The sequence below is a fragment of the Miscanthus floridulus genome, chromosome 6 (assembly GCF_019320115.1).
Source record: "Miscanthus floridulus cultivar M001 chromosome 6, ASM1932011v1, whole genome shotgun sequence".
Taxonomy (NCBI): Eukaryota; Viridiplantae; Streptophyta; class Magnoliopsida; order Poales; family Poaceae; genus Miscanthus; species Miscanthus floridulus.
In genome coordinates, this window is record NC_089585.1 from 24,883,674 (window position 1) to 24,955,762 (window position 72,089).

Consider the following 72,089-nt stretch of genomic DNA (forward strand, 5'->3'; position numbering starts at 1 on the left):
AGTACCGGTACCCCTAACTATCAAAACCGTTCACTTTTAGCACCTGGACGAGGGCAAGGCTATTTTGACTGACGTTGAGCGATTTTGACATGCAACCTCCATCTCAATGTGGGGCACACGCGTCATCGACTCAATCCCTCCCTCTCCATCCTCACGGCCATGGCCTCACCGGCAACCGGCCATGCCTATGCGAAGCCGAAGACGCCGTTTGTACCATGACCGACACGTTCGACTGACAAGGCCGCGCACCCGGAGCTAAAGTTAGGGTGTCAGTTGACTGGATGGGCTCTGCATCAAGCCGGCAGCAGTGTGCCTGGCTGCTCGCCGCCGATGCCACCGCCTTAGCGCCACTTTGCGTACGCCCGGCACGCAGCTGCTTCGTGATGGAAAAGCTAAGCAGGCGATGGCGCATCTAGATGCTTCACAAGCATCGCCTTAAGCCCCCGTTGGTCGCCAGCGTCTTTTCCCTTCCTCTGCTTCACCACCGGTGAGAATGACGTGCCGGAGCAATTCATCACCATCGCTGCACCACCGCCAAATTGCTCGCGCCAGTAGCTCCGCCCCATCCTCGCACTTCTCCTCAACCTATTCGCATCACCTCTAGCCGCCGAAGTACGCCTAACGCGCCGATGCCACTGCGGCTGCGCCGTCATTGCCGCCGCGAGCCCCTCACCGTGGCCAGCTCTCTACGGAGCACCTCTCTCTCTACCGTCTTGTGCTTTAGCTTTGCCTTGAGGCCGTGATGCTCATCGGCTCGTCCATTTCCTTGTTCCATCACAGGACGCGTCGGAACACGAGATCACCGTCGGTTCACGCCACCACGCTCGTCATCACCGTCGGCCTGCGCATCTGCGCCACCTCTGCTTCAACCGTGTAGCCGAGCAAGCCCGTGGTGAGCGCACAGACGGATGCCGTGGAGGTGCGCAAGCGCCGGGTGGCAGCGGCTCGCTCGCGGACCTCGCGTGTGCTGCCGCGGTCGACGCCGCGGCCGCCTTCCTCGTCGGCATCCAGGAGCGTGAGGCCGTGGCCGTGAGGATGGAGAGGGAAGGATCGAGTCGATGACGCGTGGGCCCCACATGTCACTGAGATGGAGGTTGCGTGTCAAAACCGCTCAACGTCGGTCAAAACAGCCTTGCCCCCACCCAGGTGCTAAAAGTGAACGGTTTTGACAGTTGGGGTACCGGTACTAGACGATTTTATAGTTGAGGCTGAAAATTAGACCGACACAATAGTTGAGGGGTCAAAAGTGGACTTAATTCTATTTTTTTCCTGTTGCAACGCACAAGTACATCCGCTTCTTATACGAATCGTACTACACTCGGAGCTCACATATTCGCTTGAACTTATCAGCTCGGCTTATTAGTCATGGTATAGTATTTTTTTCTCACACGTAGTACAGTGTTTTTCTCTCACAAGAAAACAACATCAGCCGGTTTATCAGCCGCAAAAACCATTAGCGGAACAGCTTAGACCGGATCCACGTGTGTGCATCCAATACAAAGTCTTTGGAGCTCATGTGTCCGTGTCCGATTAGTGATGTTCAATTTAAAAAATTGTGATCCCGGTGTAACGCACTGGCATATATATAGTAAAAAAAATACATTAGTATTTATAATACTACAGGTATACTATGGAAATATTTATTCCACCATAATGGTCCGTTCGCTTCGCTAAAAAAACTAGCCGAAGAACTGTTCAGGCTGATTTGTCGTGAGAGAAAAACATTGTTCCAGCTGAAAAAACAAGCTAAAAAGTACGGATTATAAGACAAACGAACATGGTCAATATTTATAAGTATTTAGAGTTTAGTATTATAATATCAATTGAGATACTCTTTTATATAAAGTATGACATTAAAATTATATTCTTTTTAGGACAGCAGGAGTATATACCAACTGTCAGACATGCCGATCACTTCCTCTCCTGCATTGGCCAAGTGCTCATCGCAATGGACGAGCTCGCCCTCAAGGGGAGCAATCTGGAGCCCAGTTCACTCCACGGTCCACGCACGAACTTCTCCGGAACGGTGATTTCTGGTGATCCATCAGTGGAGTGACTCGGCGTCACTGCAGGAGTGCGGTGGATCGAGCAGCTTCTATTCGCAATCTTGAGTGGTGGGTTGGATGTATAGACGGTGCGATGATAGAGCTGTAGTAAACGCAAACGGGAAGAAGGCGTCGTAATTACTGACGATCCATCTGAGGCGTCGTGGGCACGCGAGACTGAGCCCATCTCGTTTAGGCTGTAGCTTGTCTAAACGATCGTAAATTTCCAGCCGAAATAATATTTTTCTCTCATACAAATCAAGTCAACAGTACTTTTTTCACGAACTAGCAACAAAACGAAAGCAGCCAACCGAACAAACTGCATATAGGAAGGAACCACCCCAAGCGACGAAGACTATTAAAAAAATAACAAACGATGGAGACTCTCGATCCATGGACTAAAGTTTAGTCTACATCATATCAAATGTTTGGATGTCAATTAAGATGACTAAATATAAGATAATTATAAAACTAATTGCATAAACTGTGACTAAATCACGAGATGAATTTATTAAACCTAATTAATCCATAACTAGCATATGCTTACCGTAGCATCACATCCACTAATCATGGACTAATTATGTTTAATGTATCCGTCTCGTGATTTAGTCTTCATTTATGTAATTAGCTTTGTAACTAATTTATATTTAATACTCCTAATTAATATTAAACATTCGATGTGGTGGAACTAAACTTTAGTCACGTGGAACCAAACTGTGGTCAGGTGCAGCATTAGTGGCCTAGTGTGGGACTCGGATCTCTAGATCAGTCAACAGGTTTTTTTTTTTGACAGTGTAGATCAGTCAACAGTTGCTTGTGAAGCATTTAATTCACTCGATATATATCCGATTAAATAAAGAAACCAATCGAAAGACATTGTTAAGTCAATGGTACGCCACCGAACAACGCAGAGTTGGGCAAAAAAAAACCACTGGCTTCGTTTTTCGGGAAAAAAAAACAAATATCCCACCAATAGCACTGTTCCTGTTAGGATACACAACCCAATCCGATCCCTCACTGTCACTGCGCGTTTTTGCTCACCGCCACACTTCGACTACGACGACGACGACGACTGGCAGCTTTGCAGGTAGCAGCGCTGAGCTGCTTCGATCGAGGAGACGCGCCTGGGATGAGCATGAAGAGCTGGGCGCCGATCAACCTCAACGTCGGCCTCGTCGTCGGCGTCCTCTTCGTGCTGCTTACCTATCTTGTCCTCTCGCAGCAAGCTGCGAGCAGTGGCCTCAACGGTACTGAATCCTTTCACACTGCACATTGGCCATCTCAAAGGGCAGATCATGAGATGAGGACAACCGTTAAGTTCTTGCTTGTTGCTTGTTGATATGCAGTTGCCGCTACGGTAGCGCAATGGATCATGGACAAACATCTGACGACTAACGGTCCTGGTGAAACATGTAAGCACTTCCACCACAAAGTGTCCAGTGTGGCCATTCTCCTATCTGTACTTCATAAACTGACGAACAGTTCTTGTTTGTTGCTTAATTTACAGTCGTCGCTTCAGACATGCAGCAGACCGCGGAAAAACAGGCGGCTCAAGATTCAGGTGGATCAGGTGAGCATCCGTATTGTTTCCATCAAATTTGCATCCTTTGTTCAGACACTCTATTCAGGGGAAACGTTGGGGTTTTACGCGTAGCAGAGATGGAAATGGATACTAGCCTACTACTTTCTTCATTCCAAATTATAACATATTTTCAATTTCTCTAACTATGCACATAATTTGATATGCACTATATCCAAATACATAATAAAAATAATATATATAGAAAAGTCAAATCTTCTTATAATTTTAAATGGACGAAGTAGGTAATACCCACCGGATTCGACCTTATTACGTACATATTTAATTTAACAGATCTAAATGACAAATCATGGTTGGAAAATGAATTAGAAACTGGATGTCAGAATAGCTAGATCTAGGTTCGAATCGTGATTTTGAGTAATGGATTAGCATCTACTTAGATCTAAGTTACCAAATAGTAGTGATTCTGGTCAAATATTACAAGATGCTCAGGGAAAACAAAAATGGGATGTTCGGCACAGCTGTTTCAGCTGTTGCATGCTGCAGCTGTGCCCTGTTATTCTCTCAGCCAAACACTGTACTAGCAGCGTCAGATACTAACGAGGCCTATCTTAAGAAATGAGCATGATACCATGATGGGATCAAAGTCAACATGCGGCAAATACTTGAACCATGGCACCAACGTCTCGGATATTAAATTTAGCTTTTTTTTTTCTTGATCATGGCAAAATAACATGCATTTGGGGGGTGTTTGGATGAGAGCCTGGATATTTGTTGCCTGGCCTGGAGGGAGCCTGGAAGTTGCCTGTGCAGCGTTTGCTTGGAGCCCTGGTCTTCAGGCTGGACCAGGCAGCCAGCGCGCTAGCCCAGGCGACCGAAAATGGCTGCCTGGCTGCGGAGAGAAGTTGCCTGGTATCACGTTCACTTTAATCATCATGATATTTATATATAGTAATATATTTATACAATTAAACATAATACTAACTAAAACAAAATAGTACTTTTTTGCTTTAACGAATCAAGTGGACACCTTCTTCCGCGTGAAATTTATTACATGAACAAAATGGAACTATAGAAGTATACTTGTCTTTTTGTCCTCTCTAATAAAACAATACAGACATCTGCCATCGGAAATAATAATTTTGAATTAATTTTTTAATAAATAAAAAATAATCAAAGTCAATTATTCTGGTAAAACACAATATAACAGTGTTCATTATTCATGTACATACAATCAAAAAAAATTCTCTCACATAACATTCTCAGGCATAGGCTTCCAACCAAACAGACTTTCTATGATCTTGCCTCGTCAGGCAAAACTCATCAATTTTCCAGGCAATTTTCAGGCAACACTTTTTACCAGGCAAGTCATCCAGGCCTCTAACCAAAAAGGCCCCTTGGTGCCTCTTAAATTAACATTTGAGATTAATTTGTTTACAATTCACAATAACTAACATTAAAGTAATTGAAAGTCGGCCCACATATGTTAGCTAATAAGCTTTATCTTAGCTTACCATCTTATTATTACTGATTCAAGACTCCTTTATAAAAGGATCCATGTTAATCTTTACCAAGTTATTTTTGTCAAGGGAAAAATAAATTCTAGAAGCTTTCATAAAATCTAGACTCAATTGTTGGCAACAATATAGTGTGCTTTCTATACCCATCTTTGTCATTATGAAAAATAACTTAAAATAACTTCTAAATATGATGTGAGTACTGAGTTAGTCACATGGGTTGCTTTTTGTTTGGTCTACTTTAGTCATCCCCCTTGAATATCTGAGCTTATGTCCCATTACCATAATGTTTGCTTTTAATTGAGCGGACACTTGTTTTTTTTCTATAATATGAATAGATTGATCTTGATCCTATATACATCATGTTCTATGACTTTTGTAGATACTTTTATTTTTCACACACATCTTGTATTAAAGCAATGTTTCTATATTTTCTCTCTCTTTTTCCTATTGTAATTTGTATCAAAATATTATTTGAATTGCAACTTTAAACATTTACATGCATGTAATGTGCAATACATTTAGTTGCATTTATCCTTAACAATGGCACTGGGCGACCAAGACTTGAGTATAAAGCTATTTTGTGTAGTAGTAGCGGTGGATAATTCATCAACATGTATATATTGAGCCATATTGTTTTATTGTTATTAATTTTGTATTTTCTGCTGAGAGCAAATGGGGAAAGTTTCTTTGTAATTCAAGTACTAATGTAACAGCTAGATCTTTTCCGACATGCATATCACATATACATGCATGTGGGAGCAATGTGCATATCATTTTTCATATATGTCTATCTACCATGGAGATATTTTCTTAATTGGTGAGACATGACATAACACAATAACAATACATGTTAAATTATAATCTCTTTGTTTCAAATTGTAAGTCATTTTAGCGTTGCCCTAGTCAAGTTTCTCCAGCTTTGGCCAATTTATAGAAAAATATATTAACATTTACAACATTTACGATATCAAATAAGTGTTCTATCAAAATATATTTTATCATGTATTAGTTAAATGAACCTTGTTTGATGTTGTATGTGTTTACGTATTTTTCTATAAACTTAGTCAAACTTGTAGATGTTTGACTTAGTATAAAGTTACAATGACTTAAGATTTGGAATGGATGGGTACAAGATTACAAACAAATAATGAATATTATGCCAAAACTACTAGAAAAATAATTTTACGCCAATACTTTTATTTTCTAGTGAAGTGTAGTAGGAAAAGTTACTTAATATGAACATTACTCATCTCTAAATACCGCTTCCCTTCATTCCAAATTGTAAAGTTGTTCTGGCTTTTCTAGATACACAGTAAAACCTATGTATTTAGAAAAGCTAGAATGACTTGCAATTTGGAACAAAAGGAGTATTTTTGGTGGAACAAAGCATAAATGTAGATTGTCACACATGCACACATGCTTACACATCCTTTGAATGTATGCACGTATATCATATCTCTATAAGCACCTACATGAGATTAAAATTTCACTATAAAGAGGCAAATAAGTTGCTTAGTTTCAACCTCTAAATCATAAATTAGTGGGATTTAAGAAACAAAATATTTCTAAAAACATTAATTGGTGACAGGTCCAGCGTCCACAGGTTAAAATATTTTTTAGACATATCTTTGTATTTTCGTGATCAACACATGCACATTTCTATGGTATGGTAGTACTTAAGCTCAAGTTCAAAATAACAATGTCAACACTTATGCTAATTATTAAGCCAGCAGGTGAATGTTTCCGCCTTCTTGTCGTGTGCAGCTGCAGCAGAGAAGGGCAAGGTGGTGTACAACACCAAGGGATCCTACTCCGAAACCTGCGAAGTCGATGGCGACGTCCGCATCAACAGCACCGCCCTGTCGGTGACCCTCGTGCCGGCGAGCTGGTCGGAGCGCCGCGAGTGGAGGATCTGGCCATACTCTCGCAAGAACTTGCCCGACATCAAGATGGTCACCGTGACGCAGCTGGAGGACAAGGCTGCCGCCCCGCCGTGCACGGAGACCTACAACATACCGGCAGTCCTGTTCGCGCTCGGCGGTCTGACGGGCAACTTCTGGCACGACTTCGGCGACGTGCTGGTGCCGCTGTTCATCGCTTCGCGGCACTACGACGGCGAGGTCCAGTTCCTGATCAGCAACATGAAGCCGTGGTGGACGGCAGCGTACAGGACCATCCTGCAGCGGCTGTCCAAGTACGACGCCGTGAACCTCGACGTCGACGACGACGCGCAACACGTGCGGTGCTTCCCGCACGTCACCGTGGGGATCCACATGCACTACGGCGGCCTGAGCATCGTCCCCAGAATGGGCGCCGGGCGGCGGCCGCCTGTCCATGGCCGACTTCACCAGGTTCATGCGCGAGGTCTACGCGCTCCCGCGCGACGCGCCGGCCAGCCTGGTCCGGGAGCCGGGCAAGAGGCCGCGGCTGCTGCTGGTCCACCGAGGGCACAGCCGCCGGTTCATGAACGAGCAGGAGATACTGCGGGCCGGGGAGGCGGCGGGGTTCGAGGCGGTGGCGGTGGACCTGCGGCGCGACGTGACCGTGGACGCGCAGGCGCGGGTGGTGAACTCGTTCGACGTGCTGCTGGGCGTGCACGGGGCCGGGCTGACGAACGCGGTGTTCCTGCCGCCGGGCGCGGTGCTCGTCCAGGTGGTGCCGTACGGGAAGATGGATACGATCGCGACGCTGGAGTTCGGCCTGCCGGCAAAAGAGATGGGGCTCAAGTACCTCGACTACGTCGTGAGCGCGGAGGAGAGCACGCTGCTGGAGATGCTGGGGCCGGAGCACCCGGCGATCAAGGACCCGGACTCCATCCACCGCAGCGGATGGGACAAGATGACCGAGTTCTACCTCAATAAGCAGGACGTGCGCATCGACGTCGCCCGCTTCGCGCCCGTCCTCGCCCAAGCGTTCGACCACCTACGCCAGCAGTAGCGGGGCAGGGAAAGCATCCATCTGAGGACTAACAACCATATATTGGTATGTACAAGTACCACCAACGCCCAAGCGTTCGACCACTTACTTGGACACGTAGGCCCATGCTTGAATCTCGAGTGATCCGTCCTTTTTATGTTCTGTTTTGTAAAAAGTTGCAAGACAACCACAGGCCGTATGCATTGCATCGGGATAGCTTTCCGCGTTTTACAATTCATTGGAAAAGGTACATTACATACATTTTGGAAAGAAAGGAGTATCATCTACTAAAAAAAACAGGGGTGCACAAGTACTAAAACAAGCTTTGGTTTGTTTCACATGTACACATTTTAGCTACTGACTTATAAGTTATAAGGTAACCTCCAACAGTAAGCTAAGAGTCGAGTGCTGACACTTAGATATCATCTCATATTATATGTCATATCTTCTATTTTTTTTCCGTTTAGTCCATGAGCCTTCTAAGCTAGAGACTTAGAGAGAGAGAGAGAGAGAGAGGGAGGAGGCCCCCTGCTGACTTCCGTCAACACAAAAAGAGTGACGATGGTTCTTTGGTACCATCTCTGATTCACTACCACATATCCCTGGGCATCGACAGTGTTGTGGGCGCCGGAATTACCATACCGAGTAAACATGGTGAAAACCCATCACATGCTTCTGGACATCAACAGTATAGCAGATACCGATATCTGCCATATCCGAACAAGACGACGTAACCTCCCACATGCATCTGACATTATACAGTGACATCAACAGTGTTGTGGGCGCCTACCATTATCCTGCACCCGTCGACGTGGGCAACAAGGCTTAGAAGCATTTGTACTCTCTCCCTCTCACTTGTAAGGCCATCCCCTTCATCTATAAAAGGGGATGCGCTCTCTCCCCGTAGACGAAGTTAACCCAAGTTGATTCAAGCTTAGTCCCTTCAGATTCATTAGATCAATCAAGTTCACTAGCTCACAACCACAGAACCGCCAGGTTCGGATCCTCAAGCACACGCTTGAACACTTAGCTCATAGCGAAACTCCTGTCGCATCTTGGCCCTTCCGACCGGAGCCGACCGGACCTCTCGTACACCCCATCTTTCTCCTTCTCGTTTATAACCCCACTGTCAGACTTCGAGCACCTGGGCTCAGGAAATAAAGTCACCAACCAACTCAAACTGGATGTAGGGCATGTTGCCTGAACCAGTATAAACCATGTGTCATTGAGTGCTAGGCCACCTCCGATCACAACGTACGGACAAAACTATAAATATTCACTAGTTGGTCACTTTCTGTACCGACAGTTGGCGCCGTCCGTGGGGAAGACGTTGTACAGTTCAACACTTTTTGGTCATCGAATGACCCACTTTTCTGCCATCCTCGCCGTGGTGGGCTCAGGCGATACAATTCGCTTCGGCTCGCTGGAGTTTCCCGCACTCTCACCTGTTGGGACGTGGGTTCCACCCGTCTTTGAGCCATCTCAGGCCTTCCTCTTCGGAAGCCTAGACTTCGTCGTCGACCAGCTCGGCGTACTACACCTCCGCGAGGAGGCTCACATCCTGGCATCCATCGGGGGGCGCCCTCCATCGACTCCGAGACGCACAACTTCGACGACGCGGCATCTGCGCTTCATTCCGAGCAAACTCTCTACTCAAACCCCACTGTAAGTAATATGTATACTGTTATTTACTCTTTATTTACTATCTTCCACCAATCATCTGGAGGGACCATATCACCCATGCCACAAACACCGTACGATCGGTTCCCCTATGGCCTCGCGTCCTCCGCGGATGCGTATGCTCGGAGGCTCCGAAGGATGCTGGCGTCATCCCCCCCGCATCCGAATTCGTGGGAATGGTAGGCTACGCTCCTGCCGCTTTCCATGAACTCCCAGATGACGAGGGCGAGAGCGATGGTTCTAGCATCGGCGATGTGGCACCTTTTCGCCATCCGTCCCGAGAGTGCGCTATGGCAGACATTCCGGGACAGCCGTCGGTGGTTGTGGAGTCTGCGTAGACTCACACCCCTCTGGACCCATGTGTGGGGGCCCTCGTGTCTGCGCAAGTGCACACCGAGGAATTACGACAATGGCAGTTGAACCAGCCGCCGCCTGCGCCGGCGCATTCGGTACAGCCCATTGCGCCCCATGCGCATGGCCCTGTGGGTGGCGCCCGGGGTCGCGCCCCTCAAGTCCAACATGACATCATGAATGAGGGGAGCGCTCTCCCACAGTTCACTCGGGCTGGCTAGAACATTGCTGCTGCGGCAATGCTTCTACGCGGCGTTCCTGAGCCCGTCGACCCCTAGGAGCGGGCAGTCTACCGGAACCTCCAGGTTCTAGTAGAAGCCGCCGTAGTTCAACGGGCAGAAAGCTCCACATCGTGACTCTGACTCGCGTTCTCTCTCCCCACCGGGGGAACAAGGACGCGCTAGATGGATCGCTCCATTCGCTCACCGCTATAGCCGTTAGGCGTGGCTCGGGGGGCGACAGCCACACCACGGTCCGACCTGGCACTCGCTCCACACCGACCGCCAGTACACGAGCGGCCCGATCCGCACTAGGACACTCGTAGCATCGTCAACAACCGGCATCAAGCTCGACACGATGATAATGTCCACCGTGCGTTGGCAGGAGTAGGCGACACAAATCCCGGCCAAACCATTGAGGGGAGCGGTGAAATGTGCCCTAGGCGCGGTCGTCGGCCAGACGACCGGAGTCCCAGCCTTGAGGGACCGGGACCACGGGCCTTCAGCCAACGTATCCGGAGAGCACCGTCCCCGCAGCATTTCTGACCACCCACCAACATCACCAAATACACCGGGGAGATAAACTCAGGCATTTGGCTCGAAGACTTCTGGCTCACTTGCCGGGCCAGAGGAGTGGATGATGACTTTTTCATCATTCAGTATCTTCCCATTTGCGTGGGGGAACATGTTCGGGCATGGCTTGAATTCCTCCCGCACGACAACATCCGCAACTGGGCGGACCTCAAGAGGGTCTTCGTCGGAAATTTCCAGGGGACGTATGTCCGCCCTGGAAACTCTTAGGGAACTCAAGAGCTACCAACAGGAGCCCAGTGAGTCCCTATGGGATTACATCCATAGGTTCTCCCAATGATGCAACTCCCTCCCTTGATATCGTCGATGTAGACGTCATCAGCGCATTCCTCTCTGAGACGAACTGCGAGTCCCTAATCCACAAGCTTGGCTGCCTGAAACCCCGTACCACCCGCGATCTGCTCGACATCGCCACTAACCATGCCTCTAGCGAGCAGGCGGTTGGAGCAGTCTTTAGCAGAGGCCGGGACAAAGGCAGGGCCAAGTGCGCGAACCAAGATGAGGGCCCCTCCACATAGAGGGACAAGAAGAACAAAAATGATCGGCGCCGATCAGACAACACCACGATGGTCGCCGCGGCTGATCGCATGGGCAAGTAGCCCCAATAGGGGTTCCCTGACCACTTCAACAAACTCATGGACAATCCATGCACCAAGCACGCCTACCCCGTCAAACACCTCTACAAGGACTGCAAGCTCCTCAAATGTTTCCTCCAATAGGCTAGCGGGCCAAAGGAGGGAGACGACAAAGAAGCGGTAGCCAAGAAAGGAGGCGCGACAGGCAAGGACAGAGATGGCTTCCCCGAACCTAAGGAGTGCATCATGATCTTCGACGGGTTCGACACCATCTGGACGAAATGCCAGCACAAGGTGCGCTATAGGGAGGCATGCACCACCGAGATGGCTGTCCTCTCCTTCCTTAGCTGGTCAGAATCTCCAATCACCTTCGATCAGAGGGACCATCCCTCCCACTGTCGCAAGACCGGGACGCTACCCGCTCATCGTCGACCCTATCGTCCGCAAGAAGCGCCTCACCAAGGTGCTGATGGATGGAGGCAGTGGCCTCAACATCCTCTACGTCGACACCCTCGATGTCATGCGCATTCCCTGGTCGGAACTCCGCCTAGCGGGTTCTCCCTTCCACGGGGTGATCTCGGGGGCGCAGGCATACTCACTCGGGCAGATCGATCTACCCATCACGTTCGGCAAATGAGCCAACTTCCGCTTGGAGGTCCTCACCTTTCGAAGTGGTGGACTTTCTAGGGTCCTACCACGCTATCTTGGAGTGTCCATGCTACGCCAAATTCATGGTGATCCCCAACTACACCTACCTCAAGCTAAAGATGATGGGATCAAATGGCGTCATCACTATGAGTAGTGCCTTCTCGCATGCCTTGACAGTGTGACCACGAGCATTTCGAGCTCGCCATCATGGTTGTCAACTCGTCTGAGCTCCATGGCTTGGGGAGTCATCAACCCCAGTAGTCTGGATTGTAACAAACCGACCTCCTCGACGGCCTTCTGCCTGCTCAAGGAAACCAAGGCAGTGGGTATCGACCCCACCAACCCAACTAAGATGGTGCGGATCAGGACCCTAGCTCCTAGCCAAATAGGAACGCAAGCTCGTCGACTTCCTGCGCGCCAATCGTGATGTCTTCACATGGCAGCCTTCTGACACGCTAGGCATACCACGGGAGGTCATCGAGCATGCACTGCGCCTCATCCTAGGCTCGAAGCCCGCCAAGCAGCGCCTACGTCGCTTTGATGATGAGAGACACTAGGGCAATAGGCGAAGAGATTGCCAAACTCCTGGTAGCCGAATTCGTCAGAGAGGTATTCCACTCTGACTGGCTTACCAATCCTGTTCTTGTTAAAAAGAAGATCAGGAAGTGGAGAATGTGCATTGATTACACTGGCCTCAACAAAGTGTGTCCAAAGGATCACTTTCCTTTGCCTCGCATAGACCAGATAGTCGACTCCACCTCGGGTTGCGAGATCCTCTCCTTTCTAGGATGCCTACTCAGGCTATCACTAGATCATGATGAAAGAATACGATCAGCTTGCAACCTTGTTCATCACCCTATATGGTTCATACTGCTATGTAACCATGCCTTTCAGCCTGAAGAACGCTGACGCCACCTACCAAAGGTGCATGCAGCAATGCTTCACTGACCAAATCGACCCGCTCGATCAGCCTAATCAAGCCGAACGGCCAAAACCAATAATTGTCAGTCTATGTTGATGACATAGTGGTCAAAATAGCTCAAGCTTGAGACCTGATCACAAACTTGGCCGCAACATTCGTGAACCTCCAAAGGTTCAACATCAAACTGAATCCTAAAAAATGTGTTTTTGGGGTTCCAAAGGGAAAGCTGCTTAGATACATCGTGTCCGAGCACGGCATCGAGGTCAACCCCAAAAAGATCACGGCCATCTCCAACATGGGCCACGTATGCAACGTCAAGGGCATACAAAGGCTCACCGGCTGTCTGGCTGCCCTGAGCCGCTTCATCTCCCGTCTCGGCATAGGGGATGCCACTCTACAAGCTCCTCAAAAAGACGGACACCTTCGTTTGGACTAAGGAAGCCTAGCAGGCTCTAGAAAGCCTCAAAGTGTCCCTCACATCGGCCCTGATTCTCATCGCTCCCAAACGGGGAGAACCCCTCCTCCTTTACATCGCGGCAAGCAACCATGTGGTTACTACCGCCCTGGTCGTCGAAAGGGAGGAGCTGGGACACCAGCTCAAGGTACAGTGACCCGTATACTTCATCGGGGAGGTACTTAGCGACTCCAAGGTCTGATACCCCTAGGTGCAAAAAATCCTATACGCCGTGCTAATGGTGACTAGGAAGCTCCTGCACTACTTCACCGACCACGAAGTTGCGGTCGTCACTTCATAGCCGCTAGGAGACATCATTTGCAACCGCGACGCCGTAGGGCGGATCTCCAAGTGGGCACTCAAACACATGGGCCATGACATCAGGTATACCCCTCGTACCGCTATTAAGTCTCAGGCTCTCGCAGATTTTGTCGCCGAATGGACGGAGGTCTAGCTACCGACCTCGGACGTCACCCATGAGTATTGGACAATGTACTTCGATGGGTTCGTAATGATGCCTGGCTCGGGGGCTGGAGTGGTTCTAATCTCCCCAGATAGGAGTAGACTCCGCTATGCCATCCGCCTCTATTTTTGGCCTCAAACAACACCACGGAATACAAGGCCCTCATCAACAGATTGCGCATCGCCATCGAGCTCGACGCTACGCAACTCTATGTTCGCCGTGACTCGGAGTTGGTCGTTGATCAAGTCATGAAGGAATCCTCCTGCAAAAGCCCTCTCATGGTAGCGTACTGCCAGGAGGTGCACAAGCTCGAGGACAAATTCCAAGGGATCGAGCTACACCATGTCCCCTGAAAGGACAACGATGCCGCTGATTTTCTCACAAAATTGGCCGCCAGGAGAGACCTGTCCCTAAGCGGGATCTTCATCAACGACCTCCATGAGCCATTCGCCCGCATCCTGGAAGGTCCGACCTAGACTCACCCCAACGCTAGGCCAGCACCTAGGGGCTCCGGCCCCGATGCCAAGCCAGTGCTCGGGGGCTCCGATCCCAGTACCTCCATGACGGCATCACCCGCCGATGTCGCTGTATTGGCACTCGATCAAACCGACTGGTGAGCACCGCTACTCGCCTACCTCCTCTAGGACATTCTCTCACCCAAAAGGACCAAAGCTCGATGAATCGCTCGATGCGCCAAGACCTTCATCGTGCTCGGTGACAAGCTCTACAAACAAAGTCCGTCAGGAGTGCTCATGAAGTGCGTCCCCACCGACCAGGGGAAGCAGCTCCTCCTCGAGGTCCATGCCGGGATTTGCGGACATCATATGGCCCCAAGGTCACTGGTCAGAAAAGCCTTTCATCAAGGTTTTTACTGGCCCACCGTGCTACGAGATGCAGAGGAGGTCGTCCACAGATGTGAAGGATACCAGTTCTACGCTCAGCAAACACATTTGCCGGCACAGGAGCTCCAAACCATCCCCATCACCTAGCCATTCATGGTCTAGGGGCCTCGACATGGTGGGACCCCTCAAAAGGGCCTAGGCGGTTTCACTCACCTACTCATAGCAGTCGACAAGTTCACCAAGTGGATAGAGGCCAAGCCCATCACCAACACCACTCGGAAGAGGCGGTCAAATTCTTCCTCGACATTATCTACCAGTTCGGTGTTCCTAACTGTATCATTACTGACCACTGAAACCAACTTCACCAGAAAGAAGTTCCTAGACTTCAGTGATGGATACGGCATCAGGATCGACTGGGCCTCGGTCGGACATCCATAAACCAACGGTCAGGTCGAGCGTGCTAATGGCATGGTCCTCCAAGGACTCAAGTCACGCATCTTCGATAGGGTCAACAAATATGCCGGACGATGGGTGGTAGAGGTCCTAGCAATCCTCTAGAGCCTGAGAACGACCCCGAACCAATCCATAGGGTTCACACCTTTCTTCCGAGCTTACGAAGCTGAGGCAGTGCTGCCCTCCGACCTCAACCACGGTGCCCCAAGAGTGAAGGCTTTTGACCATGACCGAGCCACGGAGGCTCAGCAAGACGCAGTCGACCTGCTCAAGGAAGCCCGTGAGACAACCATCATCTGCTCCGCTCATTATTAGCAAACTCTCCGTAGGTACCACGAAAGAAAGATCAGGGCGAGAATCCTCGAAGTCGACGACCTCGTACTCTGGAGGACCCAATCAACAAAGGAAAAATACAAACTCTCTCCACCATGGGAAGGACCCTATACGGTGACCGAAGTAATTCGACCAGGCACCTACCGAATGGAGGACGACAACAGCAATGCTCTCACCAACGCTTGGAACATTGAACAGCTACGTCGTTTTTTCACCTAAAATTTGGTCTTACCGCTTTTTTAGTCAACACTTGCTCCTGTAAAGCACCCCGGCCCAAACAGTTTCAGCCCAGGTCGCTCGGGGGCTACATAAGGGTATCATACCAAATATTACCTCTCTTTTTATTGTCACGTGGTAAACAAATTTGTCCCCAAATGGAAGCACATTCCTTTTCCTTTGGCTGTCCTACATAACTTTGTTCTCACTCCTAACCGAACGCACCCTACCACGACCTACGGTTATGAGCAGCCGAGCCCCACGGGCCATGCCTAGGTTCTTAAAAAAGTTACAACCTATGGAACTAACAGGCAGGTGCAAAAAAGAAAGGACAAAAACAATAGCTACACCAGAATAAAAAAGGAACGGATAGTGATTCTATCACAAAGAACAGGACTAATGTATTCATTGATACAAAAATTGTTCACACAGAGGCTCACCCACGAACTCAACTATTATATTTTTTGCTAAAAACTACTTTCATTCCAACTACTACTACGGCCACTGCCCTGTTCTGCTCTCGACTTCGGTGAGCGCAACGGGTACCTCAAAGGCGCCGCACCCATAGATGCTCAGCAGAAGAGCATGGGGCTCCAGACCTTCTCATATAGTCAAGGCAGCTCCTAGGTAGGGACACCGCCACCGAAGTATGGCCACCATGGCTGGAAGAGATCTCATCAAAACTTTATGAACTGGCCAACCTGAGCAGCTGTAGGCGCAGAACCCTCCACCTAGCATGACCCTAGGCAACTTCCCCTCCGCATACGGCTCCATCCCAAAGAAGGCCTCAGTAGATGAATCCAGCACACCACCCCCTTCGGTGAAAGCCGCCCCTTCTCAAGCAATGATGGCCAGCACCACCCCTGGGCAACCTCTAGCTCTACATCGCTGCTCCGGATTCACAAAAAGATATGTAAGTCCTCTCCCTCGCCTACCATCTCTCTCACTAAGGAACCATCGCGGCACACAGGCACTCTTGGTGAGGAGGAAGAAGGAGGAGAGACAATAGTTGGTGAACAGGCAAAGGACTACTGATGGGGAGCCCTCTCCCTCCCCCTATTTAAGGAAGAAACATGGCAGCAGAAGAGGGCAAAAAGATTAGAGCAAAAAACTCTCTCCCTTCTCCCATTCAATGCGGATGGGAAACAATGGGACACACCCTGACCGATGGGACGCACGCTGGCCGACGGAACTGACACCGGGTCAGACAGAACACCAGCCTGGTGAGATGAAACATGGCCTAGGTACGGCCCACCACTATCACATGACTAGGTGCGAAAACCGAAATGTCACCACATGCAGGCAGCTCTCCACACCCCCAGGCGAGGACTTAGAAAAAACCAAAATAGGATCTCCGCCGGGATAAACCATCGGGCTTCCTAAGTCGATCGAACGGCTTAGAAAGACACACCGAGACACATGTAGGAAGAGAAGGGACGCCCCATGTCGGCCATGCCGACTCCGTCACGAACGACGAGCACGGGTCTCGGTCGGACGTTTCCGACTGAAGCTCTCCAGACCCCGTCACTCAAGTCATCAAGGTAAAAACTACCAACCCCCTCTATTTCTTTATAAATCATTTCATACATCCATACGCGCATTCATTCCATACGACCGTGCCTCCTGGACGATTTAGGCCCTGAACCGCCCGGGGGCTCGGAACTAAGCATCGCACGTGCAGCGAAATGCATCACAACGCTCCGTGTTGCGTCACGAAGCGGCGGTTGCCTCATTCGACATGAGCAACCAATAGAGCCAGGGGAGAAAAACGCAGATGAGCCTCGTGCGGCCCTCGCCCAGTCTGGCAGACTAGGTCATCTCAACCTTCTTGTTCGATCATGAACCTCTTGTCAAGCTCACAGAATCTCCATCGAGGGGAGGCCGTTAGGCCACCCGGGTCAGTCTCCAGGAATGACTCAGGCATCTAGTCGGGTTGCAGATAAAGGAGCAGTGGAATGTCACAAGAGGGCTATGCCAACCCCGTCACGAACAACGGACTCGGATTCTGCTCGATCATACCCGTTAGCGAACTCACCGAGCGCGTCACTCGAGCCCAGGGGATCAGGACAAGCGATAAAACTTAGCCCCTCGGTTGTGAGGAACCGAGGATGGGGTAACGCACACAACTCACACCGACCCCTACTAAGGCCCAACAAGGCTTGGGGGCTCAAGACACAAAAAGCCTAGGTCTGCGACCCCGAACTCGCCACTTCTGACTGCGCTCCAAACAACCCGGGTCTGCGACCCTGATCTTGCCCCATCTGGCTACACTTCCGACTACGCTCCAAACACCTGGGTCTACGACCCCGATCTTGCCCCATCCGGCTACACTTCCGGCTGTGCTCCGAAAACAAACCTGGGTCTGCGACCCCGATCTCGCCCTATCTGGCTACACTTCCGACTGCGCTCCAAACACCTGGGTCTGCGACCCCGATCTCACCCCATTAGGATATACGAGCTCCAGCTTGCCCGATCCCAAACTAACTAAACTAACTGCCTCACCTGATCTCGCGGCACGCATCAACGCCAGGATCCGCAAACTCCATCTCACCCAAATCTCTAAAACAACTAAACACCACGACTGCGCAACGACGCCCTGGTTGATAACTCCGTCTCAACTAAAAACACGCACACACGCCCGCTAACAAATGCCCCCAGACGGTTCCGCCCAAACCGCCCGAGGGCTCAGGGGCTACACCTACGGGTGCGCTCGCGCGCACCCGCCAACAAAATAGAAACCTCTCCCACTGACAACACAGAGAACCCCCCAGACAGTTCTGCTTGAACCGCCCGGGGGCTCAGGGGCTACACCCGCGGGTGCACTCGTGCGCACCCGCCGCCAAGATAAAATCCCTCTAACGATTCTGCCCGAATCGCCCGAGGGCTCAGGGGCTCTTGTTAGGTTCATAAACCCAGGGACCTTCGGGGACCTGGCTTCCACGCCAAGGCTCAGCCCAAGCAGACAGCACGCAACTCATGGGCCGGCCCAAGGGTCTAAAACAATAGGCCAAAAATGCAGTCCAATCACCGACCAAAAGGTCTGGCCAAAGAGGAACAGCACCCGCTCGTTGACTACTTCGGCCCACCTCTCCGACCGGAGCGCTCACTTCGGACTCTAGCCACCTCCTGGATGGCCTCTCTGATCGGAAGGCCTGGCCCAAGCACTACTTCCGACTCTGACCCCACGTCTTCGACCGGGGTTCGTAGAAACCCTGCTCGTCCGCTCTTCTCCGACCGGCGCAACCAGAGCCGACTAGAGCCATCCTGACCGGGGACGCCCGTTCGGAAAGGACCAGGGGACAAACGGAGAAAGCAAGCCAGGGCGCATAAGTCAAACCATGGTACCAGGGACCATATCCCTGTACACCTACAAGAACAGTACTCTACAACCGCCCTAACACAAACAATATTGTAGGCGCTGACATTTCCCTCTACAGTGTTACGGGCGCCATTGACTCCCATACGGTAAGGCCCCCCACATGCCCCTGGGCATCGACAGTGTTGTGGGCGCCGGAATTACCGTACCGAGTAAACATGGTGAAAACCCCTCACATGCCTCTGGACATCAACAGTATAGCAGATACCGATATCTGCCATACCCGAACAAGACGACGTAACCTCCCACATGCATCTGACATTCTAAAGTGACATCAATAGTGTTGTGGGCGCCTACCATTATCCTGCACCCGTCGGCGTGGGCAACAAGGCTTAGAAACATTCGTACTCTCTCCCTCTCACTTATAAGGCCATCCCCTTCATCTATAAAAGGGGATGCGCTCTCTCCCAATAGACCAAGTAAACCCAAGTTGATTCAAGCTCAGTCCCTTCAGATTCATTAGATCAATCAAGTTCACTAGCTCACAACCACAGAACCGCTAGGTTCGGACCTCAAGCACACGCTTGAACACTTAGCTCATAGCGAAACTCCTGTCGCTCTCGGCCCTTCCGACCGGAGCCGACCGGACCTCTCGTACACTCCTATCTTTCTCCTTCTCGTTTGTAACCCCACTACAGACTTCGAGCACCTAGGCTCAGGAATAAAGTCACCGACCGACTCAAACTGGACGTAGGGCACGTTGCCTAAACCAGTATAAACCCTGTGTCATTGAGTGCTAGGCCACCTCCGATCACAACGTACGGCAAAACTATAAATATTCACTAGTTGGTCACTTTCTATACCGACACCACTACTAACTGAACGCCAAAAATTTGCCCATAATGGTGCATGCACAAGGGGGCATATGCCCTTAGGGGCAAAAATAACATTCAGCGTTATTAAATAGAACATTTTCATGGTCGTTAGGCGGTTTTGGGTATATTCCATTGTAGATATTGCGGACGATGGAAAGGTGTATGCGCGCCATAGCACAAGGAATTTGAAGGTTGCCTAGGGTGAGCATAATAGCACAACCAAGCCTATAATCATTCATTATATGCATCGCAAAAGCCATAAAGAAAATGAATGTCAGACAAACTGATCGTTCCTTTTGGAAAATGAAAGAACACAGGTTGTAGCCAAATTTACCATGGTAAAAATGTTGCCAAATTCCTATATATCCATCTCATAGTAAAAATGTAGCCAAATTTTATATGACCATCTCATGGTACAATTTTAGGATGTCTAAGTTATGATTACTTAGGGCTAGGGTTAAATTTAGAGCTCGGCGCCAAGCTCTGGCTATGTGAATGCCACATCGCCAGCCACACCAACCTGACTTCCAACCTCGGTGCTATGACCTATGGCGCCAAGGTCCAAAGATGAGTTTTTAACGTCTAGGGGTATAAATGTGAAATTTTTACAGCTAAATTGTTGTTAATCGAGCAAAAACCCTGTCTTTGGATGTATAAAAAAGATAAATCTTTTTAAAGCCCACATTACCCTGCCACTGACAACATACATGCATGGTATCAAAGAAAAGAATCGCAGTGAATGACGCCGTTCCGTTCGGTTAACGTGTGCTTTTTTTATTATATTTAGAGTATAATATTTTCACAATCAGAAGCAAGTAAGAACGATCAGCTAGTACTAGCTAGTGGTAGTATAGTCAACCATTTGGACACTTAATTTCACCCCATGAGATTAGCCTCGAGCGCAGCATTGGTTAATGCAAAATACTACTCCATGAGCAAGTAATAACAAGGTATGGTAACGTGCAACAAGCGCCAGCAGCTTCTTCGAAAGGAAGAAAGCCAGCAACTAGCTAGTCAGCTACAAAGAGCAGAGAGCAGCGGCGACGGCGGCGGCGGCGGCAGGAAGTTCCGATGCGCGGCAGTGAGGTGAAGCCGTGGAAGAGCCAAAAGAGCTTGGCGCAGAGGCACATCAACGCCGGCTTCGTCGTCGCCGGTCTCCTCATGCTCCTCACCTACCTCGTCGCTCAGCATTTCGCGGTCGGCGCCCCCCATGGTAATCATATATGAATCCTTCGTTTCACCTCACCATGGTTCTATTTTGTTTTTTTGCAGAAGTTATTTCTCTCCCAAGTTGATGAACTCACCCACAATGAGTGGCTTTCTGAGATTTTGAAGTTTTGAGATATATACGACCTGACGAGGATATGCCTTGTTTTTTTGCAGTTGTCCTTACGGAAGCACAACTTAACATGGATAATGTAAAAGCGCCCGATGAAACAGGTAATCACTCCTGCTGTTGTTATCATATTTGCTTGCTCATTTCTTTCAGATGGAGCATCCAAAGCTCATCGTGACAAGGGAAAAACAAAACGAGCATGGTATAGTTTCGAAGTCAACACATCGGGAACAGTGGATGCTGTCTCCGGCGTAACAATATATACTTGAATGATCATCTGACCTTTGATCGTGGCTAATAAACCTATGGTCCATTTATTAGTACTTGTCAGTTGTCACTAGCTCACTGCTGTGTCTAGAGATTGGCCCAAGATATGGGAGTAGTTGCATGATCGTAGAGTGCATTTCTCATCCTAAAGGCTTGCTCGGAATTATAAGTCGTTCGGGCTTTTCTACATAATAACTTTTATTGTTTAAAACAACAGAATGACTTATAATTTGGAGTAAGGGGTACTTATGAGATGAGAGGATTTAAGATCTGAGACATCACCCTTATGAGGATATATCTTTATTCTTGCTTAATTTGCAGTGGTCATTACAGAGGCACAAAAAATCATGGATAATATCAAAGCTCCCGGTGAAACAGGTGAGCACTCATGTCGTTGTGATTATATTTGTTTTTCTTACTAGTCCATCAAATTATTTTTTAGCATTGACCGGGGTGGTAATTTAGATGGAGATTTTAAGGTGCTGCTTACACTATCCGTCATAATGGCAGAGTGGATAAGTTCTATATAAATTTAGGAGCTCCATTAGATTACTTCTCATGATATCACCATTTATAGATGTAAATTAGCGAGTTATTTTAGATTATGTTTCATAATCACATTTGTGGGTAACTTACATATACCAATTAGGGGTTACTTTATGTTGTTTTTTTTTTTTAATAATGATAGAGGAGTGTAACTTTTAGAAAACCTAATGACATGTTTGGTGCACTTCGATCTCCACACTGCTCAAGCTCTAGCTCCTAGCTCCTCGCTTCTAACCGCTCCAGCTTCTTGAATAAAGCATTTGGTGGTGCTTCAAGCGACGCCAACACTCATGGCATGGTTGGGTGAGTGCTTTGTGGATGAGTAGATCAACCACCCACAAATCAAGCTCGTCTCCCCTCAAATCGAGCTTGGTCGCTTGCGAATCAAGCTCCTACTCCCTCAAATCGAGCTAGGCCACCCGGGAATCAAACTCGACCTCCTTGAATCACTGATCGGCTACCCACGAATCCAAGTCTAGCCCCTCACGTATCGAACTCCTCCTCCTCGGGTCGAGCCTAGCTACCTGCATATCAAGGTCCTCCTGCTCCTTGAAACGAGCTCCTCCCTAGGCTATGGCGTCCCTCACACGCAATGGACTTGCCCTCCGTTATGCCTTCCTTCGTCACTCATCATAGAGAAGGGCGGACCTTGGCACATGGAGAGAGGTGAGGAGTTGTGATGGCTGCCTCTTGACCTAGCATGGCAGGGGAGGAGAGACGGTGAAAGTGATGGTGTGGCAGGGGAGGGGCAACGGCGGAGAGGATGGAAGCTAGAACGAATCAAGGGAGCAGGATTTCTCCACTCCCCACATGTAGTGTAAAATGATTGGATACGATGGAGCGCATCTCGTGAGGGGTAGTAGGAGAAATTGTTGTTTGGCTGGCTTCTTGCGTGGAGTGGAGGATATATAGCATGTGCTACCAAACAGACTCTAGATCTAATGACTATTGCTATCGATGTTAATTAGAGTATGTTGAATTGATGTTCAGGTCAAGATTTATATGCATCTCGTAAGGATAAGATAAACTTTTTATTGGATCTTGCAATTAGTAATATAGCAAAATTTCTCTCAGTTGGAGTATCTAAACCTCATCGTTAAAAGGTAAAAAGAAAATGGTTATAATATCTAAAGCTCATCGTAAAGAAAATGATTGGAGTATAGGATCGAAGTCAACACATGGGAAACAGTGAATACTGTCTCCGATGTAATATTATATTTGATTCATCTGATCTTTGATCTTGTCCAATAAATAAAAACAACAACTAATTTTTTATGTGATAAAGTATTTAGTTTGAGGCAATTTTGCTGGCCGGTTAGCATGAACGAAGAAGGTATGGGCAAGTCGTGTCGATAAATGAAGTTGAAAAACCATGGTGTGAAATCTTTTACTTTCCTTGGCGTACGTGCAACAGAGAATGGCAAGGTGGTGTGTAGCATGGAGGGCCGCTCGGACACCTGCGAAGTCGACGGCGACGTCCGCACCAACGGCACAGCCCTGTCGGTGACACTCGTGCCGGCGAGCCGGTCGGAGCGCCGCGAGTGGATGATCCGGCCGTACTCGCGCAGGTTCGCCAGCCTCAGGAAGGTGACCGTGACGCAGCTGGAGGCCCGGGCCGCCGCGGCGCCGTGCACGGTGACCCACGACATGCCGGCGGTCCTGTTCGCGATTGGCGGGTACGCGGGCAACTACTGGCACGACTACGCCGACATCCTGGTGCCGCTGTTCGTGGCGTCGCGGCGGTACAACGGCGAGATCAAGTTCCTGATCAGCAACATCCAGTTCCAGCCCCGGTGGCTGGTCAAGTACAGCGCGTTCCTGCGGGGGCTGTCCACGCACGATGCGGTGGACATGGACAGCGACGCGCAGGTGCGGTGCTTCCCGCATCGTCACGGTGGGGCTCCGCCTGGACAAGGAGTTCAGCATCGTCCCCGAGCTGGTGCCGGGAGACCGCCGCCTCACCATGGCGGACTTCACCCGGTTCCTGCGCGAGACCTACGCGCTCCCGCGCGGCGCGGTGGCGTCCCGGGAGCAGCCGCCGCCGCACAAGAAGCCGCGGCTGCTGCTGATCCACCGGGGCCACTACCGCCGGATCACGAACGAGGCGGAGGTGGCGCGGGCGGCGGAGGCCGCGGGGTTCGAGGCGGTGGTGGCGGAGCTGGGCGGCGGCGACGCGGGGGAGGCGGAGCAGGCGCGGGTGGTGAACTCGTTCGACGTGGTGCTGGGCGTGCACGGCGCCGGGCTGACGAACGCGGTGTTCCTGCCGCCCGGCGGGGCGCTCATCCAGGTGGTGCCGTACGGGAAGATGGAGCACATCGCGCGGGCGGAGTTCAGCGAGCCCGCCACGGACATGGGGCTCAAGTACCTGGACTACAGCGTGAGCGCGGAGGAGAGCTCGCTGATGGAGACGCTGGGGCCGGAGCACCCGGCGGTGAAGGACCCGGACTCCGTCCACCGCAGCGGCTGGGGCCAGGTCTTCGAGCTCTACCTCGCCAAGCAGAACGTCCGCATCAACGTCACCCGCTTCGCGCCGACGCTGGCGCAGGCGCTCGACCACCTACGCCAGCAGTAGGGGGGCAGGGACGGATACGCCAACGCCATTGCCATTTTTTTTTTTTTTTTGCATATGCTGTAGTACGACAACCATTTCAGTGGTACACTGGTACACGATACTGCTGGAGTACAGTACAATCGCTCACTTGTTCAAGCATTTCCGATTCGTCATGCGTTCTTTTCTAAATGTCTGCACTAGTCTTGACGACGGAGCATAAAAATGCATTTTTGGTCTATTGGTTTGATAGAGCGACAGCCCAGCAGAGTTAAAGGTTGTATGATCTGATGATTCTGATTATTTTCCTTTAATGTTTGTGTCAATATTGGTTACTTGGCTTCGCTGCTGGTTGTTCTCTCTACCTGCACCATAAGCAGGAGCACCGAGCAGTCGAGCACCCATGCCGAACCGCCCTCTAAGGTCAAAGCTACTTCCACGGCCATGCATCCGTCCGCACGGTGACTGGAGACAACAGAATCAATGTATTTCGTCCCTACGTACTCTTCCGGCTCGCCGGATCGGAGCTCGCGTCTCGTCGACGTCGCATCGCCATTGGTGTCCAAGTGTTGTAGGAGTACTACAGTACTGATGATCCAGAAGGCTACCCGGCCATGATCTGCCCTGTTTGTTAGGGGTTTGATTGGCTTATAAGTCATGGCTGAAAGTACCGTTGACTGGTTTGGTGTGAGAGAAAAATATTATTCGTTGGCTGATAAATCATAACTTATAAGTCAGATACGACCGAACAGTCCGGATATCATCGTGATCGTCGCCCCGCCGGTTCACTAAGGTATTAAGGGCTAGCTGCACTACTGAACTACTGATCCAGGCAGAGGAGGTGGAGTGGAGCTCGATGGTGAGGTGACGGTCGAACCGAGCCACCGAAATAACCGGCCAGATCGAACTGTAGCAGAATCAAATGAAAGAAACTGAATTGAAACGAGAGTTCGATCTCCTTTCCAATCCAACAAACTTACGTGTGCTTCGTTGGATGTCAACGCGTCTAAAAAAATCAAAATTAGGCTGCCTAATGTTTACCAATGCAATCGACCCCCCCCCCATTTTTTTTGCCAATTGTCATTTTCATTGTGATTTCTACTAAGTCTGTGAGTGTGATCTGAATAAAAGATGTGTTCAATTCCCTCCGGTAGAGTGTGTGTGTATATATAACTACTACCATGTAGCTGGCTATAAAATAACTTATTCTGTAGCCACTTTAAGTTACGATAATTACTATATTAATTTACGAGATTATAGTAACTCCATACTAAGTGGTTTACTATAACGTTATGGTAAATATCTTCATGTGTTATAGTAACCCAACTATCGTAAATATGTATTGACATTATCGTAAATTAGTATATAAAATTATCGTAAATGGAGGTGGCTACGGAATAACTTATTTTATAGCTAGCTACTGAATATACTCTCTCTATATATTATGGTAAATATCTTCATGTGTTATAGTAACCCAACTATCGTAAATATGTATTGATATTATCGTAAATTAGTATATAAAATTATCGTAAATGGAGGTAGCTATGGAATTACCTATTTGCCATTACCTTATCCTTTCTCACTTATCCGAGACCAAGACGGGAAGCACGCACTGCGATGCTCTCGGTTCCGCTGCTCGGGTCTGCCGCTCGCGCCCCTGACACTGCCTCCGCCGGTCGTCGTGGGTGTCAGGGCGTGGCCACCGTGGGCGTCTCGTGCTGCCTCCACCGGCCACCACGCGGGCCTAGGCACCGCCTCCACCAGCAACCACGGGTGTCTGCGCACTGCAGCGGTGCCTCCGCTAGGCCGCTGGCCACCCCTACACACCGCCTCCGCGTGGACCTGCGCGCTTGCCTCCACTTGATTGGGTGCTGCCCCGTGACTCACAAGTCACAACTATGCATACAGCAGGGCCGAGATGTTACTTCAGTTTCGTCATTGGAATGGAGCAAAACGTGCAGCAATGCAGCGCCGAGCCATTCTAAGATTGTACTATAACAAACTAACAATGATGCAGTAATGCAAAATAAGGTAACGACAGCTATTACGCATGTACGTGTAACAAACGGTCACGATCAAGTGGGGGCAGGGCATGGCCATACCACTCGTTGGCGCGGCAAGCTGCGATGTCGATGGCGGCCATGGCGGCGAGCGTCGCGAGCACCACCATGCGCACCTTGCCCCAGAAGCCGGCGCGGCGTAGGCGGCGGTGGCCGCCAAGGGTGCCAGCTCCAGGGCCACGGCCTCAGCAAGTGCGGCAGCAGACGCTTCGACCGGCGGGCTCGCCACAGAACTCGGTTAGCGCGTGGCTGATCTCCTTCGGGAGCGCCGTGGCGGCCTCAGTGCTATTCACTTTGGCCAGGCACCGCAGGCACGTGTCCTCCTTTGGCGTCCACGCACGAGGAAGCCTCAGGCGAACCACGATGCCCGCCGCGGACCAGCTTGCCTGCTGCTTCAACGCAGGCACTGACAATGCGTGGGTGAGCTCCGGCCCGGCCATGCCTAGGCCACGGCAAACGTCGCGCATGCGATCACTGGTCGGAGGGTATTTTTGACCGAGATAACAGCTCTGTTCCTTCATTCACTACGTGAAAAACGGTTTGTAGCAACGGGACGAATTTTTTGTAGGGGCGGCTGGTGATGGAGCCGCCCCTACAGTGGCGTGATCGGGAGCCCAGACACCAGCCGCCCCTACAAATGGAACAACAGGGGCGGCTGGTGATACGAGCCGCCCCTACAAATGGGTCTGATTTGTAGGAGCGGCTCAATCACCAGCCACTCCCGGTGTTTCTATTTGTAGGGGCGGGTGGTGATTGAGCCACCCCTACAAATGCCCCACAAATAAATACCTCCGATTTGTAGGAGTGGCTCAATCACCAGTCGCCCCTACAAATAACCCACATATAAAACAAACTGCAGCACCTTCTTCCTTCTCGGGTCACTCACTCCAACCCGTGAAAGAAAGGTGGAGTGGCATTGGACACCTCCCAAAAATTGATCTACTAAGGGAGGGAAGGTTTTAGTCTTAAATCCTTTGGTGGAGAGGTTGTAGAAGGTAAGAAAATGTTATTCCACATTTTTTTAAAAGTTTTAATGGTTGGTTAGTGAGTAATTAGAGTTTTATTTTTCTCTCTCTTCTATGGTGCTTGAGCTACTTATAAAGCAAATTAGACCCAAGTTTTGAATGTACTATGGTAAATTAGGGAGGAGAACAAGATTATACTCTTATTTGATCCATGTTTCTTGAATTTAGTGAACAATTAGTTAGTTTTATGGATGTTTCATATGTATGTGGATCTAGATCTAGGCTTTGGTTTTTTTATTAATTTTGTTTTTGTAAATTTATGTTTGATGAAATTGGACTAGGGTTTGTATGAAAGATATTGGGTAAAATATAATTGTTGGTAATTATTGTCTTTGAAATTATTTATTGTAATCAACAAATATGTATTTTAATTATTTATGGATAAATGGGCCATTAATTAATTTTTCTCTACCATGGTGTGTTTGTATGCTTCATGTAATTATATTAGATTTATATTCATATATATTTGAAGTATATACAATTATTCTCAAGTAATTATTAATTTGATTTATTTTTATATATATTTGAATAAGTAGTCCTTTAATGTTTGTTTTGTTGTTGTTATAAAAGATGGAGTACAGGAACTCTTAGATGTATGGTTCGTTAAGGTTCATGGTAGGTTTCCGTGAAGAGGTGGATAAATTTATTAAAGCCACAAAGAAGCATGCAACGACATTGAAAGAGAATAAGGATATAATTATTTGTCCCTGTAAAGATTGCAAGAACCGTATGGCATGGACAGATGTGACTATCATCATATCACATTTGATTATGCGAGGATTTGTTGAGGACTACACAGTGTAGATTCATCATGGTGAAACGGTTATTATTAACGACGAGGATGAGGAGGAATACGACGACGAAACCATAGAATCCCTGTCCCAATATTCAGCAAAGCTTGATGCATAAATGGATTTTGAGTTTGACAATGAACAAGGTGGTGATGCTGGTGGTTGGGATGGTAACGATGAAGGTGGTGTCAATAATGATGGTGGAGCACGTGTCGGGGATGAAGATGATTTAGAGGACATGTTTCGAGCACTTGGACCAGATATTTTTATAAATAGCCCGAAAGGTCTAGAAAATTTGGAAAAGGGTGACAAAAGCATCGAAGGAGACTGTGTATAGGTGTTGAAAAGGATTGTCCGACACATTAGACATTGCTATGTTTTGTGCTTGAGCTACTCATCCTGAAGGCTAAGTACGGCTAGTCAGACTAGTAGTTTCAATGATCTATTGCATCTCCTGTCATGGGTGCTGCCACAACCAAACTCAGTTCCCACCAACATATACCAAGCGAAGAAGGTCATAAGTCCATTGACAATGGGGGTTGACAAAATCCTTGCATGCCCCAACCACTGTATACTTTTTCAGTGGCGAAACGTTCAAGTCACTAGATAAATGTCCCCGGTGTGGGGCCAGCCGGTACAAGAATAAATGACCTTTATAGTGAGGACGAAGCCGGTATGGGGAAAAGAGGAATAAGAAGGGTACAAAAAGGTGGTACAAGAATCTCAGCCCCCAGAGGACACTCTATTAGGCAACGATGCAAAGCAAAGAAGAATTTCTGTCTTGGTAATATGGTACCTGCCAGTGATCGACCGCTTGAGACGTATCTTCCTAAACCCTAAAGAAGCCGCACTCATGACACGGTGGGATGATGAGCGTAAGGTGGATGATGATAAGATTGCACACCTGGCTGATTATAGTCAGTGGCAAAGGTTCGATGAGAAGCACAAAGAATTCAGCGATGACCCAAGGAATGTACGTTTTGGCTTGAGCACCAATGGAATAAATCCCTTCAATGAAAGGATAAGCGACCACAACACTTGGCTAGTGATCTTGACCATGTACAACATCCCAACGTGGTTGTGTCAAAAGAGAATGTACCTTCTCCTCACTATTCTTATTTCTGGCCCTAAACAACCAGACATTGATATAGACGTGTTCCTCTAGCCTTTGATGCAAGAAATAGAGAGGCTATGGAGGCATGGGGAGCCAATGTACGATGCGTTCCGAAAGGAGGACTTCATATGTAGAGCAATAATATTTATTACTATCAATGGGTATACGTACTATACCCACGCAAAGAATAGTAAATATGTAAACCAAAATAGCGGTGTTTGAATAGAGGTTCTCAATGGATTGGGGCAAAAGATCCAATACTTTGGCATCATTGAAGAGATATGGGAACTTGATTATGGAAGGGATATAACGGTGGCCCTATTTCGATACCGCTGGATCAAACAACATCAACTGAACGAGATCGGATTAAGAGTCCTAGACCTCGAGAATCTAGGCTACCAAGATGACCCTTGGGTGCTCGCTTCACGTGTCGCACAAGTTTTCTATATGTCTGACCCACAAAGTAACATTCCTCCGAAGAAGAAGACAAAGCACGTGGTTGCCTCCGGGAAACAGCACATTATTAGAGTTGATGGCGTGGACGATATTGAAGCTTACAATAACTATGATGAGATGCCGCTATTCACAGACTTTTCTAAGAAGATCAGTGTTATGGAAAAGAATCTACCCAAAGACATATTGCCATGAGAACGGAAAGGTGTCAAGGGAAAAGTCGTTACAGCGGGCTAGCTAGTTATTGAACGTCGAGTGTTTGTGTAAGTGTGTGTTTGTAAGACTTCATTTATGCATGCGTGTGAGACTATATATTTATGTATGTGTATAAGACTACGTATTTTTGTATGTGTGTGAGACTACATTTATGCATGTGTGTGAGACTACCCTTTGCAGCATCCAGATGAATCTATTTGAACATCCACTCTATTACTACTAAAACTTTATGAAATCATTTAACACTTTATGAAATGAAGAAATGACCAAAATAAAAGTAGGAGATCTTGACGAGTTATACCACTTTTATATTCATCACCTTTACAGCTGAAATCATTTAGTGTTCGGAAATCATGTTTGAAGCTATCATTTTCTGAAATTCAAAATTTAAATAGTTCAAAATTAGTGACAATGATGATGACTAGACTAAAATGATAGAGCATGATTTTAGAAAATTTTACGAAAAAAACCCATCACATTTGGAGTTAGTATGAGGGAGAAAAACTAGTTACAAGTTTCAGCTACAGATTAAAAAGAGAAATCACACTTGTTCATCATTGAACATCATGGACAGTTGTGATTTTTCTTTTTAATCTCTGGGTAAAATTTGTAACTAGTCTTTCTCTCTCATACTAACTCCAAATGTGATGATTTTTTTCCTAATTTTTTTCTAAAATCATGTCCTATCAAGTTAGTGTGTTGATTTGGTCATTCTTTTCATTTGACAAAGTTTGAGCACTTTAAATTTTTAAATTTAAAAAAATAACAAGTTCAAACGAGATTTTCAACCATTAAATGATTTCAGCTGAAAAGTGATGAATACCAAAGTTGTATAACTCATCAAGATCTATAACTTTTATTTTGATCATTTCTTCATCTGACAAAGCGATAGTAAACATTTTTCACAAATCAACGTGTTTCTAGCATAGTTCATGAAACTGAGTCATATGAGAATTTATGAATAATATTTACTAATACTTTGTCATATAAAGAAGTGATCAAAATAAAAGTTATAGATAGTGATGAGTTCAACAACTTTTATGTTCACGACTTTTATTGTTGAAATCATTTAAGGTTTAAAAATCTTGTTTGAAGTTGCTATTTATTGAAATTTAAAATTTCAACTATTCAAATTTGGTCAAATGAAAATATGATCAAAATAAAAGTTGTACATAGTGATGAGTTCTACAACTTTGGTATTCATGAGTTTTTCATCTGAAATCATTTACTCTTTCAAAATATTATTTCAAGTTGAAATTATTTGAATTTCAAATTTTGAATCGTTCAAACAAAGTCACATGACAAGATGACCAAAATAAAAGTTGTCCATGTTGATGAGTTATGCAACTTTTATGTTTACAATATTTTTATTTTATTTCATTTAATGTCATAAAATTATAGTCGAAGTTTTAAAATTCAAATTTTTAATTTTTGTTTTCTATATTGTTTTGACTACAATTATTTATATATATATTTCTGCATATATAGAATAATAAAAAATATTATATTTATGCATATATACAATTATTTTTATATTACTTTGTGTTTTTGTGATATAAAAAATACATAATTAATAATTTAAAAAATAGAAAATATTTATAGGGGCGGCTAGATCAAGAACTGGGGCGGCTGTATCAGGAACCGCCCCTAGAAATCGTCCTGAGTATAAATATAAGGGCGCACGGGTGAGAATGGGTTGGGCGCTCTCTTCTTCCTCGCGACGCCGTCAGGCTGCCCACTTTTTCTCCCGCGCCCCGCCGCCGCCGCCTCCCGGACCTCTCCCGACGCCCGCGCCCCCTCTCCGCACCCCCTCTCCGCACCTGCGCGCCCCATCTCCACGGTGCCTGCTCGCCCTCTCACCTCGCACGGTAAGCCATGGTGGCTAGGGTTTGAGCGGCACCCCTATCCTACTCGTGCGCCTCCCATCTCCGCTCGCTTCGTCTCCAGATCTCTAATTCGTCATCCTCGCAGAGCACTGCCATGGAGGCTAGGGTTTGAACGCCATTGGTCGCTGCTCCCTACATCTCCAAGCCATCAGTTGCGACCCGCGTCGTGCCACCACCTGCCGCCTGCTTGTTTATTTGGATGAATAGTAAGGTAATGAATTTGTCCAGCACTGGTGAATATTTGATACATGGTATAATTCCTCACTGCTTTGATGTTCTAGTTTTTTATGTATGCCTGTCGACAATAGAAAAATTCATAGTTCAGTTTTTGATTGATTGCATCAGCTATCATGGCTTTTTTCATTGTTCTATTGAGTACAAACCAATTTGGTCTACATCTCTTCCTTTCTGTGTTCGGCTGATCCCACTGCAGTGGCCACAGCTCTCGGTCCCACTGCCATCCAATACCACCCCATTGGTACCCAAATAGGTGATGTCATCATCTCCGCCATTGTTTTCACTGTGCTCAGTTCACCCTTCTGTAGCCCATCAAATACCATCCTTTTAGGTGCTAAGATAGGTGTTGCCTTCTTCTCTGCCACCATTCCCGTTGTGCTCAGCTCTTGCAGCCCTCTTGTTGTTGCTTCTCCCCGCTGTTGTGGTCTGCTCAGTATGTTGCGGTCTGTGAATCCACCTCAAATCATATTTCAGTTGTTTCGGCGAACCATTTTTATGTTGTTAAGTTTTGGTCATGTCATCTAAGGTTTGCAATTTTGGTTATCCTTGTTATTGATGATGTTCTGCAATCCTGTATGTTCCTGTTTTTAGAATAGTATATAGAGTGTACCCAATTTTTTTTAGCAATTTAGATTATCTGTCTGTGGCAAGTTTCTTAAAATGAAATTTATTTTCAGATTATTTTGTTGTGGCATGCTACTCAAATGCTATTGACATTACATTCCACTAGGTTTGCACTATTAATGATAGCATTACATGAAGGGGTGGCAACCGATAAGTGTTCATAAATGACACTTATATGTTTAACCTGCTATGTCAAAATTGATCACTTACCACCTATTGCAATTGATGTGTGCAATTTAGCTAAACACATAGTTCGGTGTGCTAGTGTTAATATTTTTCTGTTCCTGCCTACATCCCTACTACTATTGTCTACTACTTCGACTTCTGTCTTCCCTACTACTTCTGTCTACTACTTCCCTACTACTACTTCTAGTCTTCTGTCTACTACTTCTACTACTTCTATGTTTGGCAGCAGCTGCTCTATTTTTTTGGCAACCAGTAGTTGCCTTTTTTTTGGCAAACTCTCATCTCCTCTCTCCTCTTTTGCTTGCTTTGTTGTGTAGCTACTCTATACTATACTCTGTACTCCTCCTCCTACTTCTACTATAAGCTTTTTTTGCTACTTCTACTACTTCCATACTATTATTGTTTACTACTTCTACTTCTATCTTCCCTACTACTTCTGTCTACTACTTCCCTACTACTACTTCTGGTCTTCTGTCTACTACTTCTACTACTTCTATGTTTGGCAGCAGCTGCTCTATTTTTTTTTGGCAACCAGCAGCTATCTTTTTTTGGCAAACTCTCACCTCCTCCCTCCCTTTTTGCTTGCTTTGTTGTGCAGCTACTCTGTACTATACTCTGTACTCCTCCTACTACTTCTACTATAAGTTCTTTTTGCTACTTCTACTACTTCTACTACTTTCCTACAGCTACTGTTTACTTGCTTCTACTTCTGTCTTCTACCATAAGCTTTTTTTGCTACCTCTACTACTTCCCTACTACTTACTGTTTACTACTTCTTCTTCTATCTTCTATCAACTACTTATACTTCTGTCAACTACTTCTACTACTTCCCTACTGCTATTGTCTACTACTTCTGATTGTCCGATCTGCCTATCAGGTTCAGAAGATATTAAGCATATGATGTTCATGTGTGATCGAGCAAAGTCAGTATGGCAGCTGTTGCTTTTTTTAGGAAGCAGCACCTGCTTTTTTTTGCCAAATCTCCCATCTCCTCTATTTTTGCCACCTTTCCTATCCTCTATGTTTGGGAAGCAGCTGCTGCTTTTTTTACACCTTTTCCTCTCTATGTTTGTTAAGCAGCTATTGCTTTTTTTTTACCAAATCTCCCCTCTCCTCTCCTCTCCTCTCCTCTCCTTTGTTTTTGCCGATGATGAAATTGTCTAAGTCTATATATTATATGGAATATGAGCTGATGATCAAGAACTTGTGAGGAACTTGGCATCATTAGCAGTCGCCCCTACATTACCTTCTCCTCTCTTCTCTGTTATGATGCCTTAATGCTCCAAGTTCAAGATCAGATGATGATTGACATGTTTCTGAGGCCTCTACTACTGCTACTTCTCATTTTTTTTGATATATTGTTGTTTTATAGGACTACTTTAGTTTATAGATCTTTTTTAATTTCTTATACCTTCTCACATACCTAAAGCACACTTTCTTGCATCTATTAGAACAAAGAACGAAATAATGTCGCGGATACCAGACAGTGAAGCCCGATGCCTCGAGCATGATGAGCAGCCAACCTATGAGGAGCAAGCACTAGAGGACCAGCTTACTTAGGAGCTATTCGATAACGAGGTAGAAAAGGATCTAGAAGTGATGCTTACTCAAGAGCAGTGTGACAAGGAGGAAGGGGAGCAGGAGAGGTTACTGAAGGCGAAAGAAGTTGATGAGGAGGAGGAGGAGAACTCAGAAGAGGGATATGTAAGTCATGAGGATCCTTTCCCACGTGAAGCCAGAAGGAGACTAACGGAGGAAGATTTGGACAAGGATTTTGACCTAAACGAGGAGGTAGGGAAAAAGCCTTAGCTTGTAAATTTTGCTAAAGCTTTGGCTGTGTTACCTCTGCTAACACTTTGACATGTCATATATACAGGTCCCTCCTGAAACTCAAAAAAGACGACGTCGACGTCCGTGACATCTCGCTGGACAAGACGAAGTAGAGGAAAGGAGAGCAGAGGCAACAGCCACAGAGACGGATCATGATGCCTCTGCTCCACAACCTCAAGACACAACCACGACTACCAAGCTTAAGAAGAAACGATGGGATAGAAAAGGAAATCTATATCTAGATAAGGCATGCTATGTGATAACGGAGGTCGGGCCAGCAGGGGAGATCCTTGAGCCGAATGAATTAAGAGGACGATTCCGTAATGCGATCGGAGCCCTAATAAGAGATAAATTGAACCCAGCAATCCCTAATTGGAAAGAGGTACTAGAGAACAAAAAGAATGAACTATGGAATAGGCAGCTGAAGCTCAATTTTAGATTTTCGGAGGGTAAGCACGAACTAGTAAAAAAATGCTTTCAGGATGATGGAAGAGTCATTCCGACGTTGGAGGTCAGAGCTCAACACGAAGTATTTCCAAAAGGGGTTAACTCCTTTCAATGAGTTTGGCAAAATAACTCCTAGTCAATAGGAGGAGCTCGTGGCTCAAAAGACTTCACCGGAGGCATTGGAGCTCAATGCTCGTAACACCGAGCTAGCGAAGAGGAACAAACACCACCATCATCTATACCCCGGTGGCTACTATGCCAAGGAAGAGCAGTTTAAGAAGATGGACGAAGAGGCCACAGCTGTTGGGAATATTGATGTGACAAATTTGAAGGTATGCTCAAGGAATTGGATATATGCGAGGAGTACAGAATCATCCGGCGGTAATCTTAAGTTTGATAAGCCAGAGACCCAAGAGGCAGTATCAAGGATACTGAAATATGCTGAAGACAAGGAGAATGGCTCATTCAATCCTTCTAGAGAGAGGGACGAACTTAGCCTTGGCTTGGAAAACAAGGAGCACACAGGCCGCACCAGGGGGCTAGGGAAAAGGATGACCTGGAAGCAAGGATTCGAAGAGGATAGGCACATGTACAAGAAACATGGCAGAGACCGGGAGACTAATCTTGAACTCTAAGTGAAGGCTCTAGTTGCGAAGGCGCTGGAGGAGCAAGGACTGTCTATGGAGCCATAGATATTAGTGACGCCGCCGGGAGAACTGGCATTAGTTGGCAGCCCTCCGAAAGTTCCTAGCAGCCAAGGTTCCACTGCAGCCACAACCCCCGTCGATCGCATATGGGAACCAACTAGTTGCACCTTGGTGTTTCTCAGCGGCCGACAGAACACTGTGATGGAGGTGGCAACGGGTGTGGCACATCCTCCCGGTGGCTTACACCAAAATAATAAGATACCGCCGGACTACACTAGGGTCGAGGTGCATACCGTGAAGCCCGAGTTTATGCAGTGGAGGATAGACTACGCAACTCCCCAGGGGCTGGTGTTATTCAAAGACGTTATGGGGTAGTTCATCCTCTGGCATAAACGGGACATTATATTGACAGCTTCTTCGCCGCCTCCTACTCTCTCAAATTTGGAGCGAGTTGTTGTGGTCGGGGAGATATTTTCACCGTCTCGTGACCACCACATTCCTGAGATGCCACATTCTTCACCGCCTCCTAGCGAGCATGTGCCTGATGAGATGCCACAATCTTCTCTAGCTCATACCGAGCAAGTGCATGATGAGATGCCACAGTCTTCTCAACAAGCACAGCCGATACATGAACAACAAGTGCCTCTTGAAGAAGGTGATGCACAAGAAGATGGGGACGTGCCTGAATGGGAACTTCGAAAGAAGCATTCAATCACCATAAGGCCAGTTTATGTTCCGATGAAAGATGTTTTGTCGGTGTCCAAGTGGTATTCCCATGACCAGTTCAAGCCCGAGAACTAAGTTAAAAAAGTCCCATCATGGGGTTCTAAGGAGGCCGTCACTAGCAAACTCCACCAAATTGCAAAGCAGTATCCAAATGTTGATGCCATCAAATGGTCAAAGGATTGTCCGAAAACATATGAAAGAGGCAAGCCCTTCCTACCAAATCGGAACATCTAGCGCCTACCACTTGAAATGAGAAGGTTCCATGATTGGTACTTGCGTGTTCTCTCAATGAGCATAGACCTCATACAAGCATGCTTCCCCACTGACACATTTGGAAGCCCAGCCAGGAAAATTGTCTTTGACTTCAATGACATGCAGACATGCTTTCACCTGGGAGCAATGGAGATGAATCTAATTCACACATGGTGCCTGTAAATCCTTGTCCTCCCGATATAATATGAATGTAATCTTTGAATTTTGTTGTAACTAACCCACGCCGTGATTTGTAGAATGCAAGTGCACATTGTCAAACAAATGCCAAGTGTGAAAATCGGGTATATAGACCCTCAAGCTATAGCCCAAACAAATTTTGATTATCCTAAACAGTGGAAACTAGATGCCAAAGAGCTAGCTGCTGCAAAGACTCTTTAGAAAAAAGAGCACATCCGTACGGCGAAACTAAGGGAAGAGTCCCTTAAGGTTGCGGCATACATTGCTCTGGCTTTCAAAACTCTCCAACAACACTCTACTATATAGCTACCATATAACTTCGAGTAAGTTCAACTCTATACTTAAAGCTTTGTTCGATATATTTTATTCGATGCAAAAGAGCTTATCTAGTTCTATGATTAAATCCATGCAGCAACCACTGGATTTGTATAGCCGTCGATGTCGGGAGGAGCATGGCATGGCTCTTTGATTCAATAGATAGGGACCCGGTGACATACAAAGACTTCATATCGATTCTCAAGACGTATACATATCGACAATCCTCATTAGCTTATATGTTTGTATACATACTTGTAACGTTCACTTTTGGATACTAACAAGTTGTATTTGCTAAAATAATTCGAACAGAGCATTTAGGTTCTATGTCACTAATCATCGAGGAAGGCATGATCCAGCAAGTAAGGAAAGACTGGTTAGAAAAATACTATGTGTGGTAAGTGTAACTTACTCCTTCAGTACTCCATTACATGGCTATCAAAAGCATTACTTAATATTTTCATATGCAAAACACACAGTGTCCTCAAGTAGAAGTCTGGGAGTGTACATTGTGGATACTATATATGTTCTATGATGAGTAACACCGGTACCTACAGGAGACACCCCTTAAGGGTAAGTTTGAACATATTCACCCGTAGTATAAAAACTTCGTACATGGTATGAAATACTAAACCGAAACTTGTTCTCTTGTAGTGGAAAGAAGAGAAAGGAATGAAAAGAGACCCATACAAGTATGACTAACTCTTAGAGCTCGTCAGCGACCTTTGCAACTTCATATTGGACCAGATTGTACACGTCAAAGGCGTCTACCATGACCGAGAGTCTGACTTAGGTAGAAATTCTCAGTACCAACACCTTTGTGAGACTGAATGCCTAGCTCTAGGACGTTGATAATAATGTTTATGGAATTTGTATATTTAATGATGGATTGTATATATTCTTGTGAATTGGACTTGTAATTGTAGTTTATATAATACTCTTGTGCTTGTAGTCTAAGGGGTTCGGAACGTTGGTCGCGGGGCGTTCGACAACGTGAACGTGGTTCGAAACGTTGGTCGCGGGGCGTTCGGCAACACGAACGCTGGATGGAATACGCGGAAACAAACAGTGTTCTGGTCGAATTTGAATTATAAATTTGAATTTTTTTTACTGGCAAAACGAACTGTAGGGGCGGTTCTAGATTGAACCGCCCCTACAAACAGGTATTATAGAGGTGGCTGGTACTACAGCCGCCTCTACAAATCGATTTGTAGGGTACTATAGCCGCCCCTACAAATTTATTTATAGGGGCGGCTGGTAACACGAGCCTGCCTCTACAAATCGATTTGTAGGGGCGGCCTGAAAACTGTCACTACAAATATATGATTTGTAGAGACGGTTGGGTAGGGACGGCTGGCCAAACCGTCTCTAGCTACAAAGGGTTACGAGCCGCTCCTAAAAAATAGTTTCTGCAGTAGTGATTTTAACATAATGCTACTTTCAATTTATGATCCAACCTTTCAGTGGTATTTTACGGGAACATAAACTTTTGATAGTATTTTACGAAGATCACCGATCTTTCAATGCTACACGACTAATTTTTTCCCTATATATAAATACCAAGTTAGCAACGCGAGACGTGATGACGCATCGTTTGCGGCGCTGCAAGCAAACCTGCGGTTACGTGGTTGGTCTTAGGTAGTTGGGTGTTTGGCACCACCGCCGTTTTTGTTTGGAAACATTGCACCGCCTGTACGTCCTAGCTACCAGTGATGATGACGCATCGTTTGCGGCGCTGCAAGCAAACCTGCCGTTACGTGGTTGGTCTTAGGTAGTAGTTGGGTGTTTGGCACCGCCGTCGTTTTTGTTTGGAAACATTGCACCGCCTGTACGTCCTAGCTACCAGTGATGACGATGATGTTCAAAATGACAGGATTAGCCAATGCTGCTAGATTCCGAACTACAACTGATTATAGAACTATACTAGTAGAGTAGTAGTTCACCCCTGTGTATGATCAGGAACCATCCTGTATACGGAGTAGTAGACTAGTCGTTCATCCCTGTGTGTGGTCAGCAACCAGCCTATGCGTGCATGCATGACGAAGCTTTTCTTCTTAGTCACAGTTAGGTGCTCCACCGCGGCTCAGAGATCTGCTCCGGATCGTTACATCAACTCTTGCCAATTAATCTCGATCTGGGATTTAATCACATACTGTTATTACTACCCTCTTCGTTCTAAATTATAATTAAGATATTTTTTAATTTTCTAGATATATTGTTTTTACTATATATCTAGACATATATAATCAGTGACGAAGTCAGCGGTGGGGCTAGGGGGCTCTAGCCCCCCTACCGATCACCCACAAGAGCACCTGCTTATTAGGGTTTAGTAGTAGCTACAAAAATGATCTAAACAGATCTGCCTAATAGCTTAGCCAAGTGTTAGCTGGACACTCAGCTAACAACTACTTCTCTCGCTATCTCAACCCAGATAATAGCAGCTAACAGATCGTGAAAAGCTAACTTTTGCCCTCCCACCTATTGGCCTACCTTTGTCAACAGAAAGGGCACTATAGACAAAACCACATGTGCATCCAACTTTGCCCGTTGGATTTGAACTTAACAACACCCAACTAAATACTAGCCAGCTAAAATTACCTCTAAACTATAAACCCTCTACTATTAGCTGCTCGTGGATCCAAACAAGGTCTTATTATAGCTTATTTGGATCTCTAAGCTAGCCATTAGCTGCTAAACATTAGCTAAGATCTTGTTTGGATTCTCGGCTAATAGTTTGGCTATTGTCTTAATTACTACCACCTAGCAAATTAGCTATTAGCTGGTTTAATTAATTTCCTCTTCAACTAATACTGCTAATAGTTGGCTAAGAGGATCCAATAGTCACTTGCTTATCGACCGAAGCAATTGAAAGATTTGCTCACATCAAGTGCCGCAAGCCCCAAACCTATACCTTTGCCATCTCCTCCAACGTCACAGGAATCGGAAGTCAACTGTGATTCGGCACTTGTGATGATGTATAAGGGGGTGTTTGGATCCAGCGACTAAAATTTAGGAGGCGTCACATGAGGGTGTCGCATGGGGTGTTTGGATACTAATAAAAATACAAATTACAGAATCCGTGAGTACTCCACGAGACGAATTTATTAAGCCTAATTAATCCATCATTAGCACATATTTACTATAGCACCATATTGTCAAATCATGTACTAATTAGGCTTAAAAGATTCATCTCGCAAATTAGTCGCAAACTATGCAATTAGTTTCATAATTAGTCTATATTTAATACTCCATGCATGTGTCCAAACATCTGATGGGACAGCGACTAAAGTTTAGGAGAAGGAACCAAACACCTCCTAATACAGTTGTGGAAATCAGGTAGGGGGGTCTTTGGTTCGAGCTACTAAACTTTAGTAGCTACTAAACGATTTAGTCACTTTTAGTAACTCCAGAGTTACTAGAGATGACTAAAGCCCTTTTAGTAGCTTTTAGTCATAGTGTTTGGTTGAAAAGTTACTAAAGTGACTAAAAGCTACTAAATTTAGTAGCTACTATGCGAACCAAACGGGCCCTAGGTCCACGTGCTCTGCAGATGGACGACCGACAAGAGGTTTGTTTGTGCAGAGTTTGTACTCGTATGGTAGTATATCTCTACAACTAAAAAGTGTCTACAGTTTTCGTCCACCCGGCTTTCACCGCGTGCCCTCACTCGATCTCCGCCCCTCCCCGATTCAAATTCCCGTCACACTCTATTTCTTTCTTAAAAACAACGCCCAAAAACACATAGTGCATCTCCTATACAGCAACAAGAATCAATCGCCGAGTGCCTGCGTTCTGCGACTCGCCCGGCAAATCACCGCGCGTGCCGCGCACGGTTTTCTCTCATGGACACGCGATTTTCTCGATCCCAGACTGATTTTCTATCCATTTTTTAGGGTCTCCAGCTAATCAGGGTAATCATGGTGACCCAACCGGGAGACCCAGTTGCCTTTCATGTTTATCGGACGTTGAGTGATCATCGTGACTCAGGATCCCCAATTGCCTACGATGCCTCTTTTTGCACAATTAGTTGGGATCGTGGGGTGCCAGCCACTGTCGCGCCGCCGCCTCTTTTTGCCGTGATCTCCCGTCTTGGCGCCATCACCCAGACAACGAGCACAGCACGGACACCAACACGACACTGCCCCGGACACGCTGGACCTCCGCGCCAAGGCTGCCATCGACGGCGACCCGCAGTGCACCTCGCTCGGCTCCAGCACTGTCGTCTCCAGGTACTTATCCATTCAAGTGGCAGGTTGCTAAAAGAGAGAGACATCACCTTCTCTGTGATGTTCATCAACTATTTGTGTTCTTCTGTTCTGCTCATGTCTTTCTTAGGAGTAAGCCTGCAATTTCTTAATAGAAAAACCAATAATCACGGAGCAATTGCTTATATGTGATTATTATGTTGCTGAAAGCATAACCAGAAGACATTCAACTATAGCAATTCTGGTGCCTGAAGAGCATTGGCAAGAAGGATGAGGACAGGGATGGGGTTGAGTACTGAATAAACCACCACATTAGTAAGCATTAAAATTCTGTAGACCCAAAAGAAAGAAAGGAAAACAATGAGTTGTGTAATTAAAACCTAAGTTGCCAATGGAGATGCTGATCTGAATTTAGTATCACTTTTTTTCTTGGGACAATTCGACCCGTAGAGTTCGAGTCCAAAGGTGTGGAATGGCATGCATGATGGAATTCCTCGATTACTTATTTGTCAGTACCAACGCTAGATGCATGTGTCATCATAGAATTAAAAAGCCATTTTGATTTTGATATGGTTATACTTATAGGCATGCATGCTTCTTTCCGTGCAGGTCAGTTGGTAATCGTTGAAGCAATCTTCAGGTTAGTCCCCAACTGCATATGCATTCAGATTGAACCATGTTAAAGTGGGTGAGTCCTCCATTAAGATGGATCCATTTTCACGCTTTTATGCATTCTATAATGCATCAGAGCGAGCTCTGTCGAGGATGGCTGGCGAAAGCTTGGCAAGGGGACGAATGTGAAAGCCAGTGACTACGTCCATGTCCGGGCCAAGAGAAAATAGGTTACTGACAGCCAAATCATTGCATCTCCCACAGCTAAAAAGAATAAACCGCGAATACTTTTTTGTGCGACATTCCAATGTGGATCCATAGTTCTGCCTGCTGCGTTCTCATAGCCTCTCTCCAATGCGCGGGCGTCCCTTGCGATATTCAAAAGGAAAGAGCAGGTGCGACTCTATTTCACGAACTTTGTTTTTTTATTAAATGTTACTTTAACGTCGGTATTTAATTTGACAATATTATTATCTTATCGTGCGATCCATATATTTTTAGTACAAAAATTTAGTTGTCTCGTAGCAACGCATGTGCACGAACCTAGTATAATATAATTTCTGATCAGAGTTGACAAATCCTTAATGTTGGGTCAAACATTGTCGTAGGAGTACGTATTAACTGCATTCTGCTACTCCTATAATTAACTGATCTATCAGAGGATCGTATGGCCATGCATTTAGCACGATAAGCATAAAAGGCAGGAAGATATATTAGGAGATTTTAGAGCTAGCTAGCTAGTACACGTTTTTTAATTGATAGTTGTTCCATGTACGTGCCGACCACTCAGTCCCAACTGCCCATGATCATGATGCATGTAGAATGGCACTAGTAGTACACTTGAAGCATCCTCCAATTCCAAACCATGCATTCTGGCCGTCTGTGTGACGAATTAATCTCCACTCCTTTAATAATAACAAAAAAGTTAGATCCAAGAAACAGAAAAGGAGGTTGCAAAAAGGCAGGCGGACTATTATGATCACGACTTACTGGAAGCTCCACTCAATCATGCATGGCATGGATGACAGCTCCACTCAAAATCCTCACTTTCTCTTCAAAATGAAAACTACTGATCCGTACGTAGTCCATTTGTCAGATAAAATTATCGGATGAAATAAAATATATATTACATGCCTTTTATTACACCCCTAGCCGTAGGACTTGTTTGGATGTTCATGTGTTTCTCAATCCACGTGAGTTGAAGTTGATTGGAATGAAAATTAAACTAAGGCCTTGTTTAGTTCCTCTCTAAAACTTCATATCACATCGAATATTTGAACACATGCATGTAGTATTAAATATAGACTAAAAATAACTAATTGCACAGATTACGACTACTTTGCAAGACGAATTTTTTAAGCTTAATTAGTCCATAATTTGACAATGTGATGCTACAGTACACACATGCGCTAATGATGGATTAATTAGGCTTAATAAAACCGTCTCGCGGTTTACTGACGGATTCTATAATTTATTTTTTATTAGTATCCGAACACCACATGCAACACCCCCATACATACGATGTGACACCCTAAAACTTTACACCCTGGATCTCAACAAGACCTAAATTTCACTCCAATTGACTCCAACTCATATGGATCGAGGTGGATACTTGTGTATCCAAACAAGCCCTTATCTGGGAGAGAGACAGCTAAAGCTCTAATACAATGCTACAGTAACCATTTGCGATTACTTTGATCACTTTATCCTAGGTAGGAGTAGTACCAGCTGCTGTGGTATAAGACATATATACAAAAAGAAATTGTTTAGATTGGGGTACGGTGCACATGTAATGACTACTCCCTCCATCCACTAATAAAGTGTATTTTAGCCATCAAAATTTGTTCTAAAATATAATGTATTCTAGTGGACAAAAACCAATTTTTGCATTAAATATTTTTCATTTATCAACCAAGCATTATTAATCACGTTGATGATAACGTCTGATTAGGAAATAAAATAATGGTACATGCGTCTTCTGTGTTTCTCTCTTAATTTATCTCAAAAATCCTAAAATACACTATATTACAGGATAGAGGGAGTATGTATCTGGATAGTTGGCACCATGTTGGTCGTCAAATCAAAATGATGAGATATGGGACGAACATGCCTGGCGAGAGGTCCTCACGTCCGGACTTCATTGAGTCCACGAGAAGCTAACGCTATCGGTTTCGGTTGGTTGTTCTAGTCAACGAGCTGTTCGGATCTTATCTGCTTCTTCAGCGGAATCGACGTGTTTGCGTTTGATGAGGACAGCCTGACACCAAATCGATCTGAATGTGATCGTTGCATGCATGTCTTGTTCGAAACAATACGGAAAGCTCGTGTGTTGTTCTTTGTCATTTCAGGCTGTGTTTAGTTTCACAAAGTTAGAATTTAGGGTTATTGTAGCATTTTCGTTTTTATTTGGTAATTAGTGTTCAAACATGAACTAATTAGGCTCAAAACGTTCGTCTCGCAATTTCCCACCAAATTGTGTAATTAGTTTTTTTTCATCTACATTTAATGCTTCATGCACGGACCGCAAACATTCGATGTGATAGGTACTGTAGCACTTTTTGGGATTTTGGGTGGAACTAAACACACGCTCAGCACCGGCAGCGTGTGGGATTGCTTAATGTATTTTTATTATTACTATCTCTATTTACGTAGTAGTCACGAGCGATTGGAGTGAGTTCCTGTTTATACATGTTGATTGAGAATCAAATTTCCACACATAATATACTATTTGAGATGACGAGATGTGGAGCGGGGCTTGTGATAGTCATTTCCAACACAATAATCCATTGTCCGATAGGCAGGCTAGCGATTTTTAGTAAATATACATACCCCTCTATCCATCCTTGAATTTAAAGCAATTGAGTGATCCTAAGTCAAAATCATCGTAAGTTCGATAAAGTTTGTAGAGAAGATCCAAAGAGCAATAGTATTTACGGATATCAAGTAAGCTAAATCAATAATTTACATCTTTAATTAATATGATAGATATTAATATGCTTTGTTTTATAAAGTTAATAAAAAATTGAATTATTTGATATGCGAGGAACAGAAGATCAGCTGCATTTTAGTATGAATGGATCAGCCCAAGTACTTGGCTGATCCGTTCATAGATCGTACGTGCCCATAAGCGAGGTATGTGTACCAAGTACAACCATTGTCTCCGGAAGCGAACAAAAAACTAAGCTATTAACAGAAAATTAAAGTTGCTACAGTTTTCTTATCTCAAAGTAAGTTGAACGCTTGTGCTTAGTGTACATCTTACAAAACCATTTTTTAAAAGATAAGATACATTTTTCAACCTTCAAGTTTCACGTCAGTCTGATTTTTAACTCTGAACTATGGAACTGAATATCGGACATCCTCAGACTATCAAAACCAAAAAAAAAAATATTTTATTTTATAAAAATATGGTTTTATCTCTGAAAATTTATAATTAATTTTAAATCTAAACATATTAAACTAGGTTCTTTTTTTGAAAATTTTTATATATCTATTGGTGCTCTATTTAGAGTCAGCCTGGGCACTTTTTCACTAAAAACCGAATACCGAACCGAACCGAACCAAAACCGAACCGAATAGTCAGTAGTTCGGTTTTTCGGTTCGGTTTCGGTTTCCAGTTCTGTGAAGTTCGGTGTTCGGCTTCGGTTTCGGTTTCTATGCAATACCGAACCGAAGTACCGAGAAACCGAACCAAACCCTGTTTTTTCCTGTTGTTTATCAAAACTGATGGAGTACTGTAGTTTATTATCAAGAATGAACTGCAAATTTGTAATATTTGATTTGAGCATTGAATTGTTAAGTTTGTAACAGTCTTGAGTCTTCAAATAATATACTGTGCTATGCTGTCAGTTCTAAATCATGTCTGATGTTTTCTTGCATCGGTTTATTCGGTTTTAATCGAAAAACCGAACTAAAAAACCGAACCGAAATTGGTCGGTTTTTGGAATTTTAGCAAACCGATCGGGGTCATTTTCTGAAAACCAAAATTTTGGAAAACCGAAAAAACCGAACCGAACCGTCGGTTAAAACCGAACGCCCAGGCTGAATTTAGAGTTATCTGGATCTTAATTATTGTAAATAAATAATGAGCACGACTATAAGTAATAAAATAATAGGAAAAGAAATAAATCAGTTTCAAATAACTATATGTAGATCATAATCAAGTAGATAATATTTCATATTTTAAAATTTAAATAATAAATTTTAAGAGATGGAACCAATTTTTAGTATTTTTATCAAATAGAAAACCACCTATGAAAACTAGCAAGAGGACCACCCCTGTTCATTTCGCTGAAATTTGGCTTATCCTGATTTATTGTGAGAGGAAAATACTATTTGTTTGCTGAAAAGTATTGACAAAGTAGTGCTAAAGAACAGAGCGCAAATTAATCCGGCTTGATAGTCGGAGGGTGTCCGTTGCCTGGTTTCGTAGTCCGGGGTTGAAAATCGGACAGACATAGAACTTGAAGGTTGAAAAATATATTTACTCTTTTGTAAAGTAAGCTAATGATTTTTTGTCATAGATTGCACTATTCTTAACCGTTTTGATCCACCTAGCTAATAGATTAGCTGCTAAAAATTAGTGGGTGGATACAAATGAATACCGCTAATAGGTCAGCTAATGATGTGCACTTAGCTAATAATTATCTAGCTATCCAAACTAAGCTAGCAGATTGCCAAAAAGACACTTTTGTCATCCTACCTACCTCTATTCACATTCTCTCCTAATAGCAAATGGAAATGGAAAAGAAAATGTGTTATGGACAAAACAACATATGCAGCCATTTTTTAGCTAGCCGATCTAAAAAAAGAACCTAGGTATTAGTTAGAACTCCAAGAGATCATGGAAATTTAGCTCTCTGGCTTTGTAAAATAATATAGACTCTTAAAATAGATATGGTGCAACAGAGTCACTAAATTAGACTCTCTATTTTTTTAAAGTGACCACTGTCGTCACTAATTCAATCAATTTTGGTCGGATCCGTCACTCTTTTTATCCTTCAAAACAACATGATAAGTAAGTCCCTTTTTTAGTTCCTCCAGCCAAAACTTTACACTCTATCATATCGCATGTTTGGATACATACATAGAGTATTAAATATAGACTAAAAATAACTTAATTACACAGATTGTGACTACTTTGCGAGACGAATCTTTTAAGTCTAATTAGTCCATGATTTGATAATAAAGTGATACAGTAACGCATGTGCTAATGACGGATTAATTAGGCTTAATAAATTCGTCTCGTGGTTTACTGACGGATTCTGTAATTTATTTTTTTATTAGTATCCGAAGACCCTCATGCGACACCCTATGTAACATCCGATGTGACACCTAAAACTTTACACCCTGAATCTAAACACCACCTAATTTGTGTTGCGTTCTTCATCACCATCACCAAATGCGAAGACATGCATGATACAAGCAATAGAGCGGTGCCGCGCTTGATTGCTTTTATTGATTGGACACGTGAGTGATGAATGGTGCAGCAAAATTAATTGTCCCTGTCAGCCGAGTGGAGGTACAGAGGGAGAGGGAGGGGAAAAGGAGGCCACGAGGGCTTGAGAAATGGCCGGACAAGACGTATGGCTAGCGAAGCCCGCTGGCTTAATTTGCTGACCGGAAAAAATGGGTTAGCTAGTAATGTATTTTACAAATGCTGATAGCGGGTCTCTTAGATCCTTTTTTTCTTCATTTTGATGATGAGTGAGATGCCATGTCTCTTGGAGTTGCTCTCAGCAAGCAAATATTAGCTTTGAAATATTAGCCAACTAATTATTACTATGGCGGTATCATGGTATAAAGAGTTGTTTAAGGCTGCACCATGGTGCTCAAGATTAGTGGTGGAGTTTGAAAGGGGATAGCGGTGCTAAACTCAGGGGAATGTTAATATTTGAACCTAATAGTGTTTCTTCTAAAGGAATCTCAAGAACCACATCCAGGTATGCGCACTAACCTCCTCGACTGATCAAAATGTTGCTTCTTTTAACAGAGAATGATATGTGTACCCCTCTTTTTCCTAAACCATCGTTTTAGGTTTAGAACTATAGTTTCCTAATACCATAGGTTATGAAAGCTACATCATCTAAACATGATCTTAATTAGTTGTTTTTTGGGAAGAAAAAAAAAACTCTAAAATGTGTTCCTATTTATAACAGTGTCACGTGATTATTGGAGGCTTAAAATACCTTCGATCAATCAATAATAATATCAGAATGGGAAAGCAAGATTTACTTGGCAACGACTAAATAAACCCAAAAAAATGGAAATGGCTCGATCCAAATTCCAAGCCGATGTTACGCGGGCCTAAACAGCCTGCGTGTGCGCGTGGCCAATTTCGACTGGCACCAGTTGTGGCCTTCTGTGTGGGGAGCGAGAAGAAGAGGAGAGGAGCAAGAAAAGTTGCGTGTAAGCTGTCAGATCAAGACCTGATCGATCAACACCCTAACAACGCGGCACACTAGCAGCAGTCAACCATAATTTGCACACTCCATTATGGCATTACTATCCCTTCAGATTAGGCCTCCCAGATCTGCACATGGCACGAGCAAATTGTTGTGCAAATTCAAAATAAGAAATTCAGGGGAAAACCCCCTCTAATTTCCAGCACAAAGCCGGCTTAATTTTTTCGGAGTGGAGGTTGGTCAGGGTGTAGATTAGTGCAGAAAGGAGACGACCCCTCTGCATGCGCTAGCTAATTTTTCTGCGAAAAAGGGGCAAGGTGATTGATGCCACACAGCCTAGCTAGCTACAAAAGCAACTTGGAGGAGGCCAACTAGTACTGCACCACACCACACCACACCACCAGCTCCCTTTACCCTTCTCTCCCATGTAAGCAAGGAATCCAGGGAGGAAGGAAAAGGGAAAAGCTCGTGCAACATCTTGGACCATTCGTCCATTCCCATCGATCGTCAGTCAGAGGTTAGTTTAGTTCCAGAAGGATACTGAACAGTGAGTTCAGAGGCAGCGAGCGAGACGCGGCAGGAGGAAGAAGAAGAGGCCATGGGCGGCGAGATGAAGCTCGGGAGTAGGGGTCTCAAGAGCTGGGCGCAGCGCCACCTCAACGTCGGCTTCGCCGTCGGCTTCCTCCTCGTGCTGCTCACCTACCTCGTCGTCTCCGGGCAGCTCGCCGTCACCGCACCCGACGGTAAGTGAATTCTGTATTCTCCTCCTCCGCTCCGGTCCCTGCGTGGAGCCGGGCAGCCGGCCTCTTCCGATCTTGCACCGCACGGACACCGATCACTGCTTCATCCGTTTCCTGAAACATGGATGCTTGTTTTCCTCCATCCGTTTCTCGGTGAACCGAATGGTGATCGTCTGTTCTTGCCTCGTGCTTGTTTGTCCTGCAGCTCTCACTACGAAAGCGCCGCGGGTGGCGGATAAGCAGGTGATCGTCAGAGCCGCCGGGGATGATGCAGGTGAGCGTTTCTGTCGTCCTGGAATTCTTGATCGATCGGCTCTGTTGTTTTCGTATTGGGAATCATGAAATTCAGCATTAGTACATTACCGTCTTTCCGATATCAAATTCGAATATACCAGGATATATATTTGAAGGAACAGAATTTTTACAAGACTCTGCATTTGCGATTCGTTCCAAACAATTTTCCCTGGGTGGAAGTGGATGAATAACACGGAATTGTTTATTTGCCCAACGCAGATGGCGCGAGCAAAAGTCAGCCAAAAGAGGCGGCGGAGGAGGAGGATACGTCCGGTACCGTCCCAACGGATGAGTCTCCGAAAACAGACGAGGCCGACGCCAAACCGTCCGGTACGTCCAAATATTTCATTCCCAAAATACAACAAGCAAAGCCATCTTTTTGGCGTCTCCTGCTGCGCGTCACCATTATCTGCTTTCATAGTCTCGGCCATTTCTGAATTTTGCTTCTCTCAATAGTATATCTTGTCTTCGACGTAATCCCCGACATAAAGTTTCTGAATTCTGGCCATGAAAAAACATTCTGAATTCTGGGGATGTTTTCAACACTGTCAACGTCTGTCATGCGGGCCCTGAGCGAAGTGTTCATTTTCATTTGGTTTGTCGCGTGCAGCAGAGACGACGACGACGAGCAAGGCCGTGTGCAACACGGACGGCCCCGTCTCCGAGACCTGCGAGCTGGACGGCGACGTCCGCACCAACGGCAGCGCTCGATCGGTGACCTTCGTCCCGGCGAGCCCGTCGTCGGAGCGCCGGGAGTGGAAGGTGCGGCCGTACTCGCGCCGGACCATGGCGAGCGTTCGACAGGGTCACCGTGACGCAGCTGGAGTCGTCCCCGCAGCAGGACCCGGCGGCGTCGCCCGCGGAGTGCGCGGTGACCCACAACGTGCCGGCCGTGCTGTTCGCGCTCGGCGGGCTGACGGGCAACTACTGGCACGACTTCAGCGACGTGCTGGTGCCGCTGTACGCCGCGTCGCGGCGGTACAAGGGCGAGGTCCTGTTCCTGGTCAGCAATCTCCAGCCGTGGTGGCTGGGCAAGTACGAGGCCGTCGTGCGCGCTCTGTCCAGGTACGACGCCGTGGACCTGGACCGGGACGCGCGGGTGCGCTGCTTCCGCCACCTCACCGTGGGCCTGCGCCTGCATAAGGAGCTCAGCATCGTGCCGGACCTGGCGCCGGACCGCCTGACCATGGCCGACTTCACGGCATTCCTGCGCGAGACGTACGCGCTCCCGCGCGGCGCGCCGGTGATCCCGACGGCGGAGAGGAAACCGCGTCTGCTGCTGATCCACCGCGCGCACTACCGCCGGTTCGTGAACGTGCCGGAGATCAGGCGTGCGGCGGAGTCGGCGGGGTTCGAGGTGTCCGTGGCGAGCCCGCGCGGGGACGCGCCCGTGGAGGAGACGGCGCGGATGGTGAACTCGCACGACGTGCTGCTGGGCGTGCACGGCGCCGGGCTGACGAACGCCGTGTTCCTCCCCGCCGGCGGCGTGGTGATCCAGGTGGTGCCGTACGGGCGGCTGGAGCGCATGGCGCGGACCGACTTCGGGGAGCCCGTGGCGGACATGGGCCTGCGCTACCTGGAGTACAGCGTGGCCGCGGAGGAGAGCACGCTGCTGGAGATGCTGGGGCCGGACCACCCGGTGATCAAGGACCCGGACTCCGTGCACCGCAGCGGATGGGACAAGGTCGCCGAGTACTACCTCGGGAAGCAGGACGTGCGCGTCGACGTCAACCGCTTCGCGCCCACGCTTGCGCAGGCCATGGACCACCTGCGGCACCGGCAGCAGTGAGCCGTGTCTGTCTGTCGTCGACGCCTTCATTTCGTTTTGTTGGCCGGCCGGACAAGAACATGCTGCACATGGATACGTACATCACGCATCTCACTGTCACACAAGGGACGCATATGCAAATTTGCGTTTTGCAGATAGGTTAGCTCCAAATTGTAAGTTCGATTGTTTGGTACAGAAGCGAGCGATGTATTCTTTTGTTGTCTTTGTATAAATCATATAGATGTATTGTTGGTTTATCGAGTGAGTCGCTAGATTAGCTGCGAAATGAAGTTGTTTTGTTTGTTCTTTTTCTGTTTTGCCGTCAATTATTATGGGCACGGTTGGTAAATCACATGTCAGCCCTGTTCGTTTCGCTGAAATTTAGTTTATGTTAATGCTTATGCTAATTTATTGTGAGAGAAAAATATTGTTCGTTCTCTAAAAAAGTACTGCTGAAGCACGCTTGTATGTACATTGCACACTGCCTCTGAATTCTGGCATGTTGAATCTTGAGAAGATGGACCTTGTAATACTGTTCAATGAATCACCGATCGTTCGCCAAACCAAGCCCTAGCTAGTCATTAGTTTGGCTGCGATGGATGTCTCTCATACATAGCCAGGTCAAAATTCGGCAGCAGAATTGACAGGATGACGGCTGAAGACTGGCTTGTCTAGTAGACACGTCACACGTGGTGATGAAAGATTGGGTTCCACCGCCGACAAGAGCAGCTAACTTATTATCGCCTTATCGGCACTGTGACCAGTTAAATTTAGCTGGAAAAAGCATGCTAGTGACTTGGTGAGGTCACAGGCTGACAAGCAGGAACCTGGAACTTTGGAAGCAGCTTTGAAGTGGAGGAGCACTGAATGCTGAAACAATCAGTTATGGGTCCAGTTTAGTTTGTAAAAAATTTTGCAAAATTTTTCATATTTCCCATCACATCGAATCTTTGGACGCATGCATGAAGCATTAAATATAAATAAAAAATAAAACTAATTACACAGTTTAGACGAAATCCACGAGACGAATCTTTTAAGCCTAATTAGACTTTGATCGGACACTATTTGCCAAATAACAACGAAAACGCTACAGTAGCCATTTTGCAAAATTTTTTGCATCTAAACAAGGCCTTGGCCATTTTGGGAAAGAAATGGTACCTCCGCCGCTGCCGTGGCGACAGGAAACATTCTACATTCCCATGTCAAAAACATGCCACTACAACATAGGGATATTTGGTTTTCACTTCAGAGCTTCATGCCAACGAAATGAATATATTCCCTTCTGTTTGCCAGTACTGACATCAGAACAAGCAGTGGTTACAGACTTACCGTCATCGTTAAAGACGTATATACAAAAAAAAAAAAAACCTGCAAAATACAATCAGCAGGCGTGAAAGGCTGTTGGTTGTTGGCACAGAACAATCAATTAACAAGACTAGTTTCTGAGCTGGAGGCGCTTGTACAAGGTGTTACATTTATGCATATCATTTACAACTCTGCTACTGATACAGATGCTGAGATTCTACTGATATTTACATTACAAAATGTATTCCGTTGCCGCCGCAGAAGATTGTTTACAAAGCCTGCAGCTGGCTGACAATTTTCTTTCTCCTTTAGTTTCTGTAAGCACAGAGATGCGAGAAGTAGAAGAACAAGAGGAGATCGAGGGAAGTAGATCGGAGAAGTAGCTTAGAATTTAACAGAGGAGTGATTGTGGAGTAGAATTACAAGTTGTTTTTGATAATTGATAAACTCTCCCATCCTCCCCTTGGGCTACTTATCCTACTCTCTCACGCTACTGCTGGCAGCGGCTTCACACCCATTCCGGGCCTTGGACGTGTGGGTTGGGCCTCCTTGGACGAGCGCCACGCCGAGGCCCGTCTTGCTCATCACCTGGGCCTTCAGTACTTGGTGTAGAGGAGGTAGCGCTGCTGACAGTTTCCTCATTGATTCCTATAATCTCCATGGTGTTCGGTTCTTCAGATTCATTTCGAGCTTCTGTCTTGTACCCTCCACCTCGGCGAACTGCACGCTTAGCTCTGAGTACCAGCCCTGCATCTCTTTTAGCTCATTTTTCTACTGCCATCTGCCTCCTCTTCAACTCGATAGTATATTGTTCAGTTCATTGATGTCCCTTAAGCTTTGGAAGACTGCTGCTTCATCATTGTGCTGCTTCAAGAATGAACTAACAAGGATCAAAGTGAATCAAAAGATATAGTGTTTAGTCAAATTTGACTGACTTATATTTACTAACAAGGCGCAACGAAAATTGTAGTTTCAATCTGCCAGATTTCCAGGTGCTGAGTGCTGTTGTTATGTATGTGGTGTGTGTCGTGTTGTTGGGTTGCGTGTGTGTGGGCGTCTCTTGCACAATTGGGTCTTTTTTTTCCTCACTTTATTTAATTAATTAATGAAATGGCATGCAGATTCCCAAATGACTGTTCCATTCGTATTTAGGTGGCATGTACCGTACCACTATCTACCTGTCAGACCGCCGGTACATAAGCAGGCTAGTTTTGGCTAATTCAACAGTGTTATGTGAAAGAGAATAAGCTGAAATAAGCTGACTCAGCTAAAATAGTTCAAGCAAACAGGGCCGACATTTTCACACAAACGAACGCCACAACTCGACACCACGGCCGGCGTGGACAATCTCTCCTCACGGAACAGACGAATCAGTGAATCACGCACGCGCGTGTGAAAAAAAAAATTGACAAAAAAAACACGGGCAACGAGAAGTAGACGCGATACGATGACTATAAAAGAAAAAGTCAACATTATCTTCATCGACTTTCGCGAAAGTCCGTTTTTCCTCCCTGAACTCTAAAATCGGGCAAAACACCTCCATCAACTTTTAAAACCGTTCATCTTACCTCACTAGACCTATTATAAGCAGTTTTGAAGGCGGTTTTATCTTTATCTTTTTTATTTATTTCGGCAGAATCTTTAAAAAATCATAATAAATCACATAAAATTATAAAATAGGAAATCTAATTTTCTTGGACTCCATATGAATAGATCTATACAGTGAACATATAATATGATATGCTTTAGTACAAAGTTTTTGTTGTGGCTTTAGATCTATATTTTTTTAATTAATTGTAATAATTCATAGCTGCAGTTTCTATGGTTCAATCGTGATGAAATTTTTATGATAGGCTATTTATTATATGATTGAACTGTATTAAAAATTTCATACTCATTGGATCATGTATAGCTTAGTTATAGATTTATTTATATTTAACAAGCATAAACCTAAATAAAATCTATAACTAAGTTATACATGATTCAATGAGTATGAAAATTTTAATACAGTTTAAGCATATAATAATTAGCCAACCATACAAATTTCACCATAATTGGATCATAAAAACTGCAACTATAAATTATTCTATTTAATTATAGAAAAGCATAGATCTAAAGCTACAGCAAAAACACTATACTAAAGCATACTATATTATATGTTCACTGTATAGATCTACTCATGTGGAGTCCAACAAAATTGGATTTTTTATTTTATGATTTTTCTGTGATTTACTATGATTTTTCAAAGATTCAGCCGAAATAAATAAAAATGAAAAAGACAAAATCGCCTTCAAAACTGCTTGTAACAGGGCTAGGGAGGTAAGATGAACGATTTTAAAAGTTGAGGGAGGTGTTTTGCCCGATTTTGAAGTTGAGAGAGGAAAAACAGATTTTCACGAAAGTTGAAGAGGTAATGTGGACTTTTTCCACTATAAAAGGGCCAACAAGTCTTGGCCCATCTAGCGGTCTCCCCTCATCCGCCCAGTCAAGCACTGCAACTCCGGTGACCTAGTGCCTCCGCACTATGCCTCTCACCCTCAGCCGTCCGGGCAGGATCCAACGGTAGAGCAGCGCTGCGGTTCCTCTCCCAGTTCCAGTCCTCCTCCAGAGGCGCGTGAGAATTAGTCCCACCTCGACGCCCCAGGGAGAGATGACAGGAGCAAGCTGCCTATATAATCCGGCCCTGGTGCTGCCGTGCTCCATGCTTACCTGGATGGGGTCGATGGGCGATCAGGAAGGCCCATGGCCTGGATCCCCAGGTGGGAGAGTGGACAATGGGCGTCATAATTTATGGTAGAGGGGTACGTGTTTGCGCGGCCCCTGCTAATTCAATAAAATTAGATTTTGGTCCCTGGCATACAGATCCTTGCCTCTGCTGGCGAGGGCTTTGAAGCAAATTTGATTTTTGTTCGGGATAGCTCAGGCTTTGACTCGAACCTTGTTTTTCTTGGGCTATTTGCTATAGTGGGCTGTTGATGGGCTTGTGAGTTGTGACGGCTAGCAGGAAAATTCTCGTATTCTAAAAAAAAAAGCTGGAAAATTCTAGTACGGCTTTTGTTGCCTTTTCGACGACGTTTTGGTTCAACGTTTCCGGCCGCGTTTAAACCTCGTCCAGCAAATCGCAAAATGTATAGACGCCTCCCCTCAGTAAAAATAAAAAGAAATGTAAATCTCAGTTTCTATGTATATATAAGCCGTTGACGACTCGCTCCGCAAAACAAGAGTAAAAGTCTATTAATTTAGGTTTGGGTAAATATATATTTAAAATTACTAATAATTATGATGCCAATAGATATCCTTAGTTTAATCACAAAATATATTTTATAGTTAATTTAGAGATGTAAATATTAATATATTTTTTCTATAAACCTAGTTAGATTTAAAATTGATTGTCTCATTAAGAATGAGATTTATATTTTTTTTAAATAATGGGAGTATTTACCTTACCTACACCACACAGCTGCGCTTTGGCATTTCTACTGTAATTGATTAATCAAAATTATACTAAGTCTTTCAAGAAAAACGTTCCTCACTGAGTCTTCAATTATTGTGCACCCAGAAAATATATACACAACAAATCATCTTAGTTAAAATAAGGGCTAATAAAACACACATACCACATCCAACGGTCGATCGAAGAAGTTTGATGCCAGGCTTCAAACGCACCCGCATCCCGCACACGCGCCCTCCGCCCACGCACGCGACTCGCGACTCGCGAGCAGGGTTAGAGGTCTGGGAACATGAAAAAAAAACAGAAAATGCTATACAACACATGTATTTTAGCAAAAAAACACATGGATTTTTTTTTATCTCTCTCCCTCTCTCTTTCTCACCGGTGACCACCGGCGCCGGCGCCGGCGACCGGCAAGCTCGCCCCGACGCCCGCTCCCGTGCCCGCGCCGGCCATGGCAGCGGTGACGGCGGTGGCGGATCTGTGATTTGTCCTTCCATAGAAAAAAAATTATCATCTGTGATTTATGATATGTGGAGGCTGGAAGTAGAAAAAAAGTGGAGGCCGTTGATCTTAATCCTAGAATGAAAAAAAAATTGATGTGTTTAAACTACACGGAACACGTGGTTGACAGACCGAAAAAAGCAAACGCCGGGATCAGGACGCGAGCAGGGATCCGCTACCACCTCTGGCCACGCGTTCTCGCGCAAACCCGCGCTGCCGCTGCGCACGCGAGCGCGGAGGACCGCCGCCGCGGCCGCTCGCCCTGACGCTCTGCCAATCCACAGTCGCACCAAGCCGCCGTCGCCGAGTCTTCCTCTGCCGTGCTGCTCCGTGCCGCCTGCTGCCGTCGCCGAGTTTACCTCGGCCACGCGCGAGATTCCCGCAGCATCAACTGCTCGGACCGGAGGGGTCGCCTGCCATCGCGGACGCGGAGGGGCCGCCGGGGGAGCAGGCAGCGCCTTTCGTGGCGGTGCTGGAGGACGGGCAAGTGCGGGCGCTGGATCTGAGGCATAGGGACGGCCGGTGCGTCGCCATGGACCTTGACTCCGCCGTGATATTCGGGAGCGCGTTCTTTGCCGCCATGGTGCCGGACGCCTCTGCAGGCGGGGGTGGTGGTAGGAGGGTCGAGGTGGATGGGGTGGACAACTTGAAGGCGTTCGAGTACAGACTAAACAAATTGTTGTGCTCGAGGTCAGATGCATCCCTTTCGTTTCCTTTCCCTTCCGGTTTCTTCTGTCTATTTGTTTTGTTTGATTCATAATATCCATTTTTTATTGGCCTAGGTGGTCCACAACACACAAATCTTTTTTGTGCGGATGTGCTTGCAGGATCGAGAGAATTTTTTTTTAATTTTAACTCTTTTTTTAATATAATTTTAAATCTAATACTGTCGATTTTTTTTTTAAAATTAACACTTTTGGCCGCGCCTATTACCCTGGCGCGACCAAATACATGTGCCGTGTCATGCATGGTGGTACGGCACAGGACTGACGTGGCGTGGGGTGGCGGGGGGCGCTAACGTGGCCGTTCTTGCCGCGCCACCGACCATGGCGCGGCAGGGCCGCACCACCTACCCTGGCGCGGCAGTGCCACGCCGTGTTGCGTGGCGCGGCTGGACCAAACATACACAAGCAGCTACACCACCTGGCCGCTGCGCCCGCCGCCGGCTCGGGCTACCTGGATGGTAGAATCGAAACGCGTTGTGCCCGTATTTTATTGAGTTTTTCACAGCCGAATAGAGAATTTGATAAGCCAATGATTAGTTTTTCGTCTTTCATAATACGGTTATGCACCATTTTAACTAATTAATTACGAAAAATTGCCACCGGTGTCCAGATACGGGCCGGTTCTCGAACGCAGGGTACTTAATCTCGTCGGCAGTGCTGCCGTGACTCAACGAAACGAATAAGAAGCAAGTTGACAAGCTGCCACATAACATATTCATTGTTTTGACATAAGTTTGACATAACATAACCAAATAACCCCACAAGATTCGGATACCAATATTCATTTGACCTAAACAAACTAAGACCTAGGAGTGTAAGGATCTCTCGGACGCCTCTGTCTCTTCGGATTTGTTGGCAACACATTGGGAGTGTAGCCAACGTCGGTATGGTCGCGTCGACGGTGCGTACGGCTCGTACCCTGCAGTTATATGATACGCACGATTACTTATAATTCTTTATGATCGTTAGTTCATGAAGCTTACGTACTGAAACAAACTATCTTTGTTAGTACCTGTGAGGCTCCTTGGGTGCCAAACAGGGCACCACCTAGCTGAGACATGTCGATCTCTTCCTACGGCCATTCGTTTCACTGGCCATGCTGTCCGTGGAAGCCCGGGGGTTCGTCGTCGTCGTCATCGTCGTCCTCCTCGTCCTCGATTGTAGGGTCCTTCCCAGCGCTATGATGTGGTGGTGTACGCACCACGAAAGTGGCACCCTACGTCATCGCCTGAGAAGAACCGGCTGGTGTCCTCAAAGAGGCTGAAGACGTGTGAAAGGTCCTTGTTTGGTTTTGGTAATTGAGTGACAACTTAGGTGGACTAATTATGTTTATGTAAGATACACAGGTGATTAGTCCACAGATACATGTGTATGAGCAACATATGCCATGGAGGTGAAAATGGCTTGGAGATGTTGCAAAGCTCACACATGTGATGATGAAGGAGTTTATTGCACATGAGACATGACATTGAGTCATGTGATCAAGGTGGAGAAGATCAAGACAAGACTTGGCTTGATGGACCGGTTGCAAGCATGAAGGGCAAGTCAAAGGCTTTGGAGTGATGGACCGCGTGACGGTGAAGCTTGAGCAAGGCTTGGCGCCGATGGACGATGGCAACGGTAAAGAGCAAGTAGAGTCAAGATCGATGAACCAATATGATCATGTGATGATATGAAGTGGATCATATCATTGTTGATCGTGTTGGTGCATGTGTTGCATCGATATTGAAGGAGATGGAATGGAATGCACAAGGCAAAGGTATAACCAAGGGCATTTCATTTCACCGGTCATAGGTGTGTAGAGAAGTTTATGACCGGGTTTAGGATAGATGGCCGTACTATCAAGAGGGGCAAACTTGTTTGCATATCGGTCATCTAGTGCCACTCGAGTGATCTAACTTTGCATTGTCGCTAGGATCGAGTGGCGTGGCTAGTTGAGTGGATAACATCCTTTGGGAAATGATTGTGAAAATGCTAACACACATACACATGGTGGTGTACACTTGGTGGTGTTGGCACATTTACAAAGGCGGTGGTGTTTGCAGGGTTGAGATGGGTTTGGGTCCCTCTCTCCCTCCCGCCGAGCTTGTTCGGTGGGATTCGGTGCTTTCGGGAAAATAGAATGTCTATTTTCTATTGCGTCGGATGCAAATTCTTGTGGTTAGCACACTTGGTGCAAGGGTGAAGAAGTTAGAAGTGAAAACGAGTTGGTCGCGAAGATGCCGGCGTCGGTCAACTGACCGGACGCTGGATCTGAATGCATCGGACGCTGAAAGGCTGCGTCCGGTCAGGCTGACGTACGGTGACGCAGTAACTGGAGTGTGACCGGACGCTGGCTGCGTCCGATCGCGTTCGACCGGACGCGTCCGGTCATGCTCGGGAGCTTATTGGAAATGACCGGACGCTGGGGGTTCAGCGTCCGGTCAGTTGAAGCTGGAGCGTCCGGTCAGGTCAAGTGACCGTTGGAATCGGGACACGTGGTCGTCTGCGAGCGACCGGACGCTGAGGTCCAGCGTCCGGTCAACACGACCGGAGCGTCCGATCGGCCCGACCGTTGCCCAGTGAAGAGGTAACGGCTAGTTTAGCCCTTGGGGCTATAAATAGAAGTGGCCCTCGGCCATGGCTGGTGTGGAGCACCTCAAGGGACTTAGTGTCCATGCTTGTGAGTGCTTGGGAGCCCTCTATCACACATATACTTGATAGTGATCATTCGATTGTGTGAGTGAGCGATTCTAGTGCGATTGCATCGTGAGGTTGCATCGAGTGGCACTAGGTGATCGAGTTGCAAGCCGGTGGTGCTTGTTACTCTTGGAGGTTGCCACCTCCTAGACGGCTTGGTGGTGGTCTCCGTCAAAGCACGCAAGAAGCTTGTACGGCGCTCCGGAGAAGTGCTTATGAGGGGCATTGTGCTCGCCCCACGGGAGCCGCGAAGAGCAACTCTAGTAAAGCGTGTCATTGAGCTACCCTCACTCAAGGGGTAGGTTCTTGCGGCGCCCGACGTGCGGGCTTAGCGGGTGATGCTAATTAGTCGCCGAACCACCAAGTGAGCGGTCGACACAACGGGGACTAGCGTGTTGGCAAACACGTGAACCTCGGGAGAAAAATCATCGTATCAACCTTTGTTCTTCCCGTTGGTTTGCATCCCCGTTACACAAGCTTGCAATTACTTTTATACATATTAAGCTTGTGTAGTTGCTCTTGTAATTAGATAGCTTGTGTAGCTTGCTAATTACCTTCTTGCTTGTGTAGCATAGAAGTAGCTCCCTTGCGTGTCTAATTTGGTTTTAGTAACCTTGTTAGTCACATTGCTTAGTTTGTGTAGCTAAGTATTTGCGCTCTCTAATTAGGCATTGGTTGCCTTGTTATTGAGCATTGCTAGTGAGCATCGTTAGCTTTGTGCTTTTGCTTACTAGCATGTGTAGGAGCTCCCTTGTTGCTTAAAGTACTAGTGGCATAGGTTTGTGTAACCTTGCTCCTAGAATTGTTTAGGAGAGCTCTAACTAGCCTGGCACCTTTGTTGCATAATTGATTATCTTTGCAAGGTGCTAGTGAATATATATAGCGGGGTGTAGTCTTGGCTAGACCGTTAGTTTTAATTCCGCATTTGTATCGGTTAGCTGACATGATTAAGTTTTAGAAAAGACTATTCACCCCCCTCTAGTCGCCATCTCGACCCTTTAACGTGCCACCCGACCGCGCGGGGAGTGGCGGTTCCTCATAAGGAGTGTCCATGCAGCTCAACTTCTGAGCTAGCTTCCTACAGCTCTTCTTCATCTTCTGCATAAATAGACGTTAAAGTTAGTTCATTAGCCAAACGCATATACAATAAAGAAATATTTTTGAAACAGACAAGTTTATGTTTACCTCCACAAAAGCCACGAGAATGACTGGCCCCTGCCCTCTAGACTCGTGAAGCCGAAACGCTGATTCGTTGGACAGCCTTGACAATTGTGTCGTCTGGATACAGAAATGCGGTTGGATAGTTTTAGTACACATACTTAATACCAAAAGGATAACAAATTATACCATTTAAGTATCTTACCACGTATCTTTGAAGCCGGGCTCTCTATAGCTGTGTGTCCTCCCCAGTGGTAACGTCGTACACATCTTCGATGACATCTTCCTCCGAGTCCTCGTCAATCGCCACATCAGTGTACGGAGGCTTGATATGTGTCCTCGTAGACCTATGAAGCCATCACAGGTACTCATCGAAGGTGTGCTGGTCGTGTGGAGGACCCGCAAGAACCGCATATGGTACCCTGGTCTGCCATAATGGATGTACGAGCTGTGTGTCACGCGTCAATCCTTGGTCTTGTACCTCTTCCTACGGTCAAACCTACAACAAAATGATATTAGTTGTACCAAACACACATCTGAATTGTATCATTGTTATTAATCGATAACGCACCCGTGCAATACTTGATTGGTGGAGTAAAGCGGTGGTGGGCAGCCTGTCATTCTTTCAAACTGTCTGTAGACCCAGATGGGTAAGTAAATCTCGACCACATGGAAGAAAATAAGAGGGACGTCGCAGCGATACTCATGTGACTCGTCCCTAGTGACAGGACTTAGATAGTCCTGGAGCTCAGGTGAATCCCAAGGACACCAAAACATCTGAAATTTCGTAATTGTGTTAGGTTGTGATATAGTATACATCGAAAAAGATACTGCTACGATAGTATAGAGAGCGTAACTTGGTGCTGTGTCAGGACGTCGAGACCATCCGTATACTCCCTGTACATGCACCACGCATTCCCTCTAACTAACTGTGCTTCCGTCCAGATATACAGAGCTATAGGGAGTGTATCATGCCCGTTCCATTGCTGCATTGAACATGATAATGAATTAGCAACAAATATCTCATCATATCTAACTGCCTAGAAGAATATAATAAACCGAAGTACTTACTGGTAAACCATTATTAAGGGGCCTCTCAACGGGCAGTTGTTCCCAACACCAAACCTAGAGTAGGTAGGAGCAACCCCCAAGGTTCGCATGTCCTGAGGTGCGACGGCAGGCAACGCATAGCTGTCGATACGTCCATGCCAGGACTGCGCTGCCCTAGCTATACCCCACAATGTTCTCCCACGGCTGACGAAGTATGCCAAGGAAGATCCAGCTAATGGTGTTGACCGAGACGTCTGGGAAGAGGAAAGCACCAAGAAAGTGCTAGAGCCACACTTGAGCGAACCTATCGATTTGTGCCTCCTCAGCTTGTGGGTCCAAGTACTCAAAGCGCTCTGTGATCTAGGATGACGAAACACCAGAATTTTTTCTATAATTGATCAAAGAAAATGAGACCCGATGCCAGCTGTAAAGCAATGCAAGTATTAAATAGGCTTGAATTACTCACTTATTTTTCTTGGAAGCATCGTCGTCCGGTGAAAGAAAACCAGTAAACTGAGCCACCAGCTCCCTCCAGTGATCGTTGTCAACTATCCCTGTCACTGGAAGTCCCCCCAACCGAAGGTCTAAAATAGCCTTCACGTCCTGCAACGTCAAAGTCATCTCGCCATAAGGTAGGTGGAACGTGTGGGTCTCAGGCCTCCACCTGTTATAAGAATAGAACGACTGTTAGTTGCCTCTAATTTGTTACAAGAAAATTTACGTATAAAGAATGCACTCGCACCTGTCTACAGCTGCAGTAAGTAGTGCTGGATCAAGGGGCGGAAGACCGTGGTTGACAATACGGACAAGCTCGAGGAAGCCGGCACGCCGTATGTACGGCGTATAATGCTCGTCCCACTGATACGCCCTGGTGTGAATGCGGGGCCTCAAAGAAGGCAAGGACACATCTGCGTTGTTGTCACGTAAGATGTGTGCTCGGTGCTGGTCGTCGTACTCTACCTCCAGAATAGGGTACAACGAGTACTGCGTGGGAGGGACCATCCTATTACAAATTGATAAACAAAGCGTTAGAGTATTCAAATTAACAAAATTAAAGTTAACATTAGTAAGTTTACAAACAAATTCACTAACCTAACTAGCATAAATCTCTAAACCCAAAATCCTAAGTATACTATATAATAAATACATAATCCATCCATATAAAACTTTGGTTCTAAAATTACAAGTAATCTCTCCGTCTCAAAATAAATACATATCTTGCTTCTCGAGTAGTCAAATATGTTTAAGTTTGATCAAAACTAAAAAACGGTATCATTATTTCTATCTCCATCTCAAAATAAATGCACATCTTGCTTCTCGAGTATCAATATTTCTATCTCCTAATAAGTTTATTACGAAAGTATCATAAATATTAGTATGCTATTACATAAATTTGATAGACACTAATAGTAGATACAAAAAATACTAACTATACTACATAATAATAAAAAAATATGAAATCAAGAGGGAGGTACCTTAGGAGCGGGCGGCCTTGACGCGCCGGCGTTCGTGGCGCGGCCGGCTAGGGCGCTGCGCGGCGGGAGTGGCCGGGCGTGGCGTGGGCGAGCGGCCGAGGCCGGGTTGTGCGGGCGGGGGCGAGGCGAGGCGAGGCGAGGCCGGGCGGGCGCGTGCGCGGCGTGGACGGGCAGGCGCGGGCGCGTGCGGCGGCGGCGGCGGCGGCGTTGGGGCGTCGGGCGGGCGGGCAGGGCACGGGTGCGTGCGGGCGGACGGGTCGCGAGCGGTATATATCTGGACCTGCCGCGCCACAGATCAGGGCGCGGCACTGCCGCGCCACAGATCAGGGCGCGGCACTGCCGCGCCATGGTCGGTGGCGCAGCAAGACCGGCCACGTCAGCGCCCCCCTCCCCCCGCCGCCCCACGCCACGTCAGTCCTGTGCCGCGCCATGCAGGCATTTGGCCGCGCCAGGGCAATAGGCACGACTAAAAGTGTTAGTTTTAAAAAAAATCGACAGTGTTAGATTTAAAATTATATTAAAAAATGATTAAAATTAAAAAAAAATCGATCGAGATGAGGAATTTATTCTGATATATATGATACTATTCGAGAAACAGGCCAGTCCGATATTCTTGTACTACAAAGGGAATTCTTCGATCTGTGGTAACTGATACGGGAGAAAATTGTATTCTTATCCCATTCCTATTCCCTATGCGCAAAGGGATCAACTTATTTCCCCCTTCTTGCAGAATCAGAAAACTTATTTAATGTAAGCTGCGATTGAAGGGCAGAGGAGCATATCGTCCTGAATAAAAGCCCAAAAAAAAACCCCTACTGATTTGCAAGATCTCTTTCGATGATCACTTTTTTTTACCATAGTCCTGGGATTATCGTAAATCAGCCAGACACTCGATCTGCTCACATATGAGCACCTCCAAGTTAGTCTCTGTTTCGCTGCTATCCCCTTATTTTTTTGGATATGGTTTTGTGCATTAGCTTCTTGTATGTATGTTTGATCAACAGCATGAATCTTTAGCTTTCCAGATCTGACACCGAAAAGCAACATGATCCATACTAGCCTTATTTGTGACTTACATCAATTTGTTTAGTCTGTACTCTGTATCTAATCCCCCATCTGGTCGTAACATAGCTATTTTTGTGTGCGTTGCTCTTAGATTGAATATCAATTTCCCCAAATTGTTTCAGATTAGCTGGTCACTGTGGCATGCCTGTCTGTGTGTTACAATAAGCAAATTGGTATGACCATGGTTTTCACATATTATTTTTTGCTGTATCTTATAATCCTGTCATTGTAGTATGGTAATTTTGTGGTCATATTTTACCAATAGTGTTTTAGAGTGCACAGGAGCCTTCATCTTGGCAACAGCAGGTTGTGACAATCACCATCTATCACATATTCTTTTATTTAGCTGTTAAGTTCTATCTTTATCAAACTGAAATTTTCTCAAGTATATTCAATGCTTAGCTGCTCATATAGTAACTTTGACATATCACTGATCTCCATGGGTGAAAACCAATATAGTTTCAATGAAGCTTGATTCCTGTACTGGATAATTAATATTTACTCGGTGACTCAGTGTTGTTTATAAATGTCGATCTTTCTCGGTTTCTTTTTCTCCCAAATATGCAGGAACTAAGCCTTTCTGATTGCGTAAAATTGCCACTGCCTGTGCTAACCTTGGCCACACGGGCCTCCACCACGCCGCCGCCACGACAGCCGGCCATCCCTGTCCTCGAGCGCGTCACCGCCTGCCACTACTGCCGGGGGGGGGGGGGGGGGGGGGGGGGGGGGGGATGGCCTGCGGCGACGACCAGCAGCAGCGTGCCGAGGCTGACCAGAGGGGCGAGGAGTGCTCCCTTGCTGCCGCCGCCTGCACCTACTGCCGAGGGGGAGTGGGAGGGGCGGGGCGAGTCCGGGGCCGGGGCGGCCTGCGGCGACGACCAGCAGCAGCGTGTTGAGCCTGACCAGAGGGGCGAGGAGTGGTCCCTGGCTGCCTTATCTGGCTGGATGCAGCTCGGCGACACGCATGCCATGCTCGGCCGCATGGACGAGTCCATCGCCTGTCATGGCAAGGGCCTCGAGATCCAGATGTCTTGCTCGGCTTGGCTTGCAGCTGCAGCTGCAGGAACTCCTCTCACGAGTTACTGTAGTTACAGCCCAAACAGCTGCAATGTTTTCAGCTTGCTAACGCATCAGTTGCTTCCGAGTTCTGACCAAACAGGATGAGCAGGGTAATTGTTTCCACAAATTCCACTACACATGGTTTCTGTATAGGAACTAAATCACGAGAACCGAGCGTAGCTCGGGTGGCAATGTACGGTGGTTGGGACCTTACCGGCCAGAGATCGAGCCCCAGTGGCTGCGATTTTCTGGTGTCTCATCGGGGTTAGTCCCCAAAATAATTCTGTTGTCTCTTGTGCGTGGAACCATAAAGGGAATGCGACGCACCTCGTCGTCTACGAATCCATGGACCCAGTGATCTTATAAAGGACGCGATCGTAGAATCTAGGTGTAGTTGTAGGATCTGTTTGTGTACTTGTGGTGTGAGTGCGGTGTGTGTGAGTGTGTGGTGTTGGTGTGTGTCTGTCCATGAACAGATACTACAGTTGTACCTAGATAAGAGACGCAAAAAAAAAGGAACTAAATCACGTAAATTGCATATCTTGTCTTGCGTTTGTTTGTGGGTGCTGAGGTGGTGCGGCCCGGGCGGGACGACGCTCGGCGCGGCCGGTCGGAGCTGCCGGTGGGCGATGGGCAGGGAAGCTGTGGCGCCGCAGATCGCTGGGGGCCCGGAGCTTGGCCGGGGTGGTGTGCCATGGGCTACAGCGGCACAGGATGTCCGTCATTATATAGTCTTTCAAGAAACTTCTTTCTAGTTTTACAGGTCATACAATATATATTTCTCGTCATATGTTTTATTGTATTGTAATTAGTGGAGTTGCAATGTAATAGTTGAAAAGAAAGAATTGGAATGAAAAAAGGTGGCTACAAACTTTTAGAGGTTACTGATTTCGTTAGCTCATATTTTGGTTGTTTTAATTTGTAAATATCGTCGTATCGTTAGCATGTGCATACTACTATCAGGGTAGGACAATAGAATTGATTCTAGAATTTACAAATGTGTACAAGTTGTCATACAGGGTGAGGGTACAAAAGCTATATAAAAGTTGATGACAGGGACACGACTAATTTGGTGCAGGATTTGGCCATTCTCCTGCGGTGTCAACTGTCCAGGTTGGCAGGATCACCGTCGCCTAACTGAGCCAGCTTCAACCACGGAGCAGCCGGTTCGGCAAGGTGATTGCAGCGCCAAGGTCTTCACCAGGCGATTTCGCAGACGTCTCCACGACATAGGGGGCACACTATTCAACATTGTAGTTGAAAGAATTAAGATGTCCAAGAGAGAAGATAAATTGGACTGATTCTAAATTTCTTTGTAATAATTAAACTCTACGGTTAGCTCAATTAATCCTTTGTGCCTAGAAAGTGATTCTATTGATCTGACGCACAAAAGTTTAGCACTCTAAGTTCCAATCCTACTCTAGCATGACAATTCTAGTAATGTAAATGATAAGAATTGAATTGCTCAAAGTAAATGCTTAAAGTAAAGAGAGAAGGAGGAACACGGCGATGTTTTGCCGAGGTATCGGAGAGTCGCCACTCTCCACTAGTCCTCGTTGGAGCACCCGCGCAAGGATGTAGCTCCCTCTTGATCCGCGCAAGGATCAAGTGCTCTCTACGGGTTGATTCTTCGACACCCCGTCGCGGTGAATCACCTACAACCGCTCCAACTTAAGTTGGGTCATCCACAAGCTCTCCAGATGATCACTAAGCTCTCAATCACCACCAAGCCGTTTAGATGATGGCGATCACCAAGAGTAACAAGCACGGACTCTCACTTGACCGCAACAAGCCTAATGAGAAGGGTGAATGCACACTTTGCTACTCTTGATCTCACTAATGAGGGCTCTCTTTGAAATTCTCAAATATCAATTACCTCACTAGGACCTTGCTCTTCTTGGCACTCTCTAAGGTGTTTCTTAGCTGTTTGAATGAGCAAAAGTACCCCCACACACGAATAGAGGTGGTATTTATAACATGGGCTAAAAAACGAACCGTTATGTGCCTCTACGGGGTGATCGGACGCTCCGGTCATATTGATCGGACGCACCGGTCAGTTCACCCCAAAATCCACTGTTTAAGTGTTGACCGGACGCTGGCCAGCGTCCGGTCGCAATTTTCCCTCTCTGGAACCTTACTGGAGTCGACCGGACGCTGGCCCTCAGCGTTCGGTTGCACCAGACGAAAACATCTCGGTCAAATGAACTGATCGGACCCTGAGCCAGCGTCCGGTCAAACCGGAGCCAGCGTCCGGTCAGTATTTGACACTCCATTCACTTTCAACTCTCGATCATATGTGAATGAAGTTTGCTCCATTTGATCTAAGGACTATTTTGGAGCTACCTAGCGCTAGTTTTAGCAAGTGTGCACCACACCTAACCCACTAGACTCACCTAGGTCAAACTACACATCCGTACCCCCTTTAATAGTACGGCTAAAGGAAAAACAAAATCCTAAACTACTCTAAGCGTCACTCCAACTCCAATCGACACTTAGAATTAGTCCATCTTTAACCTTGTCGTCCATCCTTTAAAAACCGAAATAATTTCCATCATAGGAGCATGACCATCATGATAGCTCAATCGATCTTCATTCCTGTGACCTAACTTAATTGCCTCTGCAAAACACACGTTAGTCACAGTAATCATGTATTGTCATTAATCACCGAAACCCAACTAGAGACCTAGATGCTTTCAATCTCCCCCTTTTTAGTAATTGATGACAATACCACCTCGAGTATGTGAAAGAGATTAGGTTTTTAACATGCTTGGTTCATATAAGCTTTTGGCAATAAGAATAAAAGTGTTAGGCAAGCTTATATGACCTAAGCCAACATGATGTACTCAAAAGATATGAAATAAGCATGAGTACTAGTAATAAAGCTTATTTGCATCAGAGTAAAACGTAAAAGCAAAGCAAATGAGCATAGCACATGTGATATGACATATAAATAATTCAAAGTAGAGAGCACACATGTCATATATCACGATCACGTAGATATCACTATCACATAAATATAGTTTAATGCATAGAAGTAAACACACGACGAATACATAAAAGTGTATCACACATAAAACTCCAAATGTACTAGATAATAAGTATACTAAGCTCCCCCTAAGTACGTCGCTCCTCCCTAAGTCTAACATACTCGATCGCTTCTCCCCCTTTGGCGTCAAACACCAAAACCTAAGGGTCGATCGGTGGGGCTGCAGCGGATGAGTCAGGCGCTGAGGTACGAGGAGCGAGCTAAAACTGGGCGCTGAGCAGTCTGACCCTGAGCTCTGAGCAGTCTGACCCTTTGTAGCTGGAAGCGATGCTAAAGTAGTCTGGGTCGGATCAGGAACTAAAGCTACTGTAGGCTGTGCTGGTATGACTGAAGTAGCTGGCGCTGATGATGCCACTGAGGAAGGGAGCGTCTTTGTAGTCCAGGTAATAGGTGCAACTGTAGAAGGACCTAGGACATGTAGATATAGAGGAGTAGGCTGCCCTATCAACTCACTGAAGGACGCTCCAAGGCTTCTAGAGACTAAAGTGTCTAGCACTAGCAGCGACGATGTTTGAGCTAGTGTGAAGCATATTTGAAGAGGTGTGAACTACAGGGCTATCACTGGCAAAGCGAACCACTGGGACACCTGCTCTATAGGTAAAGCATACTGTGCTGGTGGTTGTCCCTGACTCTAAAGCCCACTAGGCTATAATGCTGGAGTCATCGAAGTGGTGGCAGGTTGACTAAGCTGGGGCGAAGGCTGTGGCGGTGGAGCCCCAATCGCTGTCACTACATGCTGCATAAATCCGAGAAGCTGCTGCTGATGCATGGCCTGCTGCTGCTACTGTAGAGCCTGCATTTGCTATTGAATAGCCAGCTGCTGTCTCTAAAACTCGTCCTACCGAGTCTGGAACTATGCAAAAGTGGCAGCGGTCTCCTGAGCCTAGCGTGCCTGATCCTGCCTCATCCGCTCAAGTATAGGAAGGAGAGCGGGGTCTGTCTGCGGTGTAGGTGGAGCTGAACTGGAGCTGCCGGCCTCATGATCATGTCGACATGTAGGCATTTGAGGAATGTCCTAGTAGTCCTCGTCTGAACTATCACTGGGGTCGCTCTTGACCATCCCCTTCTGCTAAGCAAGCTCCTCCTCCTCAGTAGCTACAATGCCTCTGATAATAGCATCCTACTAGGCTGCAGTCTCTGGTATATCTGGATGACAGCACGGCTAACTAGGTGCCTGTAGTGTACTATGGCGGATCATCTGAGTCAGGTTGTATGTAGGGAACTCTATAGTAGCACCACTGTACTCAGCTAGCATCTCAGGCGGCCTCATTGTAACTGCCCTATGAATAAGAAATGTGATCCAATGGGCATAGGGCAACTGTTGATGTCCTTTGAACCCCTCAGCAACAGTATCCTCCATCTCTGATAGAAAGAGATCCCAAATGTCAAACACTGTCTGTTGCATCAGAGAGTTGAGAAGCCATAGCTGTAAGCGAGTCAAGCCCTCGCGATACCCCATCCTCGAAATCAAGGTCCTCCTCATAATGGCACCCAACACTCTAGCTATAGGAGTGAGATCACTGAGAGTCCTACTCGACCCCTCGCCAAAAGGCTCCTTGAAGCAGTGACGATCCAAATCTGTAGGAGGCACCATACCACCATGAAGGTGTCTAGGAGGTGCTGTCTATCCATAGCAAACATCATGTAACCTGATGAGCTGCTTCTGAAGCCTGAGTATCTCCCTAAACCTAGTGCACATCAGCCTATAATCTCTGCCTCTGAATGCAAAGTGAATGTATCTATGCTACGGGTCAATTCATAGTGTAGCATAGAACTGATGGACCCAAGATGGAATATATAATCTTGTCCATCCAGTCAAGTATGTTAGCCCTGGCAGATATGCAAGGTAGGGGCGAATGTGCTCTCCAGCTGCTACAACTATAGACTCAATGTTGCACACCCTCTGATGTCTAAATACAGCTCCACTATTAAGATATGCATTGTAGAAATTGTCCTGGAGTGGTGTGTAGAAGTCCTCTGATGCTCTATCATCCCTCCTCGGTGGGAACTACTGCTCAAAGTCCACAAACCTGAGCTGCTGCACCTGCTTGGCCATGGTGGCCCTCAAGTCCAAGTGTGTCACAGGAGGCGGACCCTGTGGTCTGGGCGGTGGACGAGAACCCCTCCACTGTGTATCTACCCTCGGCGTGACTGGAGCATGGGTACGACCAGAGTGGCGAAGCTATGGCTAAGGTGCCTACTCTGTCTCCTTGGCCTGCTGTCCCTCCTGAGTCTGCTCTGCTGATGGTGCCTGCTGCTATGACTCCCCCTGAGGCTGATCCTCATCAATGGCAACACGCTGTCCTCTAATCATGAGAGTCCCAGCTAGACCACCATGAAGGCACTCAATCTGCTCAAGTGTAGCCCTTGCTTCTAGTGAAAGCTGATCTGCAATCTAGACTCCACTGCAAGCACCTCCTCTCTTGGCATGCTCTGTAGCCTCTACAACTACAGCTGCTCTAGCTGTATCTGCATCTGGATACTTGCGCTTCCTTATTACCATCTTCTTTGTTGCCTTGCCTTTTGGATCGGCAGGCAAGCGAGGCGGACGCCTCGGATCCTCATCACCTAGACCACCTCCACATTCTTCACATGAGCCATCTGAAGGATCTGAAGAGAACAACTGCCGCTGACAAGAAACAACTGCCAACTATCACTTCGAGGCTAGGCCTCGATTCGTACTCGCGAGCTTGGCCCCGAGTTGACTGACAACTGCCACTGAGACCTCAATGGCATCGACTCAGTGCACGATTGAATAGATAGGATTTATAAATAATAACACTAAATCTAGAAAAACCCTAATAGAGCCAGCAATTGGGTACGAAATTGAATCGAAGGCTTGCTACCTGACGAACCAGCGACCCGAGAAGAAGAGAAACGACGCGTG

General features: G+C 46.3%; 2 long non-coding RNA genes and 4 pseudogenes across 2 annotated transcripts; all 6 read left to right on the forward strand.

The window, feature by feature from the left end:
• Nucleotides 1-3,127: 3,127 nt before the first annotated feature.
• Nucleotides 3,128-8,045, forward strand: LOC136457887 (beta-1,2-xylosyltransferase XYXT1-like; annotated as a pseudogene).
• A 12,984-nt stretch (nucleotides 8,046-21,029) lies between these two features.
• On the forward strand, nucleotides 21,030-24,714 carry LOC136457888 (beta-1,2-xylosyltransferase XYXT1-like; annotated as a pseudogene).
• Nucleotides 24,715-49,081: 24,367 nt separating this feature from the next.
• On the forward strand, nucleotides 49,082-52,092 carry LOC136457889 (beta-1,2-xylosyltransferase XYXT1-like; annotated as a pseudogene).
• Nucleotides 52,093-55,691: 3,599 nt separating this feature from the next.
• On the forward strand, nucleotides 55,692-55,813 carry LOC136462075 (U1 spliceosomal RNA; annotated as a pseudogene).
• An 8,766-nt stretch (nucleotides 55,814-64,579) lies between these two features.
• Nucleotides 64,580-65,735, forward strand: LOC136457890 (uncharacterized). The gene is made up of 4 exons (XR_010759840.1): nucleotides 64,580-64,676; nucleotides 64,763-64,951; nucleotides 65,220-65,270; nucleotides 65,665-65,735. It is a non-coding gene; the product is annotated as an uncharacterized lncRNA (long non-coding RNA).
• Nucleotides 65,736-65,953: 218 nt separating this feature from the next.
• Nucleotides 65,954-67,044, forward strand: LOC136457891 (uncharacterized). The gene is made up of 2 exons (XR_010759841.1): nucleotides 65,954-66,266; nucleotides 66,728-67,044. It is a non-coding gene; the product is annotated as an uncharacterized lncRNA (long non-coding RNA).
• Nucleotides 67,045-72,089: the final 5,045 nt, after the last annotated feature.